The 72,089-nt window shown below is 34.7% G+C and overlaps 2 protein-coding genes and 2 long non-coding RNA genes across 7 annotated transcripts; 2 read left to right on the top strand and 2 right to left on the bottom strand.

Annotated features, from left to right (window-relative positions):
- The first annotated feature begins 6,405 nt into the window (after positions 1-6,405).
- On the top strand, positions 6,406-6,982 carry LOC131598931 (uncharacterized). Its single transcript, XR_009282421.1, has 2 exons — positions 6,406-6,624; positions 6,779-6,982. It is a non-coding gene; the product is annotated as an uncharacterized LOC131598931 (long non-coding RNA).
- Positions 6,983-21,656: 14,674 nt separating this feature from the next.
- Positions 21,657-22,565, bottom strand: LOC131596855 (uncharacterized). Its single transcript, XM_058869591.1, has 2 exons — positions 22,188-22,565; positions 21,657-22,076 (listed from the first exon to the last, which is right to left on the bottom strand). Exons 1-2 carry the CDS (start codon positions 22,563-22,565, stop codon positions 21,657-21,659), a joined length of 798 nt encoding a protein of 265 aa, XP_058725574.1.
- A 1,746-nt stretch (positions 22,566-24,311) lies between these two features.
- Positions 24,312-32,654, top strand: LOC131594624 (cyclin-T1-4-like). Of its 3 annotated transcripts, none has more exons than XM_058866802.1 (7): positions 24,312-24,615; positions 25,672-25,986; positions 26,343-26,424; positions 27,907-28,041; positions 30,481-30,656; positions 30,746-30,897; positions 31,150-32,654. In XM_058866802.1, the coding sequence occupies exons 2-7, from the start codon at positions 25,760-25,762 to the stop codon at positions 32,229-32,231; spliced, it is 1,854 nt and encodes a 617-aa protein (XP_058722785.1). In that variant the 5' UTR covers positions 24,312-24,615; positions 25,672-25,759; the 3' UTR covers positions 32,232-32,654. The 3 variants fall into 3 exon arrangements, with proteins under 3 accessions (XP_058722785.1, XP_058722786.1, XP_058722788.1); XM_058866803.1 differs by having other exon boundaries at positions 30,746-30,948; positions 31,150-31,283; XM_058866805.1 differs by having other exon boundaries at positions 30,746-30,925; positions 31,150-31,167.
- A 23,407-nt stretch (positions 32,655-56,061) lies between these two features.
- Positions 56,062-66,587, bottom strand: LOC131594623 (uncharacterized). 2 transcript variants are annotated; one of them, XR_009281429.1, is made up of 4 exons: positions 66,358-66,587; positions 60,759-66,253; positions 60,351-60,417; positions 56,062-60,172 (listed from the first exon to the last, which is right to left on the bottom strand). It is a non-coding gene; the product is annotated as an uncharacterized LOC131594623 (long non-coding RNA). The 2 variants fall into 2 exon arrangements; XR_009281430.1 differs by having other exon boundaries at positions 60,984-66,253.
- Between the last annotated feature and the right edge of the window lie 5,502 nt (positions 66,588-72,089).

Raw genomic sequence — 72,089 nt, 5'->3', positions numbered from 1 at the left:
CATTTCAAAAAGTCAGTTCTCCCACCGTATTACACGTACGAATCGAGATGATTGTCATGCATATGTAAAACTCTTTTTCTTTGATTGCTTGCTTGAGGGCAAGCATAGTTCAAGTGTAGGGGAGCTTGATAACACGAAAACATATCGTATATTTAGCTTAATTTATATGTATTATTGTTTTATTTTATTTCAATTTTATTACTTTATTTCGTATAATGCCGGTATTTTGTATTTGTTTCAGGTATTTATTAAATTAGGGCTCTCAAAAGAAATGATCAAATAAAGGAGCCAAAATGAAGAGAAAATTGCTTAAAGGACGCTTGAATTGATGGGGGTGCAAATAAGAAGAAAGAGGCCCACCAACAAAGCTGCAAGCCAAAGCCCAACACAACAAGAAGGAAGGCACGTGACGAGTGGCACCCACTGGGCCACGCCGTCCGTCGCACATCCTTCCCTGCCGGTCGGCACCCCCCTATTTATTTAGTGTGGGACATGAGTCACACACTCACGCCCTGAAGAGACGTTCGTCAAAGCCCAGTTTTCTCTCCGCCAATTTCTCCTCCGTAAAGCTTGCTACTGAGATGAAACAAATTCAAATCCAAGAATCTGAAGCAGCTCTATAAATACCCAGCCAACCAATTGAAAGGGTTACAAATTTTTACCCTAGTGCCGTCATTTTACTTTCTGTAATTTCATTTTCTACTTCAGTCTACTTCTTCCAAACCACTTAGTGCAATAGATTTTCACACCGGAAATATTATTGCAAATTCAGTTTCTTTTTAAGCTTCAGATTTAGTTTTAGTTTTTAAGATTAGATTTAATTTCAACATTTATTTCAAGTCCCGGATTCAAGAATCAGTGCTGCAAGATTACAATTTTCAGTCTGCAATTTAATTCAGGTTTATTCATTAACATTAATTATTATTTACTGTTCATGTTAATTTTTCAAATTATGTCCGGATTAATTTATATCTATTATATCTGTTCTGATTCGTCTATCAAAATAATGTTTGGCTAAATATATATTATCGGTATGTAAAGTCATATAACTGAGGGAATCTAGTGACGCTATCGATGTAATTTATTAACGAAGATTTATTTATCTGGCTGTGATTTCTAATGCTTACTTAAACTGTTTTGTAACGAGAGTTAGAAACGATAGAAGTTAGGATCAATAAAAACGAGAGTTTGAGGTTTTAACTGGACCATAGGAATTAAGCATTAACCTTAAATACAGCGAGAGTGCTTTAAGGTTAATTAGTCTTCATCTGTTTTCAAAAATCATTTTAAACTTTAATTGATACAGCGAGAGCGCTCACTTAGGTTTAATTATGAGATCATAATCAATAAACACGAGAGTGTGAGAGGAAGGTTTTAAAACTAATGATTTCTACAGAAAGGTATTTTTAAATTATGATCTGCGTCGATAGTTTACTAGATCCCCGACGTCCGACTATTACATACCAATATAATTATCCTTTGATTTAATTTAATTCTATTCTTTTATTTTCCCCCGTCTGATCTCAATCAATCAAACGATAGCCTTAGATTTACGTAGTGACAATTAACTACATTAGGTCGATTCTTAGTCCTTTGGTTTCGATATCTTTTAAAACTACGCAATAGACTATGCACTTGCAGTCATAATCACAAACATACCCACTTTGTCGCGATCAAACAACAATAACAACAAAACTTAATCTTATGTGTTTACAAAAGTGCTTCTAATAAGTTGTATCACAACTGTGATGTATACACTAGGATTCAAATTACAAAAGCAGTACATAAAAGAATTATGAATATCGTTTAGAGCCTTTTGCTTTTAGCGTGCGTGAGTGTTGTACCAACTCTTCAATAAATACTTATTTATATAGAAGGACATTTTGATCCGTTGCAAGACACGCTTTCTTGATTTGGAAACTTGACAAATTACAGAATTAATTTTGTTTGCTTAATAGAAGATTCTGTCTCTTGAAAATAATTTCCAGTCGTTTAAGAAAAGATCTTGCATTTAATTCTTATAACAGAATTGTTCATCAGAGTATTATTCAGCGTTGGTGCATGAAGCGCTTATGTATCCTAGTTGCTCAGAACTTCTTGTTCTTATAGACTTCCTTCAAAGTTTTCGGAACTACTTGTTCTTATAAACTTCCATCAAGTTTTATATCTTCTTATTCTTGTAAACCTCTCTTAATGTAACCTTCTGTTTCTGAGAAATCATTGTTCAGAGCATCTTCTTCTTATAAGCTTCTCTCAATGTAGTTTCCTGCTTCGGAAAAATCACTGTTACCTACTTCAGAACTTCTGCAAAGTAAAACAGGATTAGAGTGCATATTTGTTCTTATCTAAATTTATGTGTTTGTTATCATCAAACTCTTTCAAAGATGTAGAACCAACACATGCTCTAACACTTAACTCTCCTTTAATCAAGCTCACTAACTCCATTTTTAGAGATGCAAAGTTGAACTTCAACAGGTAGAATTTTTCACCATTTTGCTTCAAATTTGTTGCTACAATATAGCCCTTGGTTCAATAATTCTCATAGCATCATTTATTTTTAAATATAGATGCATTTGGTTGATTAATTTTTTAGAGTTTTAGTTTTAAACTTGTCTGGTTTTCCTCAAATCGAGTGAGTTACACTTTGAATAAACTTTTCGTGATGATGTGGTTGAGATCGTCCATGAGAGGCGAATCCAATGACACCACTAGCATTTGTTTGGTTATGTTTTGTTTGATTCAAGATTTCAGCATAAATCCTTTTGTTTTTTTTGCTTGAGGTTGAAGATGATGAGTTGTCATCATTTAGCTAATGATAGCGTGCCAAACATTTTATTTCAATTGGTTTGACCCTTTAATGCATTATGAACGTGTTTTGACTCAGGTCTACCATGGACGCGCGTTTAAGAGCCATTAGATCTGCCAGATCATTTAATGAGCTCCCAATCCAACGCCTCCTAAGTTTTTTGATTTATTTTATTTAGTTTTAATTGTTTTAACTTCAAAAATTAATAACTCTCTCATTTTAATTCCAAAAAATATCAAAGTTTTTGCTAATTTTCTCTTTTTGATGGATATTTTTTCAGATTTTTTATTTTGATTTTACTATTTTTAGTTATTTTTGCTTTGTTTACTGGATTTTAATTGGTTTTAAAATAGTTTTGAGTTTCCAAAAATTACCAAACCCTTTTTCTAAAAATATTACATAGTTTCTATTATTTTATTATGGTCTTCTTTGAAATTTATTAGGTGTTTAGATACTGATTAAGTATTTCATCAATGATTTCTTATTATTTGAACATTTAAAAAAAATTATTTAAATGTGATTTTATTTCTTTTGGTGATTGGTGCTGACTTTTATCATATTTTGAAACTTGTTTTTTTACCTCCATCTATTTTCTTTTGATTTGTGAGTGTAAGTCTTTATGAATTCATTGTGTAGAGGCTATGATTTTATCATTCCTCTTATGGATTATTAAGATGAAATCCGATAAATATCAAAAGGAATTCATCTGGACATTTTGTTTTACATTTTTTCCATTCCCATCCCTCTTCATCTCATTCTCATTCTTGTTTTTTTTTTTGTTATTTTGCATGTGTTGCAAGTTTTTGGAGAATGATCTTTTATATCATTTCTCTAACTTGTTCTTAAACACATAAATTATTATTGACCGGCCTCGTTGTAGGGTGACTTCTATATAAGTTACTTAGCGATTTCTTAACATAGGGCTAAATTTGTCCCGAATCGAATTATCATCTCTAATACTAATAATTGACCATATAATTCTACTAACATTTACTTTAATGCAATTTATTATTCCACAATTTACTTTTCCGCTCTTTATTTTTATTGTCATTTATTATTCATTGCTTTTTAATATTATGCCATTTTCCTTTTTCTCACTTGAGCATTATTTACTCTTTGCTTGCTTGAGCTTTTATTTTGTTTGTTAATATAAAACATAAAAAAAACTTAATGAGGACTTGGTCTTTAGTTACTATACCCTATGCTTGAAGGACGGACTATTGGACTAAGACTTTGATACGTTGACTTTATTCTCTTGATATTTTGGAGTCCTTGGAGTTTACTCCAAGGAATTGGTTTGATTTTCTTTGTGTATAGGTTATTCTAAGTTCCATACTCTGTCTGAAGTCCTTGGGGTTTACTCAAAGGCATTGTGATTGAGAATTCCTCTGTATACAGTTGTTACTTTGGCCAATTTTTGTCTTAAGTTCTTGTGGTTCATTTCCAAGGCTTTGGTTTACAAGTTATTGATATGGAGATGTTATATTTAATTCAAGAAAGTTCATTTGGTTCATTGAAGCTTTGAGATAAAAATAAATACTTTTCTTGATTCTTGATCTTAGGCTTAGTACATTTGGTACTTGGTACTGCGCTTGCTTGGTTTTTTAATCCAAAGGGTGAAAACTTTACATTGACTTCTTTATGTAAAGTGTTGGCTTCTTGTTGGTTAGATATTTCTTTACCTTATATTTTACTTTATGCTTTAGGATAGTCTCTTCATCTCCTCTCAACTTCTTAAATGTTTAAAACTTCTCCCTGTCATTTCAAAACCTTCTTATGTTTGTAAACTTTTAAATTATTTTGATAAAGCTTTCTTATAAAGTCTTTAGCCCTCTGTAGCTTTCTTTTAAAATCCTTTTTTCTAAAGTTTAGGCATGAGTAATCATTATGGTGGAGATGTAATCCCCTAATATCTTGATATGATTGATTCTTTTCCACTTTAAAGAGTTAGTGGCATACTTGTTAACTTTTATCCAAGTTGGAGCTCGTCTTTCACTTATGATGCAAAGGATCCATTTGTTCTCATGTTCAAGAGTGATTGAGTGAGTTTTCTCTCCTATGATGACAAAGTGTCTATCCATTTTTAAACAAAACCTTTTGCTTCTCTTTTAAGTGGAACTACACTTGCTCTGGATTCTCCATTGTACTCATGAGGTATGTAGGCACAAGATGTAACGTCTTGCTGAGCATAATTTGAAAATCAAACACAAACTTTCTTTTACACACAACTCTTTTAACACAGGTTTATAAAAAGGTTCCTGTGGAGTATCATAGATGTGAGGGGTGCTAGCACCTTCCCCTTACATAATCAACCCCCGTACCTAAAAAAACTCATTTGGGTTTTACTTTGTTCTTTTCCCATATCCTTTAGAAACAATAAAGCGCGGTGACGACTTTCACTAAAATACGAGTCAATTTAATCCAATGGCTTTGATCTCAATTTTTCCCTGCAACAGGGTTGCCACAAGCCACCCATATGAAATAGACACTTTGGGCGCCCAAATTGGTCGTCGTATTAGGTATAAGCCTAACTATACTAACCAAACCATGTTTCCCACTAATTCACTAATGGGGAACATGGCATGCACAAAATCAGTCAAGGGTTAAGGGATAACTTCTCTTCCCTCTATTATAGGAAGAAGCCAATCTTCCCACTCTCGCGTTTTTATGACTGGAGGAAAGGGGAAATTACTCTTTTTGGTCTTTGATACAGGCCCAAGTAGTCAACTATATATACTTCACTTCAAGAAGGGCAAACAGGTCACAAAACTGCTTCAGAAACACATACAAAAACTCATCAATACCCTTACATGGATGAGCTCTTAGAACATCATAAATCTGAAATCTCAGACAGCCCTGCATAATTAAGAATTTTCCCTCATTGCACTTTTTTTAGCAAATACAAAACTATTGTGAAATTATAAAAATTACACTGTTATAGTAATCGCGCTCAAGTATTATTATTATTTGAGAAAACAATGACTTGTTAAAACAATTGCTTGAGTATACTAATAGGAATACTTCTTATTATAGAAATTAATATATACTAGTGTGAGAAATTTTATCTATTAATGAAGCCTAAAGTTTTAATAAACATAAATCCATTGTAATTTCATGGATTCTCTTATGAACTAGTTATTAATAACTAAGACTTCTGAAAAGTAATTTAAAATTTGACTCTATAACAGAGTTATAGTATAAATTCTCAACATTAGTTTTAGGAATATGACCCATAAATCTCAATGAGTTCAAACCTAAATTCTAATTCAAGTAAAAAAACTAAGGCATTAGTCATATCGCTTAACTAATTCAAATCAAATGCGGTTTTTTGCAGTTTTGATTTAGTTTGATTTGATTTGCGATTTTCTATTGGGTTGGTTTGGTTTTGAACACCCCTACCAAGAAAACACCTTTTGTTCTATTCATACAATATTTTTTTGTATTTTTAACATTGATCCTATGAAAATTTAATCAATAAAAAAATATATATTTCCACCTCAATGATGCCTTATCCCTACAACTAAATTTTCCATTCCTATAATTTATAATTTTGGGATTTATTCATTGTCTATCATGAAAGAATAAAAGAGAAACAAAAATAATAATAATAAGGATTATTAAAACTAGAGTTTGCTTTAACAATCATCAAGAAACATTTAACAATACTTTTAAATTAAAAAAATATATGATTTTCACACTATAAAGTAATTGTATAAAATTTTATTTCTACATCCAAACAAGAGAAAATATGTCAGAAATTCTCAAGTTTGTTTTTGTTATGATTATTTTATTTTTCATAATCATTATTGTAACCGATGGTAAGTTTATTTTTTCAACTTTTTCTATATTTTCTTCTTTATCTTACACATGACTTTTCGAAAGCTGATGTAAAATTCTTTAATCAGATATCTTTTTTTAGTAGTTTTCATTTCTGATTATTATGACATTCATTTTTCAAACTTGAAATCACAGGAGCTTATGTATGCCTTTCTGATAAAGAATGTCGTCGTTTTGCCTGCAAAGCTCCTAAAACTTCAAGATGCGTAGATTTATTTTGCAAATGTTTGTAACTAATTGTAGCAAATAAAATAAAGAATAATACTATGGAACTTCTAAGAGATTATAATTGTATTTGAAATTATAGTGTTGGTACTCTATTGATTTCTCTCTCACTTTTATCAATGTCCATCGAGCCTTTAATTTTATGGACATAAAATATTTTAGGGTTAATAGTAATCCACCCCTGTAATATTAGCGAATTTTGTTTTTCCCCCCTTCCTACCTTTTGGCAACAGTGGAGTAAACCGAAACACGTTCATATTATAGGGGGTAAACTACTATTAACCCTTTATTTTACTATATTTTTTTTAGAAATTATTGAGAATAATGTAGCTATACATTTAATATATATATATATATATATATATATATATAAAATAAAAACTATCCTAGATTTTCATTTAGAATAAGATTAAGGTGTGTGATATTAGTTGAATTGATAGAATAAATGAATAAGAAAAGATAAATCTCAATAATTGAAACAAATACGATTAAAGATCACTAGATAGATAGAGATTAAAAGGCGTATCTTACAAACGGAATGACATCTAACAAAGATAACCACAATAAACATGAATGTGTTTGTGTGTTTATCTCTAGGGGTGTGCATGGTATTTGCACAGATTTTTAGCAAACAATTTCTAGCCTCTTTTTCGAAGTTTATTTGTAGGATCGGCTACAAAATCCTAAAAGTTAGTGTTAGCTTTGGGAAGGTTATGGTTTTTGAATTGTAACGTTTGGATTGAGTAAAATTGAAGTGCAGAAAAACAAGGTAAAATAAAGTAAACGTGACAAAGTAAAATTGAAGGCTTGTGAAAGTAAAGACTGAAAAACATAAATTGATTTAAATTGCAAATTGGATGCATGCGAACATGTTAGAAATTGCTCGTTTCTCTCTTGAATGCGGGTACTTTGAGCTTTTCTTACGATGTTACAAAATGCGACCTCCAAAACTGAAAGTAACATCTACTTATATAGAAAAATAAAATATTATTGTTATTCTATTTCGACCAATCCCAATATGCCACATCATTTCTCCATGCAGAACTGCTCTTGGCCACCTTTCCACGTTTCCAAAACTGCTTACCACGCCTTTTTTCCATTATTTCACATTTTGAAAGAAAATTCACTAAGTCTTTTGTTGATCTTTCGACCAGCTGGCTATTCTTTTGAGGTTGATTCTCTTTCGACTACTCTCATGGCAGTCGATTCCCTCGTGGCTTGCTTTTTGTCGACTTTCTTACGCCTGCTTGGTGAAGGATAGAAAAACACTTAGAAGGGGGGGTTGAATAAGTGTAGCTTTAATACTTGTAAGATAAAAACAATTTGCACAATGATTTTTATCCTGGTTCGTTGTTAACTAAACTACTCCAGTCCACCCCCTGGGAGTGATTTACCTCACCTGAGGATTTAATCCACTAATCACACTTGATTACAATGGTTTTCCACTTAGAGACTCTTTAAGTCTTCTAGAGTATCCTGATCACAACCTGATCACTCTAGGAACAAACTGCTTAGACAACTGCTAAGACTTTCTAGAGTCTACTGATCAACAACCTGATCACTCTAGTCCTTTACAAATTAATGTAAACAAATTCTAAGAGTATTACAATGCTTCTGAAAAGCTATAATCACAACTGTGATATTTCTCTTAAAGTTTAAGCTTAATCTCACTAATATATTACAACAGCAATGTAGTGAGCTTGATGATGAAGTTTGAGAGCTTTTGAATTTGACAACGTTTTTGTATTATGCACAAGTATCATGTTTGGCTTCTCATCAGAACTTCATATTTATAGGCACTTGAGAAGATGACCGTTGGGAGCATTTAATGCTTTGCATAATCCGTACAGCATTGCATTTAAAGTTTCACTCTTTTGTCAACTACCTCGAGCCTTGTTCCCGCTGTGTCTACTGACGTTGCCTTTAATAGCTTCTAACGTTCCTTTTATCAGTCAGCGTAGCCTGCCATCTAGTACTTGCTTCTGATCTGATGTTTGTGTATACAACGTTTGAATATCATCAGAGTCAAACAGCTTGGTGCAGAGCATCTTCTTGTCTTCTGACCTTGAAGTGCTTTTGAGCGTGATACCATGAGAACTTCAGTGCTTCTGCTTCTGAACTCAAGTTCTTCTGATGCTTCCATAAACCCATGTTCTGATTCTGCTTGACCATCTTCTGATGTCTTGCCAGACCATGTTCTGATGTTGCATGCTGAACCTTCTGAGTCAGTTGCGCTGATTTGTGTATACTCTTTGTATAATTCCTTAAACGAAAATTGCATAGTATTAGAGTACCACATTATCTCATACAAAATTCATATCCTTGTTATCATCAAAACTAAGAATATTGATCAGAACAAATCTTGTTCTAACACTTGGATCGTTACTTAAGCTTTGTCAAGACTTTAGGCCTTAGTCGAAAATTTCCAGCTAACAAATCCCCCTCCCAAAAAGCCAGTTTTAATTTCGACCATGCTCGATTGAGAAGCCTGAGCCTTTTCTACTCTTTTGAATTTTCGATTGTCAGTCTATAACTGATGTCATCGGTCATGATTACCACTTTTTGTGCTGCAATTTTCGAGGTTTTCCCATCACTTCTCATGATTACCCCTACTCTCTATATCGTGGTTTTTCAAGCTACTATCACCAACTCTCATACTTCCTAAAAACAGAACCATTTTTCGCCTATATGTAGCTGCCAATTGTTCAATTTTGGCGTTTATTTCTTCTCAAAATATCATCATCTTTTCTTTCTCAAAGTTTCTTCCTCTTTGTTCTCTTCAAGTTCACTAAACTATAGAAAAAAACCTTTTCTTTCTCGTTGTTTTCTTCCCATCATCATGGAATGTCTCTAACTCCCATCAACACTCGTAATAATCTTGTAGCTTTCTCTTTGATAGAAAAGGTTGCAAGCTATTCCTCAACCATCATCTTCTGAGGAATCAAGGGATAAGAAATGACAACAACATATGATGATTCCTTTCATTGTTGACACCAAACTTTGTGCCTTCCATGGCCCCTACCCAAATGCGAGGATACAACCATCGAAGGTTCAAAAGTTCTTCCCCTTCCATACCCCAGCGAAGCCTCCAGATTTTGAGAAAAGAGCGTTCGATCTGACGTTCATGGACCCTTCTTCTAGGGTTTTTCATTTTATGCTTGCTCTAGGGAACAAGAACTATTTGGCTTGGCTTTCCAAGGTTAAGTCAAAACACAAAGCACAGTGGGTGGAGGTTGGCATTTTCAACGCCATCCAAATATCAAGGTAAGCTTACCGAATCAATCCTTGTATCATTCTCTCTTTGATTCTCTTCTAGGATGAATCGAACAATGCCTTCTAGTTTCCTTGTGGCAGGATGATGTCTACACTATTTAACGTGACAGCCATCACTGGCCTTTCCCCTTTGGGTGAAATTTTCGATGCAACTCTAGAAACGGACCATTCATTCGACTTCAAATATCCCTGCCTCAAACACTACATTGCTGACCATCACGTCAAGGACACCAAGGAGGTTTTGACATGGAACATATTGCCTTCCTAACCTTGTGGCTCTCGTATTTCCTTTTTTGTCCATGCTCATTATAGATAGCCAAAGGCTTCATTCCTCTAGCGATCTTGATCCATGAGGATCGACAAATTTCTTTAGGCAAGTTTTTGTTGGCATATTTGTACCATAATTTGGGATGTTCTACTTTAAAAATCAAACTTCTTCATACTGCCAATAGATCATTTGCTCTATCGGGACCTTATTGGCTCTTGCAATATTGGCTAAATGCCACTTTCGAACACAAATTAGGTTACCCTGTGTCGGAGGATATCATGTGTATGTCTGAAAGTAGGCATATCGAAGGAGTGAGGCTTGCATTGACTACCCTCCTAGAGACCCCTGACATGTATATTTTCATGAAGTATGTCAATATGTTCCTTGAAACTGCAACATTCATTTCAGTTATGGATCCTTTTGTGGATCGAAGCGTTGGTCCCTCCTAGTTTAGAAATCCCTTTTCTGGCATTTCCTCAAGAGATGCTGCCCAATCGAATGTCGTATGGAGAGCATTTTTGACTCCCACCCTTTTATCTTACAGAATCGACATATGCATAAAAGAGAATGGTTTCATGAGTTACCAACCCAATCTAATGGCTCGACAATTTGGTCTTAGCCAAATGTTACCCAAATATTTATTCTCTCACCATCTCGATATCATTTGGGTTGCTCGACAATTAAATGCTAAGAATCATGTAGCGTGTTTGTTAAGTGTCAAATTGTAGTTATTTTGTGTATGTAAATAGTGGCACTTATCAATGCTTTTTATTAATACCGTTTGAATAATCCCCCATTTTTGAGTAATTACGTGTACTTTACGAATACTTGTATTTTCATACACTTTTATACCGTTTGATAGTTTTGTTGTATTTTTGTAGGTATTCTTGCGTTTTCGGAGCCTTGAGGAATAAAGTATCGAAGACACGACTGGGAGAGCAAAGAGGAAATAATTCTGCTGTTCTGGTGCAGGGCGCTTCCGCGCTGTAGGGCGCGTCGCGCCCTCTTTGAGTTTGAAGAACATATGCTGGCAGAAGTTTGGGCGCGTCGCGCGCTTTTTAGGGCGCTTCGCGCGTTAGGGCGGTTTGGTACATAAGTGAGAGCGCGTTACGCGCACTGGATTGGGCGCGTCGCGCGCTGTGCATAAATCAGTTTGTATAAATAGTTTTAAACAGATTTTTCTAGGTTTTTTATCACCTCTTCTTGACAAGTTGAGCTCTGATCCTTTTTTGGTAGTTTAGAGGCTTAGGAAACACCATTGGGTGCGACGTCATGTGGATTGATCATGGATCTGACTCGATTTCATTGTACCGGTGAGATCTTTCCAGTTCATCTTCTCTCTTCCCTTTGTTTCATTCCAATGGTGGGTGTTGTATGTATATTTCTACTCTTATTGTATGTATATTTGTGGATCTTGGGATCGTTTATATATTCACTTTACAAATCATCATTGTTGTTGTTCTTGATCTTTTTGCTTAAATGCTCTGGATTTGTGTTGTTGCAGACATGAACACCATAGATCTTGATTAGGAATGATAACTGTTAGTTTCTGGGTTGCAGACATGGATTCAGGACTAACAATCTTAGTGGGTATCGAGTCTAATGCCTCCGTGTTGTTTGTGTCGGTGGAGAAATCGCTGATGTGAATAGTACGGTTGAGCTTTCGTCGGTGTTGCAGACATGGACATCGATGTGGCATCTCGAGTGATGCCCGGTGATGTTGATGCGTATTGTTTGTGTAGAGCGATAGATCTTCAGATTTAAGTATTCGACGGGTAGAACGAAATGCAATTCCATAACTATTTCTCTTAGGCTATTGAGATTGTTTATCTGCTTTTATTTACTTTTCCCGCATTTACCTTTCCGCACCCAAATCATGAAACTTAGAACGCGAGATAGTCGAACGGCGGTTCTTCTCACCAATCTCTGTGGACACGATAAATCCCGGATGAATATTTCCAAATCTTTTGTTGCTTGCCGCATTACCGCCTCAACAAAATGGCGCCGTTGCCGGGGATTGGTTGAGAGTAATCGCATTGCGATGGTTTTATATTTTAAGTTTCGTATATATGTCCATAGCGTATATTTTGTGTATAGACTCATACTTGTATTTTCTTGTATAGTTATACTTGTTTCGTTTTGTTTGGTAAACTGACTAAACAAGTTGAACTCGGATTAGCTCTTAAATTACATATCTTCATTTTTCAACTTGTTTAGTCAATTTCACCATTCCGTTGTAATTGTGTTCTTCTTATTGTTTGAGTATTTGCATATATGTGTTGTTTATGTTTTGTTGTAAATTTTATGGTTTTGTAACGTTTGTTCAAGTGTGTGGTTAGGTCATTTTCTTTAGGTTGCGTTTGAGGCGAAAGCATTGGCGTACCGCGAGGAAGTTTCTTACCATTCACGAAACAATAAAGGCGTCGAGCTAACGACGTTAAACGAGCGCTTGTTGGGAGGCACCCCAACGGTTTTATTTTTCTGTTTTTCTGTAACTGAGTTGTGTAGGTGTTAAGTGGTGGCTCACTAGAAAATCTATCTTTTTAGACTGGTCTGGTTTTTCTGGTGTAGCGCGCGTCGCGCGCTCATAGGTGCGTCGCGCGCTGGGTTGCTTTTGGCCAGTGACCTCTTTTTAACGGGTCACTCGGCTCGCCTTTTTCCCACTTACACCAAGGCTTTATAGTATAGTATTTTATCGATTTATTTTTAATTCTTTTGTTTGTGTTTAGACTCAAATTATGGCCCGATTACTTGGAGTCACATTTGGTAATTCTCCGATTGTGATAGATTCAACATGTCGGTTGTGCGGTAATGATTGTTCAAATTTGTGCGTCGCAAGGTACTCGTTTATCGCTTTCTATAGCATAGTATGTTTATGAGACTTTTCATTTGTATAAATTTCATATTATTCATTCTTTTTGCATAACTTGCTCATGACTTGAATCATAATTAGTTTCCCCTTTTTACCATAAATGTGAGGTGGCTTTCCATTGTATATATATGCGAGAGACCGACAATTCTTGTTTTAACTGGATATTATTATGTTTAATCTTTCATTTGTATTGTTTTTGTGAATGCACGAAAGTGATCAAGGCACTTGTTTGATTTTGAGCACAACTACCATAGCCAAATATTCAATTCACCTTGTGAGTGTGAGATCATTAGTATCCCTTTTGAGCCTTTTGGTCAATGTCCATGTTGTTTTTGCTAAATGCTTGTTTATGAGTGTTTGGTTCTCATTTTTGTATGGAAGTTGATTCTTTGTTTTCTTGAACCCTCAACCATGATGTTTGGTTTGAATTTTTACCTTGCCTTAGAAAGTAGGGAGTATTCACACTTTGATAATATGGTTGAATTCAAGTTGGGGAGAGAATGTTTACTTACTATTTGGTTGATTGATTATGAGGTTGTGATAAGAAAAGAAAAAAATGTGAAAAAGAAAGAAAAGAAAAAGAAAGAAAAAAGAGAAAAATTTGAATAAGAAAAGAACAAAAAGAGTTTGGAATAAGAGTGTGCTAATAAGTATTATGTTTTGGTTTGACAATTTGTGATAAAGAAGAAGTTTGATTGAAATTATATTGTTTGAAACTTTGTGGAAGTAATTACTCCCTTAGGTTTAGGCAAGTTTTTGTTTCAATTAGCTTTAGGACTTATCACTTGTTTGTTAACCGAGCCACATTACAACCTTGAAAGCCCTTGTGATTCGTGTCGTTGCATTTTCAATACTATTTTTAGATGAATGCATAATTTTGTCTATTGTTTGCAAGTTTGTCGGGTGAGTGTTCAAAGTCCTCACCTTTCGGTGTTTTTCATCTACCGATGAGTTTTTGCTAGGCGTGATTCATTATTGAGCTTGTTTTGTTTTTGGATGTTTTGTATGAATTTTTGTACTTAGGAATCGTTTCATTTTCATGTTGTCGTTGTAGGATAGTGGTAAGTATTTACTTTGTTTGTACGTTTTTGTTTGAACCGTACAATTGTTTCGTTTTTCCAAATCTTGTTGATTCTTGATTTTTTGAATTTTTACTTTTGCGATTTGAGTGTTTGGCCTTGTTTGAGGACAAACAAATTCTAGTTGGGGAGAGTTGTTAAGTGTCAAATTGTAGTTATTTTGTGTATGTAAATAGTGGCACTTATCAATGCTTTTTGTTAATACCGTTTGAATAATCCCCCATTTTTGAGTAATTACGTGTACTTTACGAATACTTGTATTTTCATACACTTTTATACCGTTTGATAGTTTTGTTGTATTTTTGTAGGTATTCTTGCGTTTTCGGAGCCTTGAGGAATAAAGTGTCGAAGACACGGCTGCGAGAGCAAAGAGGAAATAATTCTACTGTTCTGGTGCAGGGCGCTTCGCGCCCTCTTTGAGTTTGAAGAACATATGCTGGCAGAAGTTTGGGCGCGTCGCGCGCTTTTTAAGGCGCTTCGCGCGTTAGGGCGGTTTGGTACATAAGTAAGAGCACGCTACGTGTAACACCCTTTTTTTACCCCATAAAATAATAAGCATATAATCAGAGAATAAGCATGCATATAACTCAAAAGAGCGTCACATCGACGTTTTCAAAAACTAAAAAAAAGCTTTTAAAACCGACAGCATTTATCCATAAAATACAATACACCTGGTCATTTCAAATAACACCTGACATATAATCATAATTCATCCAGAATATGCATTAACAGTGGAATTAATACTCATGTGTTTCATATAAATGATACATGTCCCATACCATGATCATAATATTTGGCCTAAAGCCTTTCAACAACAAGTAACTAATTAAACAGGTTCACCAGTTATAACAAAATACATAAGCAAATAGAACATGAGTTCGACATCTAAGCTACCCAGTGTTACATGACCAGAGCATTGACTCGCTACTTAATTACGAAGCAACTCGGACGAAACTCCGACTAGATCACATGCCAGCTACTAATCGTCAAACCTGCATGTCGCCAAACGAGGGCAACATTAAAACAGAAGGGTGAGAATACAAACCATTATGAAGAAAGTATAATGAGATACAATGGTTAAAATCAACAAGTATAGGAATTCATAACACCTTGCCTAGTCATGTAAAATAATATGAATCAATATACTCACATATATTGAGCATACACCAAGTATAAGAGTATAATATCTCAATACTATATTCTCAATTATACACATAGCCATAATTATCACGTATTCTCGCATTTAACCAATTACGTATTCAAACATCACCCCTTCCCAATTATCAACTAATACGATTATCACTACAAACCAAGTGTACATAATCAATTACCAAACTCATACACATAGCATCACTACATCAATGCACATAATCAATTGTTCACTCGTACACTTACCACAACAACATAATGCACATAATCAATTATCATATTCAAGCACATATCATAACAACATAATGCACATAATCAACTATCACATAACTCTAATGTGACTCAATGAAACATGTGACACTATGCATGTGGTACCAATGTGAAATTCTAAGTTTCACCGGCCTCCGATTCATAACTCTAGAATCTAAGCCACACTTCCGATTCGGACAAGACCAAAGTCCACCAATTGTAAACATATAGTTTACGCTTCCGGTTCACTCTAGAATCCAAGCCCGCTTGTGTTTCAAAGCAAATCCACCTGTGTTTCAAGGCACACTATGATATGAATACATGTACAATATCACAAATATATGCAATTAAGATCATCCCTACCATCTTAACTTTCCGCATATCACAATAATTCAACTCTATGAATTATCCACCAATTGTACACAACATTCACAACACACACATCATTCACATATGAGAGGCCAATTAATCAATTACGATTCACACAATCCAATTAACACTAGTAACCATACTATCTCATGTTAATTCCCATTTTTGTCAATTATACATGAATACACACTTTCCACATCAAACAATTAATTATTAGAATTAATGCTATCCAACTACTCATAGAGAATCAATATTAGCACAACATCATAGCATATACATATATTTATTCTCAACATAAACATATTCATGCCAAAACACAATTACGGACGAATTCCCAAAATACCGTAATTTACCGATAACCGAATAATTTATCCAAGTTCAAGTATATTCCAAATAAATAGTCTTATTAAAATTAATTCAACTATTAATTTAATTAACCAAGTAATAATCACACTATATTAATTTAATTCACTCCTATTTCTACTCCATTTCCAATTTCTAGCATTCTATTGCTCAAGACCATTTTTTTATTGAAAAGAATATCGCGCTAGCTTTCTAACGCTTCGAACGGAGACTCAAACGGAGTTACGGTTCAAAAGATATGAATTGTTAAAGTTTCAACAAAAAAAACAAACACCGACATCATACACTAACAACTCTAAACATGTCAAAATTACGCAAAACAATTAAAAATATGACTCTTAATAACTCTAAACAACTCTGACAACTTATTGTCAACTCTAACAACTCTATTGACAACTCTAACAACTCTATTGACAATTATATTAAATTGTTAAAATTTATTTATAAAGAATATTTAAATAAAACACAATTTCGGTCGATTTGTAAAATATCATATTTTCAACAAAATAACACCACCATGTTAATCTACTAATTAGACTTAGCTACCACGTAAATTTTCATTAAATTCCGGACAACTAATTATACCACTTAATTCGGCTATTCGGTCAAACGAAACTATTTTGATTTATCTTTTATTACATGATTACTAATGTTTCACAATAACATCTCATATCCACTATACACTGCATATATGTATCGCTACAGTGGATTGAATAAACTAATATAAGCCACATTTGCATCTTGTTAGAATATTCAATTTTATTTTTATAATTATACTAGGATCTTGCATGGATCATCATGGAATTTCTATGGCACCTCTATGGAACATCAAATGTTACATGTGTCAAACAGAGACAGACTTCATTTGTAATTTTTGTCAAATTACATCATAGCAAATCAACATAATGCAAATGAAGAGAAAAGAAATGGAACCAAACTGTATCCAGGTCAAGTTCCAATGTGATTTCATAAAAATAGGATATACATGATAACAGTACCGTGTCAGCACTTGTGTTCTATCAAAAAGCATGGAGCCTTAATTATAGTCAAGTAGAACTTATGCAGGAAAACATTGGAAATTAATTCAATCTATCAATGCATAGAACTGACACAGAACAAATAACCAATCCTCAAAACCTAATAAAATAAGTGCAAATCACGACACACCACCAATAATTGAATAAAAGAAAAAGGAATTAAGTGATATAACAGACGTGTGTCTCACAAATACTGAGCATATTAATTCATTTCCAAATTCATGGATTATTGTTCAAAATCTAAAATGTCAAAATCATAAAAATTTGGGATTTCAACCTAAATATATTTCTACCCATTGACCCAATTATATTAACCCATAATAATAAGGATTCTCCCCCTTACCTCTTCAATTTTTCTGGAAACCCTAGCTTCTCCCTTGTTCTTCCCCTTTTTCCATTTTTCTTCCTCTTTTCTTTCTCCACTTTTCTTCTATCAGTAAATGACCCAAAGAAAAAGATATGTCACCCTAACTCCCTTCACTTCTTACTATCATATTATATTATTTGGGCTTAAGAATAATACCCTTAATTTAATTATTAGGCCCAATAAGACATAGTGTTATAATATCTCTATTTAGTTCAAATAAATTAAACCAATACAAATATACACATAGTCAACTAATTAAATTAATTATCATATCACCAAATAATTAAATAAATAATTAACACATCAAATAATTAAATAAATAATTAACATATCAAATAATTAAATAAATAATTAACACACCAAATAACATAAAATAGTATAGTAAAATAAATACTAATAAAATCCTCCAATAACTCAATGTCTCATATTTCCGGTCTAATCTTAATTACTCGGAAAATTCCCAAAACGCTAAATATTAACTCATTAATGTTTCTAATAATAGAAACATTAAATTTTTTGATTAAATATCAATCCGCTATCCTGAACTGATACCGATTAAATCATCTCAAAACGCGAAAATTTCAATAAACATCATAAATGAATAAATAAGCAAATAATCATTAAAAACACCAAATAATATAATTACTAATATAATTAATAAAATATTAATAAAAATCGGGATGTTACACTACGCGCGCTGGATTGGGCGCGTCGCGCGCTGTGCGTAAATCAGTTTGTATAAATAGTTTTAAACAGATTTTTCTAGGTTTTTTATCACCTCTTCTTGACAAGTTGAGCTCTGATCCTTTTTTGGTAGTTTAGAGGCTTAGGAAACACCATTGGGTGCGACGTCATGTGGATTGATCATGGATCTGACTCGATTTCATTGTACCAGTGAGATCTTTCCAGTTCATCTTCTCTCTTCCCTTTGTTTCATTCCAATGGTGGGTGTTGTATGTATATTTCTACTCTTATTGTATGTATATTTGTGGATCTTGGGATCGTTTATATATTCGCTTTACAAATCATCATTGTTGTTGTTCTTGATCTTTTTGCTTAAATGCTCTGGATTTGTGTTGTTGCAGACATGAACACCATAGATCTTGATTAGGAATGATAACTGTTAGTTTCTGGGTTGCAGACATGGATTCAGGACTAACAATCTTAGTGGGTATCGAGTCTAATGCCTCCGTGTTGTTTGTGTCGGTGGAGAAATCGCTGATGTGAATAGTACGGTTGAGCTTTCGTCGGTGTTGCAGACATGGACACCGATGTGGCATCTCGAGTGATGCCCGGTGATGTTGATGCGTATTGTTAGTGTAGAGCGATAGATCTTCAGATTTAAGTATTCGACGGGTAGAACGAAATGCAATTCCATAACTATTTCTCTTAGGCTATTGAGATTGTTTATCTGCTTTTATTTACTTTTCCCGCATTTACCTTTCCGCACCCAAATCATGAAACTTAGAACGCGAGATAGTCGAACAGCGGTTCTTCTCACCAATCTCTGTGGACACGATAAATCCCGGATGAATATTTCCAAATCTTTTGTTGCTTGCCGCTATACCGCTTTCAACAGTGTCTTAAGTTCCACAAAAACTACTCAACTCTCAGAACTCCCAATCTTCCTATTTCAACAACCCTTTTTTGTATTCAAGGAATTCAACCATTGGTGGTCTTAATTGGCATCTGCTAAACAGGTTGCAGATAACCTGATAAAAGTATATCGGTTCCCTCGAATGAAGATGCCGAGGGCGTCTTGTAATATCCCAATTTTTCTATTTTATTTATTTGATAGCTATTTTATTATTAGTATAATTATTTAATTATTATTTGGTGTGATAATTAACTAATTATGTGTTATTATGCTAATAGGGTTAATTGAACTATTGGTATAATAATGAGTTAATAGCTATTGAGCTCAATAGTTGAGAATATATATAATAGGATGGAATGGGTAGCTAAGCCCATTAACTTAAGAGAATGATAGTAAGAGAATTAGGTCATTCTCATAGTTTTCATTTTGGTAAAAGAAGAGAAAAGAGAGAGCTCAAGAGAAGATAAGAGAAAGAGGAGAAAAAGGTAACTAAAAATAGAAGGAGATTTAACCTAAGGAGGGGAGAATCCTTATTATTATGGGTATGGTATAACATGCTATGGGTAGTAGTATGCTTAGGTTTTCATCTCTCAATTCCTCATAATTTCATATGTTAGGGTTTGAGTAAATCTATGAGATTTTGTAAATTAATTATGTTTAATGATGTTATAATGATGACCCATGGTTAGAAACATGATTAGGAACCTTATATATATGGTTAATTGTTGTTTGGATGAACTTTTGTTGGTTAAAAGTGATTTTCGGAACTGCTGTCAAAAATTGGATTTTTTCAAAATATCGCAGAGGGCGTGTTGCACGGTGGAGCGTGCGTAGCATAATCTTGAAAAATAAACGAACCATTTTATAAAACGCAGCACACGTAGCGCGGTAGTCTGGGCGCGTAGCGCAGCCTGATCTGGAAAATTTTGTGATTTTGATGATTTGACTTGGGATCTTGTATGCTTATGATTTAAGATGGGTTTTCATGTATTCTAATAATTTATTCAATAATGTTTGGATAGGTTTTGAATAAAAAATGAACTTATACATGAAACTTGTGTTTTGGTTATGTATAATATGAATTTGGTGAATTCATATGCGACTCAATGAATGCAACATCACAAATATAATCACGACAAAATCGTCACGAGGCATACGCCTATGTCGCAAATATTACCAATAATTAGAGGTAATTCGTCGTCACTTTATTTCCTGCATTTCACAATAATTCACAAAGTAGTAGCATCACCACATCACAATATATCACAATAACCAATCGACAACAACGATTCAACAACGACAGATCAACACAATTAGTCCACTCAAACATCGCAATACATCACAAGGAAAATAACGGTTAATGGTATACTTCCCGTTTAAAACTCCATTTTTTAAACACACACATTTTTAATTAAGAATTACATATAAAGACAACAATGCATCAGCCAATAAAAATACCATATATAAATAAGGGTTAATAGTAGTTTACCCCCTGTAATATGAGCGAGTTTCGGTTTACCCCCCAATGTTGCCAAAAGCAGGTTTTGCCAACGATTTTTTTTGAAAAAACCGTTGCCAAGAGGTAGGGAGGGGGGAAACGCAAAATTCGCTAACATTACAGGGGGGTGAATTACTATTAACCCTATAAATAATGTCGGTCAAATACATAATCCAAACCAATAGTCGAGAACATCATCAAAAATACATAAACAAATCAATTATAAATACATTATAAAAAAACTACTGAGTATGCCGGATAGCATCCTGCGTACCGTCCTGGCCTTGTCCTCCAGCTCCGTCTTCGCCTCCGAGTCCACCAAGGGCTCTGCTGGCTCTACTCATGGCGTCAAGTGTCCCTCGGGTCCTGGCTCAATATCGACGGTACAAAAATGCACTCTCTACCATCCTGATCATATCATCCAGGACACGCCTATGAGCAGTCCCCTCCGGGAAGAACCCTCTACAATAGCTCTGAGGCCCCTGTCAGCTATCTAATAACACAGAGGAAGAAGATCCAGAGTGTGGTCCAATTGAGCCTGATGCGCACGAAGAATCTCCTCGTGGCCTGGTTTAGGCGGACCTCCCCCGACAGTTGGAGGAATGTAAGGGTGTGAGACTTTGTAGTACCAAGAGATGTATCCCTCGGCACAGCTCCAATCGTGCTCTCATGATGTCGCCCGTGCCTCTTCAGGGACCACGTGCTGCTCCCAATCTACGAAGATCTCCTCTAACTGCATGCGGGTCATGGAGATAGGAGCTGAGGCAGTAGGATCGTGAGGTATCGTCTGCTCAAATCTGAACACTCGTATGATGCGCTCCGGAATATAGCGTACAACAATGGTCGAGCTGGCGGCCAACCATCCGGAGTACAGAGCTATCTCGTCAAACGGAACCGTCTCCCGTTGCGCAACATAGCAGTCATACCTGATGTCCTCGGCGGCCATGCGGTCAAGACCGCGCCTGTATGGATTCGGATTCTGGTTCCCTCTGCGGGGGATGAAACGACTGGCACGCGACATGACCTCTGTGTAGGTGGACACCTCTTCCCAGCCAATAATGTCTAGGAAGTGTTGTAGTATCCAAGCCTGAAACAACAAAACACGATTATTTTAAAGTACTATTAAAAAATATAAAAGAGTAGAAGAGTATAAGATTGTTACCACTAAAAGTGTACAGCTGCCCGCCACAGTTCTTGCCTTCCACAGGCATCCCTCTCCCAGTCTGTAGTAATTGTACACCAGTACAGCCGCTCCCCAGTTGTACTCATGGATACTTGCTATATCCGATAAGTACGTAAGGTATACGACATCTGTGTACGTCGAGCTCGTGTCCATAAATAGCTGGGTGCCTATCAAACATAGGAAGTAACACCTCAGCGCCCGCTCTCTATGCTTAGCCTGCTCCAAGTCATCTCCCTCAGCCTGGTGTGCCGCAGTGAGCTCTAAGTCATACTGCGTCTGAAGGAAGCTAAACCTAACATGGCCCCCTTGAGTCCTCTCGACCTCCTCAAGGGCATCATCAGGATCAGCCCCCAGCTCAACAATCAGCATCTTTTGAGCTTCTGCTTTCGTCATCCCACTGTGACGAAAGAGGGTACCTCTAATAGGTAGATGAAGCAGGCATGCCACATCATCTATGGTGATAGTAATTCCATAAAGGCTGCAAGCATACCATTATGTATAGTATGGTAGCCGAGCGTACAAAGGTCCCTCAAGCCTGAAGCTGCAAGTACCTCTTGAAATCATGGCTGGCCAGGCTGCGCGAGATCCCTAATCTTCTGCCCATGGTTGTAGAACCTCTGGGATTTTATAAAAAATTTAAACGGTCAGTAATAATCAAGGTGAGAGCTGAAGAAAATAAATAAATATGTAACTATCAAATAAAACTTACAGTTCCATCCCATATACGTCTCGCAGCATGATTTGCATATCCAGTAAGTAGAGAGGCATCTACGGGCCTACCAGGGTACCAAACAGGCTCTGGCCCTCGCACCAGATCATCCTCGTGTACCTCCGGAGGTGGCCCGGTAGAAGAAGAACTGACCCGACAAAGTCTACGTGAGGGTGGTGGCAAGCCTGAAGCTGAAGCACCCTTAAGATCATTCTGAGGTCTTCGTGATGGAGTAGTAGACGTAGAAAGCCCGGCTGGAGCGGGTGATGGAGTGGGCCTGGCTGAAGCAGGTGATAGAATGGGCGCGGCTGAAGCGGGTGATGGAATGGGCCTGACTGATGTAGGTGAACGAATGGGCGCGGCTGGAGCGGGTGATGGAGTAGGCTTGGCTGATGCAGGTGAAAGAATGGGCCCGGCTGAAGCGGGTGTGTCGGATGTAGAAGTAGAAGGTGGGTCAGGTACAACCGCAACTCCATTGGTCACCTGAGATACTGTGCACAACGTCCGTTCTCACCGAACGAATGCGTGCTGTGCTGTCCTACCATGTATGTCCCTATCCGGACCATGAGTCATGATGTCTACATTATGATACAAAATGATCGAGTTAGAAATTGCGTATTTATAAATAAACATAAAATAAAAACAGAAAAATACTCTTCCGTAGATGGATCTACGGAAGGACCTTTCTTTCAAAAACTTTGGGTGTTTCCGTAGATGCATCTACAGAAGTGCCTTAACATACATCTCTTTCGTAGATGGATCTACGGAAGCTACTGAAAGCAGAGAACGCCACAATGACGTCTTCTCCACTGTTCAATCACCAGAAAAACCATTTTTGTGCCTTGATCGTGCGTTTAAACCCTAAAACATTACCTACATTGTCTATAAACACTATTTCTAAACCTATCCAATCAACTATACACCTAAATATCGAATTCTAATTCGATTTCACAACTACTCTAAAATAACTCAAAATATTGAAAATTTACCGATTAAATTGATATTTAAACTTGATGGAATGTGTAGGTTGTTGATGTTAACAATGCCGGCCGAACTTGAGAGAAAAAAATGCAATGGAGGGAGTTGTTTGATTTTTGGGTCGGGAGAGTTTTTGAGAGAGAGAGCAAATAAAAACTGAAGAATGAGGAGGGGAATGGTCTGGCGCGAACTATAACATCAAACTCTTCCGTATATGAATCTACGAAATGTTTCCGTAGATGCATCTACGAAACAAAGTAAACTCAAACAAAAAAAATGTGCTTCCGAAGATCCATCTATGAAAGCACGAGGACAAAATTGTCATTTCGGTGGTACGCCTAAATGTTATGGGGTGGGTTGAGAAATTTTCTAAATCATTCTTTCATTTTTATCAAATTTTTTTTAAATTAATTTTATTTGAAAAGCGCTATTATTAAACAAAAGGAAAGAGAAAGAAAATATCAAGATACATTGGTCGGTGATACGGCGAGTCTGTATCTTCTCTCTTCAACATCACTCTAAACCCTAATTCCAAAATTCAACAAATTTTCCCAATTCTTCTCCTCCTCCTTCTCCGTTTCTCTGCACAAACCCACACACCGTGACCAACCTCTCACTCCATCTCCCCCTTTGCCGCATCACAGGTTGTTCCTCACTGGTTTCGGTTTCGCGTTCCCACTGGTCACGGAGAATCGCTCTCATCGATTTTTTTTCTCCTGCTCTGAAACTGAACTTCAGTTTCGCTTTTTGCTTCAGGTAACGGTTAATTTTATTCATGTTTAGTTTTACATATGGCTATGACTGAAATTTTGTTTGTTTTTTAAATTTTTTTTTATGATTGATAATTTATGAGTGGTATATGGAACAGTAGTTTGATAAGGTTTATTGAGGAAGATGAATTGTTTGAGATTGATGTGAAGTTCCCTGTTGTATACATGTTCATCATATATCAGTGAATGATAGTGTTGTAAGAAAATATTTGTACCTACTTTTTTTGTGAGAATAAATTTGCTAAATGTGAGATTGGTTAACATCATAAGTAACATATTATAGTCACTAGGGCCATTAAAGAGCTTATTTAGACTTATTCTATAATCATCTGCTCAAGTGTTTGGAAATTGGAAGAGTTAATGTAAATAGATTATATGTCTACTAGCGGTCTTGAGTTTATTTTTCGTATGCACGTTTAAATAGCTTGTTAAAAGAACTTACTCAGATCTAATGTGATGGTTAATCATGTAATCTCTTTAATGGTGGAAATAATTTTTTTGGAAGTATTTATATGATTAGTGTTAGGGGTGGCAAAACGGGTCTGGCTGAATTTTTTGTCCGCATTCTTTTGCGGGGGTGGACCCAAGTTTTAGGCCCTCACCCTCTACTATGTTCGCCTGCGGCCTGTCCCATTTTTTGCAGACTTTTGCGAGCGCGGGCATTAACATGAGTTTTGTTACTTTTAGGCTTTAGAGGTGTAGGGCTCGTTAGTCTCGCCCCACCCCGCCTTCATACTTTTGCGGGGTGGACCAAAGTTTTAGGCCCGCACCCTCTACTATGCTCACACTGCCCCGCCCCATTTTTACCGGCTTTTGCGAAGCGGGTTTGCCTGTTTGACACCCCTAATTAGTGCTCATTAAATAAGTAGTTATGAAGAAGTTTCGTTTTTCTAAACACCTAGTGCACATTCAATTATTTATATCCAGATTAAAACAAAGAAAGAAGGACGTTGTAACATAATTGGGAATTAAATTATTTATCTTGCAAATTAGTGATTTGTGTTTTTATTATTTGTTTCTCATAAGTGTACTTATTGGACAGGGAACAGTTGGACATTAGAGTCGTGATCACTGCATTGTGAAATTTGTATAAATATATTTCCAAACCAAGTTTAACCAGCTTTCGGTTCATGGCTGGATTGTTGCTTGGTGATGCCTCTCAACAAGGAGCACATCAAGTTGGTTCTCAAAGATACTCTGAAGAGAAGCCAGAGGATGGATCAAGATGGTATTTTTCGAGGAAGGAGATTGAAGAGAATTCACCATCCCAAGGAGACGGCATAGATTTGAAGAAAGAAACATACCTACGCAAATCATACTGTACATTTCTGCAAGATTTAGGCATGAGACTTAAAGTGTGAGTTTTATTGGTAGCCTTAGACAACTATCTTAACTGCAATAACTCCTTTTTATTTTATGTTCCATTTAAGACATTGCATCATTGCAAGTATTCTTGGTTTCTCTTTATATTATGTACTGTTGTCGGCAAATTATTTTTAAAATCTTTCTTAAGGTAAGATTATTTTATATGTGGTTTGTTTCTTTATTGGAGCTCGTTAGGATTATTCTAATGAGTTAACGTGTCTATAGATTATATTTCTAGAAATTTATGGAAAGGTTTGTTTCTTATCATTTTAAAATTTCTCATAAATGGTGACAAAATTACTGATCTTCTTTTATCCTGATGTTGATACTGATTTAAATCTGATGCAGACCTCAAGTAACTATTGCAACAGCAATAATATTTTGTCACAGATTCTTTCTGCGGCAGTCCCATGCAAAGAATGACAGGAGGGTGAGTCTGTATTTTGTAATTCAAATTCACACATTTTATGGGGTAAATTGTTATCTGATTGAAGCATGAATAAATTTTATGCATATGCGTTTTTTGGTTGGATAGTCAATATAGATTGTTGGGTATTTTGTTATGATAATTCCATTTGTTAGAATCCATGTATTTTGTAGGGTACTGTGAAATGGAAAGGTGTATGTTATACTGTATGTTATACAATGATTGGCATATATAGGCGAAAGAGTTAGCAGCCTATCTATCGGTAGTTTTATTGTCAGCAGTTGAATATAGAAGTTGTGGCAATCAGCCAGATTTTTGGTTAATGTTTAGCTTGTTTTTTTATTGGTGTTGGACTTGTATTTTATCTTTATTGTATATCAATTTCTGAAATTATCACATTAAATGCATAATGCTACATTGTTGAGAGAAATTATTATGAGAATATTATATTTTCCTTTTTCAGTCATCCAACTAACTGGATAGTTTTAATCTAGGCCTAGTGAGTCAATCACTATCCTACCATACCTTATGGATCTGAGGACAATTGTAAACACTATGCAATTTACTGATCCCGTGCTCATAAATCACAATGTGGTTTGGTTGATTAGAGTAGGATTCCGGTGGCAACTCAAACTCATGAGATCAGTGAGCTTTATGAGTTGGGTTATTACGGATTATTCCGCCGATGAAATAACAATATCATATTTTGTTTGATATTTTTCTACTACTTCCATCATCTATCTTGGTTAGTCTGTAGGCAATAATCATTGAAGTGTGATGTGAATAACTATTTAGCTATTTAGGTATCAAAACTATGTACATACTATGGTAGTATGATTGGTTTTATTCTCTGGTTCGTATAAGATTCAAAGATATTAATATTTATGCGTGGCTTAATATTTTGTGCATCTTGGGTGATGATGATTATAAATTATTTTCATGTTAAACCGATGGATTGATGCTTATTTGTTTTATAAGTTTGTAGCCTCATAGCATACCAGGTTAGAAATAACTATTATGAATTCAGTTTAATGACTTTCCTTATAATATGATTATTGTTGGCTAAACATAAATTGCATTTGTAGAATTGTTCTATGTCGGTCATCAGCCTACTTCATACTCTGTCAGTTGTTTGAGTTCTTGCTGTGCTATCTATGTTCACATATTATTTTATGCTTTTGTTATATTGTTTTGAACAAAAATTTTACAGCCGATATTTCTTGTGTTTTTCTGTATTGGATTCCTTTTTCTTTATTTAGCAAACTTATGGATCTATTGTCATCTTTATCTTCTATTTGTTAGACTTTCCTATTTTTTTCAGCATTTATTTAAGTCCATGGACATGTACTCCCGTCAATTATACATGTCTGAATGCTTAGTCACCAATTGTTTTTTTATCTTCACAGGATGCATGTTCAATAGTATGTAGGATGAAATATTAAGTTAAAGACATGGTAAAAATTAATTACTTACAATGTTTTGCAGACCGTTGCAACAGTATGCATGTTTCTTGCTGGCAAGGTTGAAGAAACTCCCCGGCCATTGAAAGATGTGATCCTTGTTTCATACGAAATTATAAATAAGAAAGATCCGACAGCAGTTCAGAGAATCAAACAGAAGGTATGCAACTTAATATGTCCCACTGTTAACAACCCACAATTAAGAATTGAATTATAGGAAGAGAGACAAAAAGAAATAGGGTGAACGTATGAATAGTAAATGTGATAAGGATTGGGCTCCTCTGGATGCGGGGTTACTTTAGAGGTTAAAGTGCTGAATCGTAACTGTTGCAATTAATGGCCTGGTATTGAACGACTTCATAACTTGTTTTCCGGGTGCATATTCTAATTAAAATCTCGAGTGTTTTCTTTTTCAATCAGTGGTTATTATTGTTTCTTTGCCTACTATCCTAATGCCTCCCCCTTTGAAAATCCATCTTCACTTCAAAGTGGCAAATTGGGGATTCCCGTTAGTCATCTCCCCACCATGCTTCAATCCTTGACTCTTGATAGAGAGCCCAAGCTGAGGCAATTGGCCCATATGCAGATTCGGTTTAGCGAGTGTCATGTGGTTCTAAGGTGTACAGAATAGAGAAAAAGGGAGAGTGGGCGAAGAATGAAGTGAGGTAATGTGTGAAATGCTGCGCAGGCAGTAAAAGAGTAAAATAGGGAATCATGAGGGGAATTCGGCTCACATGATCAGAAGAGCTGTGGCACTAGGAATTCATTTCCTCTGTAAATCCTCATTTATGTAAATAGTAGTCTTATTCTATAGCTTTTTTACTGTTTGATTTATTTTTTGCATCCTTAGTTCTTAGCAACTCTAGTTAGTTTTTCTATCCTCAATCACTTGTCTGTTGCGCTCATCTGTTTGCTCTGCTCTTTTATCATGCCAATTTTGCCTAGAGGATATTGAGCAGTGTTGAGTCACTAACCCCTGCATGAGAAGAACTAGGGTGCCCGTTTAATTGTCTGCACCTGAAAAGTTTTCAGCTCAATCAATCCTGCCTAGAGGTTATTTCCCTTTGAAACTCGGAAGTTCCACCTTCGCCAATTTTTGGTACTCCTTGTTGTTATTTGTGCTGGTGCTACCGTCTACTTCCCGTTTTTCAACTTTCTTATGCTTAGGCAGAAGAACCCCTATCTTTCCCAGGTTTCTTAGTCTATAATCTCCTGCGTCTTTATGCAAGAAGTTTTTTGACGTTGTCTACTGCTGCCACATTCTTCTTAACTTCATAGAGATGAATGTAGGGGCGAACAAATTAAACAGTTACAAGGCCTTAAGCACAACCATATCCAAATCATTTTAAAAAAAATATCAGCAATTTGATAATAAAAAATGACTTGGCCCATTTTTTTTTTATCATAGTTGGATTATCTGATTTTTTAAACCTGACAGGTGAGTTGAGGTCCATATCCAAACTTGGTTATTTGATTTTTAGCCTCTATTGCTGTTCTCTGTTCCCCCAGTTCCGCTATTCTCCATTGCAGTCTGGAGTCAAAATTTAAAACTAATTCTAAACTGAATCTCATTCACGATCAAGATTTTTTTCACTCCTGATTCATTCTCTCATTCCCATAAATCCAGCAGCAGCACACATAGCATTCCTCGTTTCTTTTGCAACTAACTTTCCAGGAAGAGGCTGGAGTTAGAGAAGCTCTGGCCATATCCTGGTGTAGAGGACTCTCGATGTTGTGGTTTGTTTTTGAAATCCAATATAAATGAATGGGTTTGACCCGAGTCTTTTTCTTGAAAATCCTTCAACCCTTTAGCTTAAACGAGTTGAGCTACCTGATTTCTCTAACTGTTCCCTTCCCTCTTATTAACACCTATTTTTCTATTATCAAGCGATCTCTGCTCCCTGTATTGAACTATAACTTCCTATTGATACTGTTTGTTGTCCAGTTGTTTGATTTAGGTGCTGTGGTAGATATCATTTTTCATGATTAACTTCCACCTAACATCCACTGTAGTGGAAATGTTTACTTGTCTGTCCTATTTGTCCCTGTTGCTAGGAAGCTGGTGCAGACCAAAAATGATTTGCAAGTTATATCTAGACTGAGTTTAATTTTTTTAAAATTTGTTTTTGTTTAACCTACAGTGAATTTCAAAATTGATTTTTTAAGTATTATTTTTCTTCCTACCTCAAGTTTTATTAATTTTCCTCTCGTAGTTAATTTTTTTAACCTGCAAAATAGCACAGTAAGTTTATCTGGATTTATTGTCTTTTTATAACCGAAAGTTTCATAATTAAATTTCTTTTGAAGTTTACATTTTCTTCCTACCTCCTGTATTATAAATTTTTCTCATGCATTTTTTTGTACATGCAAAAATGGAACAGGAAGTGTATGAGCAGCAGGACTTAATTTTTCTCATGTAATTAATATTTTTTTTAACTTGCAAAAATAGCACAGGAAGTTTATCTAGATTTATTGTGCTTCTATTACCAAAAGTAAATTTCTTTCAAAATCAAATTTCTGTTGAAGTTACATTTTCTTCCTACCTCCAGTGATATAAAATTTTCTCATGCATTTTTTTGTACATGAAAAACTGGAACAGGAAGTGTATGAGCAGCAGAAGGAGTTAATTCTACTTGCAGAGAGGGTTGTTCTTGCAACTCTTGGTTTTGATTTTAATGTGCACCATCCTTATAAACCTCTTGTTGAGGCAATAAAGAAATTTAAAGTTGCTCAAAATGCCCTTGCTCAAGTTGCTTGGAATTTCGTAAATGATGGGTATGATTCGTATGATGTTTACACCATTTTTGCTATGGCCAATGGCCTTTTGAATTTCCTTTCCTGAAATTAGGGTGTGACATGCGCAGACTTCGGACATCTCTTTGCTTGCAATTTAAGCCCCATCACATTGCAGCTGGAGCTATATTCCTTGCTGCCAAGTTTCTAAAGGTGAAGCTCCCATCAGATGGGGAGAAGGTCTGGTGGCAAGAGTTTGATGTCACCCCACGCCAATTGGAGGGTTGGTGTCTTTTTTTTCGATACTAGTGGTATAAAGAAAAAAAAAACAAAAGTACCAACTCATCATTATCATTTCTCTTTTTCTGGCTTCTAATTTCTGTTTCATATTTCCCTCTTTTTGGAGTGTGGTGGTATCTTTAGTGTATTCTAGTATTAGAGTATTACAATCATGCCAACATCGAGTAACAGCAGTTATTTATACTTTTTAAATTTTATTTCAATGCAACACCCAATATTTACCTACTTTTTGCAGAAGTCAGTAACCAAATGCTCGAGCTTTATGAGCAAAATCGAATTCCGCCTTCCAATGAGGCTGAAGGAACTCCAGGAGGTGCGACTTCCAATCGGACCTCTGTAAAAGCTCCAAGTAATGATGAAACTGTAGCTGCAAACAGTAATTCCCAGACCGGAGGCACAAGTTTAAGACCTGAAACGTCGAAGCCTTCATCTTCCAAGACCATGTTTGATTCATCTGGCGCTAATCAGGTTGGACGCCCCGTCTCAAATCCTGGTAGAAGCAGTGATTATGGGGCTGTAGAAATGAAGCACCGGGTTGAAGACGATGTCAAAATTAATCAACAACCTGAGCAGGAACTTACTTATAAGGAAAACATTCACCAAGCTCAAGATACAGTGAGATCCAGATCTGATAATGGTGAGAAAGAGCTAGAAAACAATTTTCCGAGAACTGAAACCAAAGATCACGCTGAATTTAGAGATAAACATAACAGCAGAAACTCAGATCACAGGGATAGTATACTCAACCGGCCTCCTCAAGAAGCCATTAAAAAAATTGATAGAGACAAAGTAAAGGCTGCATTAGAAAAACGAAGGAAAGCAGCTGGTCATATAACCAAAAAAACAGATATCATGGATGACGATGATCTCATTGAGAAGGAACTGGAAGATGGAATAGAATTGCCTCCTCCGAGTGAGAAGAGTAAACAAGATAGAAGGCAGAACTGGTCTAAGCTCTCAGCAGATAGATCAGATTATGAAAACACACATGCGAGACACCAAGATCATGCAGACGAGCAACCTCATGGGGTAAGGAGTTTTCCATCACGCGAACTGGATCCAACTGCAGTGGAAGAAGGTGAGGTGTCAGCTTTTGATGATGTCAGTGCAGGTCTTTCTTCACCCAAATCAAGCCACCGCAAGAGGAAAGCTGGAAGCTCACCTGATAGAGTGGCGGAGGGGAAACAACGACATAATTATGGCCCTGGATCTCACCACAATAATCGTTCTGATTATGTTGAAGATCGGAGCAAGGCCAGCAGGCTAAGCCATACTGAGAGAGACAGCAAAAGGCATGCTCAGGAAAACCATGTTTGAGCATGGGCAAGTTATTATTCTGAAATATTTTCTGGTCATAAACTCCTTAGCTGTCAATGGAACTCTCTGATAGAGGAATTTTACTTGTTGTAAGGACTTGAAAACAAATTCAATTTGATTGGAGGGACAAATGTCATTTCCTCAATTTATGGACGTTTGGGAAAAACTGTATTATAGAAGGTAAGTGTTATAATATATAGTAGAGTGAGACCTGTAATGGAATGTCCATTTTCCCACATGATCCATGTTTTTGATGATTACCCTTGTGAAATAATTGTAGTTAGGATGATTATGAATTATGAGCGCTGAGCAACTAAAAGGGAAGATTGTTGGTATTCTGTACTATGTTTAGGAGTTTGAAGTGCTTTTCTAGTGTCTAGTTTATTTATATATATAACACTTGGAAGTTGATATTTGATTTAATATCATTGATGAAGAAAGCGAAATTAATCGTTTACAGCCTTATACAATACCCTATAAACGGGATCCTCTGATAATTTTGTATGCCATTTAGTGTTTATCTGGTATGCCATTTAGTGTTAAAACCTATGATTAATAGCATGTTGGAATAGCTTGAAAACAAAATGTAGCTTTTGCTCCAAAGTGCGTGTCTACCAATTTTCACATCAGGAGTTCCATTTCAATAATAAGATCTCCCCAATATAATCTTTTTGTATTTTGGATCCTATAAAACAGGTTAATACAAGTTAAATTTTCTCTGTCTAATTCAATAGGTGTACTGGTTTAACATTTTATAATTTGTCATCTCATGAACATGGCTTGCCTTTTCTCTAGTATGATATATTTCCATGAACATGGCTTGCCTTTTCTCTAGTATGATATATTTCCTCTGATAAATGTTGAATTTTTTTGAAGAGAGATTATAGTCATTTTAGAGACGGAAATAATAATTTACTTGCCTGAGTGTTTAATTTCATACAAATGAGAGAGTTCAAAATAAGTTAATTGAGAAGTTAGATTATTTATCTCATTTTCTCCATGATTAGTGATGAGACACATGTTTACTTATTATTTTCTTTTAGATTCTTTAAAGGAGTCCATTTTATTTTCTGTCTCATGCTATATATGTCGTCTTTGATTATTTTTTAGGTCTTTTGAATCTTCAAGTTTTTTTTTTTTTTTGATTTTGAAGACATTTTGACATTTCTTTTTCAGATCGGAAGCCATTTGATTTAAAGGACGATCTTTCTTCATTAAAAATTTGTGGTTTCTTTTAGTGCCTTATAATTTTTTTGAATTTGTAGATTGAGAAGTTCATATCTTCATGACCTTATGTTTCTTAAATTTCTTCAACTTTCAGCCCAAGACTTTTATTTTTCTTATCATATTTTTCATTTTCCCCAAACCTTTATAGCTTAGTTTCTCCTTCATGCAATTTACTAGCAATTTATTATTTACTAAATAAAGTAGCCGAATCTATATAAAATAAGTCTTTAGATTAAAAAACATAGTGACTTTAGGTTGTCAAATCTGTAGTTTAGGCATCTAAGGAATTTATTAATTAAATCCTTATTTTCAAAAAATATTCCTAGAGTTCTTAAATGATTAACAGTGTGAATAAACTAGTTTTCCATATCTTGAATATTTTTTCTAGGTTTCATTTTAAATAGCTCATAATCACGGGTCAATATGCTCATTCTATCACTTTTTTTTATCTTGGTTGTATCTTCAAGGGTAACTTGAAAGGTGTCCCACATTTTTATTTTTTGAATTAGTGTGAAAGTCCAAAAAAATCATCAATATCAAGGGAGGTAGTAATTATAGTTTTAGCTTTCAAACTATATTGAACCATTTATTTATCCTTTTTGATTTATAGGTCTCTAGGTTTGTTTTTCATGACACCATCAACTTGATGTGTGAGTATAAACAGACCAAACAACGACCTAGATATTACACTTCATCCCTTTAATTATTTTTGTTTTTTTTCTCTTTTCAATAAGCATACCCTTCACCATTGAAAGATATGAGTTTGTTTATTGACTCGTTTGATGTCTTTCTACCTTCTGAAACAACTAATCTTTAAACATGAGTTAGGTTCTTGTTCTATTTAGGAACCAAAAATGAGCTGAGAAGCGGTGGTGACAGTGAATAAAAGCTTCCTATACGGTGGAGTGGGGAGACTTCCAAGGTTAATACTCAAACACCCAAGTTAGTATATGGGGGAACAAGAGTGAAGTGAAATTTAATTTGAAACATGTTACTTTTGTTTGGCGCATTCTATATATATAAAGAGAGGGAAATAATGAACTCACTATTTGTTAAGAGTGAATTGCAGAGAGCCGTTGGATGTGAATGCAGTTGAGATCCTTTGTAATCATTTGGATGAAAATTCTTATGTGCTAAAAATATTATGGAAGGAATGTGATCTCTTTGTGGAGATCAGTCGGGGTCGATATGAATGACCCATAATAGTTTCTCCCAAAGCCCTTGTCCGTGCGCATCAAGGAGGAGGTTTTGTTATGTCATCCTCACATGCCGACCATTCCATCAATCACCTTTGGACGAGCGACAAAGGAACATTCAAGTTTCTTGGGGGTTTGTGCACTTAATGCCCCATGCTTCAAGTCGTCTTTTCAAAAGTGTCATCATTACGACTCTTGGAAACCAAAACTCTTAAGTACTTCGTGCGAATAGTTTGACATGTTTGGTGGAGTCTTCTTGCATGCTAGATTATAATATTCGATGAGTCAATGCTACTTTCCTTAAGTTATTTCTCAGTCTAGCGATTACCTTCTTCTTCTTCTTCTTCTTCTTTGGTGTTTTACTTTCTCTACATTTGAAAAGTTAATGAATTATATACAAGAAATTACAAAAAGTATTTACATGTATAGGTGTCAATTTAGGGGGTCAAAAAATTTGAGCCCTAGCCCACTTAATGTAAGGCTTAAAAAAAATAGAGAATCTCTTAATGTACACTATATACTTGAAAAACACCCTATGCAATACTCAAAAAGCCCCTCAATTTTTAGAAATGTATCTTCATATGCACCTTTTTTTGTTTAATGTTAGTTTGTTTCGGAGACACATTTCCGTAAGGTGTTCGGAGATGTATCTCAATATATTTTATGCAGACAGCAAACACAAATTATTTTGTGAATGATTCTCATATCAAATAGTTAGAAGGTTTTCTAAGATCTGGCTATAATAAGGATATGAAAAAAATGACATATATAAAGTTATAAGTCAAGATTACACAAATCAATCCAAAAGTTACATCGAAGTTGATAAACAAAATACAACCCAAAATGTATTAAGAGTACAAATATAATAATTTACTACATATTACGGACTATGAGTCAGCCTCAACCTCGTCTCCCCATGTTACTACATTGCCTCCTGTACTGCAGAGCCTCCCGAGCCTTCTCCATCATGGCATCTACAACGCCCCTCACCTTAGAGCCATTTGGAAAGAGTCCTCCGTCAATACTCACTTGTCCAATCTGTACGATACGATGATACCTAGGAAAGACATCATGAGCATGATTTTCCCTAGCCTGCTCCTCATCTAATATCTCCTGATGAGCTAGCCTAGGTGGATATCTTGGAGTATCCTGTACCATATAAGGATGTGGCACCCGGAAGAACCACCGGATGTAACCGTCAATGTAGCTCAAGGCATTCTCAGCTATCGTACTTCGTACCTCTTCTAGAACCAGATGATTAATATAATCATTAAACATATCATCCACATCCATGCGTTTCACAGTGGAAGGAGTAAACACATAAAGGTCTTTGGGAATGGATTGCATGTAGCCAGATTGACGCATGACGCGCTCAGGCAGATGAGGAACCGTCAAACGTGACCTGCAAGCCAATAATCTCGAGTATAATGTAATAAAAGGGAATCTTCTCATGGTGATCGACATATGTATTGAAGTGTATATGTTCAGAGACCAATAAGTCAATATACACTATGAACGACTCTGTTGCCTGGTTCCATTTTAAATGAAATGATGCAATCTAAATATTAACCCATCAAAGAAACAACATCATTTAAACCACTTTCAACTCTCATCCCGTTTATTCTAGGTGTAATGTGTTCATATTTCCCCTTTAGAAAAAGCTTATACATGTGGTAGTTGAAAGATAGATACTGAACCCAAAATGTAAATTTTGGGATGTTCTATAAAATTTAATACCATGTATCAATTTCTCAATCAATACCATTACTAGTTGAATCTCAAAGGTGGACCAAAGCCAGAGATTGAGAAATATACTATTAATATATTATATTCTCCACATTAGTTAATCTTTGATCAAACAATATCAATCTTTAAGCACTCAAATCCTGCTAGAAAACATTTTGCCATCTACCAAAATCAAATAAGTTTGTAGTTTATACCGAGTGCTGATCAAATACCAGGGTTCATCCAACAAATGCCATACAATTTCCACGGGATGAACCGGAATCTCCACCAACCAGACAATGAAGCAGGGGTCCACTAAGACTTCCCCGTGAAAGATGTCCCAAATCTCGTATGCCAGAAGACCTGTCGGTATCCACGTTTGGACACTGTCCAACATCCTAGTTGGACAAATTCACTGGAGAAGCTCCCGATTTCTGTTTGAGTAGGGAATAAACAAGCTAGGATCCCATCGGTCCCGGTCGAACAACCAAAGAACTTGAATATGACAAAGAAAGCTCCAAGTCTAGAGTTGTTGGTCCAACTGGACCCCGAGAAGAAGAATCAAGCACACCTATTAGGGGAAAACCGTCTCCCAAGCCGAAGATCCAGTCTTTCAGATTAATCGGCAGTCAAACCACCCGGACAACACATCTGAGGGAGAGCAATCGGTATACACTTGTGGGCGACCACAATAGTTAATTAATATACTTGTAAATATATTGCCTAGCTGTAATTACTAATATAACTGTTATATGCAAACTACATACATATATGTATTGCTATTATATTCTTCATGCTTTGCTTTTTGTCTTGTCCCTTATTTAGGGAACCAAAGTGTGAATGCACACAACAATGAACCTCAGTAAAAAATAACATAATTGATGTCTAAAGTAAAGATTTCAAGGGTGATGTCGAAGATGCTTTGCACGTCCGACTATAACAATTAATTATTCTCAGAGTTGAGCGCGCCTGAAGATTTAGGGGTGCTATCAGAGATACTTTGCACGTCTAACTATAGTAATTAATTCCCCTTATCTCCAAGCGTGCCTGAAGATTTTAAGGGTGCTGTCAAAGACGCTTTTCACATTTGACTACAACATTCAAATCCCCACAGTGCCGAGCATGCCTAAAAGATTTTAGGAGTGCTGTTGGAGACACTTTGCACGTCTGACTACAACAATCAAATTTCCACTACAACAACATTACAAACCCATCAATAGCAACACAGTAATAGCAACTTCATGCCAACTTCATAGTCACATTATATTCATCGTTAAAAATAAGACATCATAGCATTACAACATATAACAATTCAATCAAATAAAAATACAGGTACTGGAATGATACTCAAATAATTCATCTAATTATATCATGTTATAGTTCAATTTGGACTTACTGGTCAAAATTTACGTCCGTTCTGCCAAAACTCGTTACATGTTCGCTACTACTAGCTACAACGAACTCAACACATAAGCAAAACTGGTACTTTTGCTACTAGTTTTCTTAGAGAACTCCTCCAGACATAAAACATGTACTTTCTCTACTGGTTCACTTAGCAAACTCCCCCAGACTACAAACTAGAAAAGTGCGATGTTTTGTAGTTAGAGGCCTTACGGACCTTTGAATTCGATTATGTAAAAATTCTCAGTCTCATAATTATAAATACTACCATTATATAACATTTCTAACAGCCTACAACACCTATTTAGAGGTCTTAACATCATAGGCATCAAATCATGGCATTTTAACAGTAAAAATATATCATCCATCAACAATTCATCATGCTTTTCATTAACTCATCACATAAGTAATACCTACTTCTATCGTAACCCCCTACCAATCATAATAACCCGAGATTACACTCCTTTCCTCGAATTCCTAGCAATCGATCTCTTCATTTGCATTCTACGAAAATTCCTCTTTGGTTCTCTGTGCCCTAGCTCTCCCTTCACGTTCTCCCAATTCTACGATCTTACAAAATGAATCCTTCCTCTCTTATTTTCTCTTTTATTTTTTATCCTTTGGACCCTTTCTATGCTATTCCCCTTATACCTTCACTTACCATCATACTATTACCATCATGTCAGTAACACCTATTCACAACTAATTATTCTATTTAATTATTATTATAAATCTAGTTAATTTAAACCAAAATTTTTAAGTCTACATAATTTTAATTATCGTCTATCTCCCACTAATGACCCACACATATCATCCTACGCCACAAAAATTCACCCTAAAACAGAAATAATCCATTAAATAAATAAATTTAAATTTTAGGGTGTTACAATCCTCCCCACTTAAGGAATTTCTGTCCCTGAAAATTACCTGAGGAAAACAGAGTCGGGTAGGACTCCCTCATCTGATCCTTACGCTCCCAAGTGAAACTTCCACCAGCTGGTCCACCCCACAACACCTTCACCAAGGCAATCTCTTCACCGCATAACTACTTTACTTTCCGACCTTCTATCCGCACAGGTGATGCTTCAACTGTCTGGTCATGTCTCACATGTACATCATCTATTTGGATCACATGTGAAGGATCCATAATGTACATCCTCAATTGAGACACATGAAACACGTCATGAAGATTCACAAGCAACGACGGTAAAGTAATTCGATAGGCCACCTCACCTATCTTTTCTGAAATCTGATATGGACCAACAAAACACAGTGAGCTTTCGCGACTTCAAATCTCTACCAACACCTATTACGAGAGTAACTATAAAAAACATATGATCTCCCACTTAGAACTTAAGTGCTTTTCTCATCTTATCATGATAACTCTTCTTACGGCTATGAGAAGTCTTCATCTTCTCTTGAATCACCTTAATATTTTTTGTAGTTTCTTGCACGATCTCAGGCCCGAGAATTGCACTCACGCTTGATTCATACAATCACAATGGATTCCTACACCTCCTTCCATAAAATGCCTCATATGGTGCCATCCCAATACTAGAATGAAAACTATTAATAGGTAAACTCAACCAATGGCTAGTGGCTTTCCCATGCATCTCCTTGTTCCAACACATAAGCCCTCAACAAATCTTCCAAAGAGTGAATGGTCCTATCTGTTTAACCGTCCGTCTGTGGATGTTGAGTAGAACTCAATCTCGACTTAGTACCCAAAGCATTTTGAAAACTTTTCCAAAACCTCGATGTAAACCTCGGGTCCCTATCCGACACAATACTCAATGGTATACCATGTAATCTCAAAATATCTTTGATATACATCTCAAATAACTTCTGCATGGGATCATTGATCTTCATCGATAAGAAATGAGTCGATTTAGTCAATCTGTCCACTATCACCCATATTAAATATTTGCCTTTAGCAATCTTTGGTAAACTCGACATGAAATCCATAAAAATACTGCCCCATTTCCATTCCGAAATATTCAACAGTTGCGTCAGTCCCAAAGGCTTCTGATGTTCAATCTTCGACTTCTGACAACTCAATCAAGCATAAATAAACTCAGCAACTTCCTTTTTATACCGGGCCACCAAAACAACTTCTTCAAATCCTGATACATCTTTGTAGCATGGGGACAAATACTTAAATCACTTCGATGTCCCTCCTCAATAATACTCTTCTTAAGTTCTGATACGTCTAGAACACACACTCTAACACCGAACCTCTTCACGCCATTCTCATCAATTCGGAACTCACCTCCGTAACCTTGGTTAATTAGTAGTAGCCGGTCAACCAATCTCACATCAGCTTTCTAACCTTCTTTGATCTCATCAAGGATACCATCGGTCAACTTCAACATACCTAACTTCACACTGTTAGGAGTTTCTTCGCACACTAAGCTCATATCTCTCAATTGCTCAATCAATTCGAACTCGCGTACCTGAAGCATAGACGTGTGCAAAAACTTCCTACGCAAAGCATCTGCAATAACATTTGCTTTACCAGGATGGTAACTCATATCAAAATTATAATCCTTCAGCAACTCAAGCCATCTTCTCTGCCTCATATTCAATTCCTTATGATCAAACAAGTACTTAAGACTCTTGTGATCACTGAACACTTCAAATTTCAAACCAAACATATAATGTATCCAAATTTTCAATACAAAAACCATTGCTGCCAATTCTAAGTCATGTGTAGGATAATTCCTTTCATGCACCTTCAGTTGTTTGGACGCATAAGCTACAACATGACCAATCTGCATCAGTACCCCACCAAGACCCATCTTAGAAGCATTACAGTATACTACAAATGATTCACTTGGATTAGGCAAAACTAATACTAGAGCAGTCGCTAGCTTCTTCTTCAGTTTCACAAAACTTTCTTCACACACAACATCCCAAACGTATGCTTGACCTTTTCGAGTTAACTGAGTCAAAGTCAATTCCAACTTAGAAAAATCCTCAATAAACTTGAGGCAATAACCAACCAAACCAAGAAAACTTTGTATCTTAGTAGAAGACTTCAGAGTCTCCCACTTTATCACAACATCAATCTAAAAAGGGTCAACAACAATTCCACCATTTGAAATCACATGACCAAGGAGACACACTTCCTTCAACTAGAACTCACACTTCAACAATTTTGCATACAACTTCTTCTCTTTTAACACTCGCAACACAACTCTCAAATGCTCAGTACGTTCTTCTTCTTATTTGAAATAGATCAAAATATTCTCATTGAATACCACCACAAATTTATCCAGATACAAATGGAATGTTTGATTCATATATTCCATGAAAACACTTGGTGCATTAGATACGCCAAACAACATTACAGTGTAATCATAGTGACATACCTTGTTTTGCAAGCCGTCTTCGGAATATCATTTGGTTTAACATGAGTTTGATGATAAGCAGACCTAAAATCAATCTTCTAAACACACAAGCACCCACCAACTGATCCATTAAATCATTAATTCTCGGAAAAGGAAACTTATTCTTAATAGTTACCTTATTCAATTATTTGTAGTCCACACATAATCTCATACTACCGTCTTTCTTCTTAACCAACAACACAGGAGCACCCCAAGGAGAAACACTCAGTCGAACAAACTTTTTCTCAAGTAATTCTTCCAATTATTTCTTCAATTCACCCAACTCTGAAGCTAACATCCTATAAGGAGCCATCGACACCAGACTTTTACCAGGTACCAATTCTATAACAAACTCTACCTCACGCTCTGGATGTAAATCACTGATGTCATCTTGAAACACCTTTGGGAATTCATAGACAACAAGTAACTCTACACATACCACTTCACGATCAACATGCATTAATGAAAACATTGCAAATATCCGAGCTTTATCTTCTAAAAGTCCTTTTACTTTCTTAGCAGATAAAAACACCAGATCTCTACCGTCACCAAACTTTGGGAGCCTCACAGTATTACTGTAGCACTTGATATGAACATAGTTGAACTCCAACCAGTTCATTTCAAGAATAACATCAATTTGGTGCAAGGGTAAACACACCAAATCCATCTTGAAACTGTTACCATAAATGGTTAAAGGGTAACTCAAACAAACTAGCGCAGTAGTCAAAAAATCATGAGTCGGAGTATAGATTACTCCAACTCATAGAAGAAAATTTCAATCCCAGCATAGTAGCACATTCAAGCGAAATAAACGAATGAGTAACACCATCTTTCACAAACTCATCCACTTTCCTAACAGAACAAATAACTCTTCACCTTCGTCGAACTTAGATTCATGCTCTAGAGGTAAGTTGAAAATATCTTTAGGAAAAACATCAGGAAATTACACACCACTGGCATGTAACTAGCCGTCACATTGCTATCTATCCTCAAAGACATCCAAACTTGACATGCGGGCAAGAATCTCGATTCTACGTTCTCTTCGAGTTCGATAAACAACATAGTTTCAGTAACACTTGCACTCTTGCAATCAGTATCACACTTAACCAACTCTTCACACCAAAAACATCTCAGAGAAGTAAAAGGTTCTTCCCCACTTGTTTCAATCTCACTCCTACAAACAAGTGGTTAGGAAAACAAGCAAGCAACGACAATGTTTTACACACATGTCCTGTACTAAGGAAAAAAATTAGATAACCTGACCGGACGTACCGACCTGCTATGATACCACTAATGTAACACCCTTCTAAACCCACAAATATTTTGCATATAATTTACTAAAATAAATCAAATAAAAATCACCAACGCAAGGGTGTCACACTTCACATAAAACATTAAAACAGATCCTGCTCCGTAACACGGGTTGCATCAATTTAAAACATGCATTTGATAATAATTCAACACATCATTTAAAACTTTGCAGTGGAATCACTGTCATAATTTCATGCTTAACTTCTCAAAACTTCTAGTATTAGTTTCATCAATTTGAAACCATTTTAACAATCAAAACCATCATAAATTTATGTCGATATCAAAAGAACATAACAATCACAAAACATAGTGCTCCCAACCCGATGTTACATATCCGAGCAAGACACCTCTAATTAACGAAATAAATACACACTTCGAAGCTATCCTGAAAGCTTCTACAAACTACTCCTAGTCACCAGCGCATTATCCACGTGGAGGCAACATTCAAACAGAAAGGGTGAGTAATCACAATTCATTATAAAGAATATAAGGAAAATATTATTAGTTACAACCAACGTCATCATAATATAACACATCATTCATCAACATATCATACTCACCAATACATCATAATAGCATATATACATCTGTTATCGTCAAAACATCATATAATCATACAATTCACAATTATCGTTATCTCACAACTCATCAACAAAACTCATGTAATGTCACATAGGATGTTAATGCAACAACACCGACACAATGCTTGTGGTACCAAAATTATGAACACCTGCTTCGTCACCCTCCAAAGATCCCCACGATAGGATCGATTCCCTCTTGGAACCGGAGCACGTCAAAAACGCATTCATCAACACAATGGGATTCCGGTACATCACAAGCGGACCACCGTCCAAAAATGCTATGAATGTATGATGCACAACAATGTCACATTAAATTCGACCACAACTAGTCAATTGCATCACCATTCACATAATCATCCCATAACATGTATTAAATTGTAAGACATGCATACCACTACAACCTCATTACAAAACCTTTGTTAGCAGCACAACAATAGAGACTTCATGACAATTACATAACAACTTCATAGTCATGTTATATTCATCGTTAAAAATAAGGCATCATAGTATAACAACATATAACAATTCAATCACATAAACACATAGGTACTGGAATGATACTAAAATAATTTATCTAAATATATCATGTTATAGTTCATTTGTTAGCTTTCTAACGCTTTGAACATCGTTCAATTTGGACTTACGGGACAAAAGTTACATCCGTTCTTCCAGCACTAGCTACATGTTCGCTACTGCTCGCTACATCGAACTCATCTCAGAAGCAATACCAGTACTTTCACTACTAGTTCGCTTAGCGAACTCCTCCAGACAGTAAAATAAGTACTTTCGCTACTAGTTCGCTTAGCGAACTCCCCTAATTAATATAAACCAAATTATTTAATTCTACAAAATTCTAATTATTATCTATCTCCCACTAATGCCCCACACATATCATCATACGTCACACAAATTCACCATAAATCACAAATAATCCATTAAATAATTAAATCTATATTTTGGGGTGTTACACATTCTCCTTGTCCAAGAGGAAGAAGCATTACCCTCCGAATCACTTTCTATGTTATTAGGCTTATCTCTCCTCATAATGAAGATTTAGTTAATGCTTAAATGAAAAGCTGAACTAAAGAGATGGTACCTTGAGAAAAATACCAAAAGTCAAAGCTTCGAAGCTTTGAATGTGTGACGATGATTACTCTTGTTAAAACACTCTTAGAGTAGAGGGAAAGACTCAAAGGTATTCAGGGATACAGAGTCTAAAAGGTTGCAAAAAGTTTCTCCAAATTTCATCTATCCTTATATTGGCCAAGGCAATCAGGCGGATCAGATTAAAAGTAGAAAGGAAGAGAATACCAACGTCCAAATTCCACCTTGGGAACATAACCAAACTCAAGTACACTCGAGTGAACAACAAGAAATGCCACACCACTCTTTTCCTTTTTAGGTCACACGTCAAGAGAAAAGCAGCAAAACGTTTCAATGAAAGAACTTCGTTTAATGCCGATGTTCCTCATTACGCTTTAGGAAAATCAAAGCAATGCGTGATAACCACTGTATGGATAACCATTCTAAAAGGTTGACCACGACTTAGTCCCCTGACATCCCGAGTACCCGACAAGTCTTAGAGCAAATTTTCTGTGTCGGCCAAAGGCCCAATAAGATAAGTCCCGCTTATCATGGCCACTCCATCAGGCCTAAGGTATAAATACCTTCACGAAGGATTTTCGGGTACACAATATCTAATCACCACTCTCACTATAATTATCTCGAACCCTAAACTGACTTGACTATTGAAGTGCTAACCATGCAGGTACCCCAATTTGGTCCATCGTACCAGAGATTAGCAATGTCAGTTCAAGGTGCTGCATAGCTGAATCTCTATGGAAGCTTTGGTATGTCATGGTTTCCACATTCTTCTCCATTTTTGATTATGCAACAGAACATGTTTTATGATCACTGTAAACATCTTCTAACGATGACACTAAAGTATAATATAACTCAAGACTCATATTCAAAGAAAAATTCAAGCAAGTTTCTATACAATTGGATTACTTGACCAGTCTTGAAGCTTTAAAGTTTGAAAGAGAGGAAGTGTGAAAGCCTGCCCTATCATGTTTGAGTGAATAATATGTTGTAAAAGCAAAATGACTTTTTTTATAAAGTTATATTGCTAAATCACACACACAAACTAAAATATTTTTTCAAGCCTATTTTATATTGAGGATTTATTCTTACAATTGTTTTGAATTTCTACCAGGTTAATCAGGAAACTGTCTGAATGATTTTGGACAAAATTTGTATTGTACAATCGATTGACACTTATTCCTAATCGATTGGGTTAGTGCAAAAATTATCCTTAAATGTTTAGGACATTGTCTTACTGAACGACAACGACTATATATCATTTCCTTCCTTTTTAAACATCCTAAACGTTTATTTTTGCGGCCTTCTAATCGATTGGAGCAAGGTGCTAATTAATTCACATTAATTTTGGCCCAAGAAATTTTCCTTTTCCTGTGACACCCTCTAGCCTATAAATAGAGATCTTTACCTTTATATTTTCACATCCAGAAACGTGAGATTTCTATCTCGCTCCTCATTCTCCCTTTCTAAAACATTTTTAAACTTTCTCTAACATATTTTAGACATAGCACTTCCAGAAAGTCTTTTTGTTTAGTGAAGAATTTTGTATTCTAGAAGGATATTATTGTAAATTCACCAAACAATATTTTTTATCTTAGATGAATAAGTTATCCATAAGACATTTTTTTCTTGAGTTCAAAGCTATGTCCTTTAAAAGCTTTGGTTTGATGATTTAGATTCTAAGCCAACGTTTCGGTTTGTAAGCTAAGCCTAGTCAACTGCTTACTTTGGTTTGTGATTAGTCCAGTTCAAAATCTCAACTTGGTTCGTGGTTATCTTGGTAAAAATCTTGGTTCAGTTCGTAAGATGAGGCCGGTCAAAAGCTTGCTTTGGTTTGAGATAATCCCGATATAAAATCTCCGTTAGCTTGTTTAAGACCTTGGTTCAGTTTTTGAGTTCAACCTGATTCAAAATCTCACCTTGGTTTAAGATAAACTGGTGAAAAATCTCGATTTAGCTTGGGGACTAACCACTTTAAGTTGCTATTTGGAAGAAATATTAACCGCTTCTCTCTGGTGTTTACTGTTTGATTGGAAGTTAGCTTGAAACTTCATTTTTCCTTGTATAAGGGAGTTCGAGAGTTTGACATACTAAAAGCTCTTAAGAATTATTGGATACTTTCAGGATCAAATCTTGGGGAAAGGATTAAGTCACTTTATTTCGACCAAATCTCTATAATTTCTGCTGTTACTTACCCTTAACTTTTTTTTATGCTTAATTATTTTTCCGTAGCTAATTTCGTAAATCATTTTCAAAATGTTTTAAAAATAATTGTGAAAATTTTTCAAACTACTACTTTTCTGTAACACACAATTTACCCCTCGGTTTACCATAAATTCGACTTCTTGTCGATTTTAACTATCTTACAATTTATTTATTTATTTTTTGATCTAATAAAATCAAACACAATACAATTTACATTATGTTGTTCCATCCTTATTTTTCAGCAATGATTGTTTCACTAGTCTTAAAGTTATTGTTCTCAACTACCTCTTTATATATGTACGTACATACATGATAATTGATACACAACAATACATCCTAGCTTTTATACATGATAAACGATACACTACAATACAAAGCTACCTATAACAAATAAAAAGTAAAGTGTCTCTTCTTTGTGCGATTAGGGTTTCTTACAAGAGCTTGCATAACAATATAAGAATAGACTCTCTTTATAACCCTTCCCTACCACATGCTTCTTTATGATTCTTCTTGTATATCATACAAGTATTTAGACAAAGGAACAATAAAAGTAGATGATAGCGTTTAGACAAAGGATTGAATACCAACTTGAATTGCAAATAGTAAACTGATCATGTAGATAAAAAGCATGACAAATCTAAGAGCAATGGATCTCACATGTTTCAAAGAAAGTGTACTATGGAACAGAATAATATATTTTTTAAATTTAATAAAATAAAATATTGAATATATAAAAAAGTAATACCGTAGTGATCTTATATATGCCTTAAAATCAGCTAGAGATTCACTTCCATGCAACATCCACCACCACAGCAACAGCATGAAAGTAGATGTGATCGAAAGCCAGAGGCATGTGTCGACTAATTGTACATTTTAAATTTTAGTGTTTCTTAATATTTGGTTCATTCTTTTTTACATTGTCTAGGGTTAATTTGGATAAAAAACGTGTCTTAAACATTGATTTAGCTTTTAGGTTAGATTGTTAATCATTGGTATTATCTTTCTAATTGCAATTATTAAAGTGTAACTTTACATTTTATCATGTAGCTTTTATATTATTGACTGTGACTAATAATCACAAAAAGTAATTACTTGGCTTTTAAGCTTTGTTTTAGTCATAAAATCCAAAATTATATTAGTCTAGCACAAATATATATATATATATATATATATATATATATATATATATATATATATATATATATATATATATATATATATATATATATATATATATATATATATATATATATATATATAAAAAAGTGTAATAAAGTTAAAGAAATATTATGACACTTTTTTTTTTTTTGACAAAAAATATTACGACACTTAGATAACATAAAGTCGAAGAAATTATGTTAGTGCTAGATCTTTTGGTCAATTTTTAAAGCTAATTGGATGTCCAATCCGATACATGCTTTGAATTACTTCGATTTCTTTCATTTATATTTGGGTTGAGTACCTCTTGTGTTCGCTTAAGTACAATCTCTTTCTTACAAAAAAAAATACATACCCTTTATTAAATTTCTGATAATTCTATATTTAATGGTACAAGTTAAGACGATGATAAAAAATGACGATTCAATTTAAATTTATGAATTTTGTTGGTAATAGATGCGACAAAAGTCAACGGATCATGATTATTTATAAAAATAAAATAATTTAAAATTGTCAATGTCACGATCAAAATCATATAGTCTCTGTCAAATAATTTGATTTGGCTGATTGTACTTACCAGTAGAATTATCGACTTATAGTGAACTCAAATTGATGAGAGTCGACTTCAAAATTCTGCATTGGATTGCGAAAGAAATAAAGAATATTTTTTAAATTAATTTCAAACAAATATGTCTTTTCATTTAAACCTAGTTGAGAATCATATAAACCAAATTATTGAACTATTATGTATACAAGTCTAATACTTTAAAAGTAAAAAAAATGTGTTTTTTCTTTCAAAATTCTTCCATCAAAGACTATATGGGCTTGATGAAACATAAGGAATTAGGTATCAAATCAAAGTGTCATTTCAAATGATTCGGTCAAAAAAAGAGCAAAAGAAAGACATATTCACTTTTGTTACATGCAAAAGTTAATTTTTGCCATTACCATGATTAAGCAAATCCATGATTTTGTCTCCTAATTAAGTGTCATTTTGTCTCCTAATTATTAGGTTAAGATATTTAATTACTATAAATCTTGATAAAGAAAAGCAATATTTGTTGCTTAATGTGGAACAATTTTTGTAAGTGGGATATGGAGTCTCATGTCTAGCTGGTTAACTTGTGTGATGGGTATGGACAGAACAACAAGCACAGGCACCTGATACTACTTACTATCACGAATAGATAATCTTCAATTCTATCTGAAATTTTTGCTTTTTGTGGCAAATAGTCAGAGAAAAGATGAAATTTCAAGTACAAGCTATATAGAATTTTTTTATTATTTAAAAATATAATACTAATACATTATTTTGGCTAATTTTTGTTTTCTTTCATAGTTAGTTTTTTTTCTTCCCAAATTCACATTGAGAATTATTATTGATGTATTTTTATATGATATTGAAATATAATTTCAAATGTTCAAATAAAATTACTTTTAAAAATGTTATTAATAAATTATTATTAAATAAAATATTAATAATTAATTAATAATTATTTTTAATAAAGTTTAAATTTTGTTTCTTAAAATTATAAAGTTGGACTATTACCATTAAACTAACACTTCATAAATAAAAATTTTCAAGACTTAATCATTTCCAACTTAAATTTTTATTTAGAGATTTATATAATAAAGATTATACAGAAATAGCAGACAAACGAATAATAAATTGTAGCATTTTTTTATTTATGATAAAACTAATTCCCTTAATTACATTGATATTCTTAAGAGACGCACAACAAATTTTACATAAATTTAAACTTTAAATTTACTAAAGAAAAACTTAGTCTATTAAACTAAAAAAATCATATACACATATTAAAGATTTGTCTTATACATCCTTTTTTCATCCTGTATCTTTTGGTTGGGATTCAGTTTGGTCCCTTAACTAAAAAAATGTTTAATTTGACCCCTTAATTAATCAAACAAACTCACGTTTGTCTTTGACGTCAAAAGCGTTAGTTGTCAATGGAAAAGGCCAAATGTCGTTTAGTCGGACTAGTATTTTCTTATGTGTTAATTTAATATTGAGTTGAAATATTTCATTTACTCCTTTTTTTTCTGAGATGAAGGAATGCTTTATTATTAATTTTTTAGGGCTTCATTCATTTCACGTTTCTCTCTGACTCTCTGAGTGAAACGAAGGAAGAACTGCAAGGTGTAAAGCTGAGAACAACAAGAACTAAGGCTAAGATCGATTATCCGACAATTGAGAACGACAGAACGAAGGATGAATCGAAAAGGGGAAGAGATGTTTACTAGTAATTTCAAAGTTCCGCCTCTTTCAAATTTAGGGTTTTGTGGTTTTTCAATTTTAGACCCTTTCTAAAATCGAGTTTACTCGATTTTCAATTTATTGGATGAAGTCTGTTTGATTTAATATTTAAAAATCATTTTACGTTATGTTATTCATATTAGGATTTTTGTTAGTTCTTATTTTAAATGTTAATTTGTGTCGTATGATTCTGTGTTGCTTTTAGGAATTTGTGTTGTAGCAATGTGATTGTATGATTTTAGTGTATGAATTTGTTTGGGTTTTACAAATTCTTTGTTGCTAGTGTTTTGGTTATGAATAAGTAGTTTTTCTTTTAGGTAAGAAATGAATGACTTTGTTCATGTTTTTATCCACCATAGAGGTGAATTTGCAGATGCTAAGTATTCTAGTTATGAAGGATTAGTTTCTGAAGTGAGATGTGATGTAGATAAGTGGAGCTATTTTGAGGTGGTAGAAATAATTAAAGACTCGAGTTATAAAGAAGCTGAAACAATATTATACAAGGATCACACATTTGGTATGTTTACTCTGAGTGATGACAACAGTGTCTAAGATGTAGTTGATTTATGTAAGGTATATTTGAGTGTTCATATGTAGGACCCCATTGCTTCTTTGAAGAAGATGCATAACCTCTGGATTATGAAATGTTACTCTCTTCTCCACCAATTCCGAAATCTTTTGAAAATTGGTACAAATTTGGAGACTTCATACTTTTACTTTGGTTTTGGATTTGGAGATGCCCTACCTCGTACAATTAACTGAACCCTAAAACATAAAGTTGAATAGGAAAGCCTTCAGTTACAACCGTTGTAATTGATGGAGTTGCAGAAGAAGAAGATGAGCAAAACCCTAATTTCATAGGTTGAAGAAGAAGAAATAATGTTAAAGAAGAAGAACATTGAAGAAGAAAAAGAAGAAGAACATTGAAGAGAAGAAGAAGAAGAACGTTAGTTTATAAGACATTGTCTTATGTGGCAACTGACTAGGACAAACCGTTAGAGAAACTAACAACGTTTAAGTTAAATGGCTTAGAAGGATAAACTTGTTACAATTAGTAAAATTGAAAGATCAAACTGATCATTTTTAAAATTAAGGACCAAAATAACTCCGACTCAAAGATACGAGACAAAAAAGGATATTAAACCTAATTTTTTTTAATAAAAATTGAAAATAAATAGACAATAAACTGCCTCGCAACCTATATTTTAAACTAATTAAAAAGATGGCTAGCATCCATCAAAATAAAAAAAAATTGTATATATTGATTTGAAATTATGTCTTGTTACATCAAAATAAAAAGCAACTTCAAAATTAGGATGCTAAATTGAAAAGATGATTAAATTGATTGACATATATTGTTGAATTTAATAGACCAAAATACTATTTCAAAGCCAACCTTACAATTTTTAAGAATATAATGTTGTATAATAAGTTGGCTTAGTTTTTTTCACTTTCTGACGGCTGATACTAAGCTTGTATGGTGGGAGACCAGGAATCTTGGCAGATAACAAAAGATTGTGCAAATGTATATAAAATATATGCTTTTTATAAAACTGATATTGAACCAGATACTCCTTTTATCAAATGTTATGGAAAGTGTCATGGGAAAACAAAAGTATTTTTTTAACTTATATTCTTTAGAGAGCACTATTACTATTACGTAGGTAATAAACAAACATATGCTCACATTAAATGTTGGTGAATATGTGAACTATTTTATGTGGATAAATGATGTAGTATGGTCTCAAACACCAAGACAAATTTGTTTTTAAGCAGCATACTAATTTACATTATCAACAATATGACGGTTGAGATAATGGGACCATGCATGAATTATGCCAAGCATTCAAAGCTTTGTTAAGTGTATATTAATAATTATATGTAAAGTGATAATCTTAATATGCAACTTTTATTCTAACTGTGGGGCAATGTTTCCAATAAAAAATGTGGAGAATATAAAATTAGGATATCTTTAATATCTATAGATTTTCTATAATAACGAAATGTATATATAAGAGATATTCAAAATTTTTAAAAAAATCTCAAACATTTTGAAAACTGGACTATTCCACCAATTTAAAAACACAATTTTACCTCTACCTTCTCCATTTATATAAATCCAGATATCACTTTATTTTTATTAGCTATTTGTGTGTATTTTTTTCAGAATATAAAAATAAATTAAAAAAATATCCAAATTTAAAAAGAAAAGGGGCTCAACAATAGAAAGCAGAAAAATAAAACAACTAAGGAGCCACTAGAAAATAGAAGGAAAACAAAAGAAAAGCATGCACATAAAATTTATTCGAACAAAACTATAATCCCAATAATGGAAAACAACCTCTCAAAATAGCTAACAATTTAGGCATATGATGGAGTTCATCATGCACTCGGAGAAAAGATCAGAAATAAAGGCAATTTTGTGGCAAATCTTGCGGTATTGGTTAATGATTGTCCAATTCAAGAGATTACTAATCAAAGCGGTATGAAGAAAGGAGATCCTTTAGCTCCATTCCTTTTTCTATTTGGGTGTGAAGGATTATAAGTAACTTGATTAATAGGCCATTGAGTTGGGTATGCTTTATGGGTTTAGTATAGGTGCCTTAGGTTTGGTGGTCTCTCTTCTCAAGTACGCAAACGCCACTCTTATCTTAGTGGATCTATCTTCTTAGAGGTTTTAAACTTGCTTCTGGCCTCTGGTGAATTTTTTTAAGAGCAATCTGACGGGGATCAATGTAGATCCTAGTTTTTTTTGGTTTGGATTGGTGATTTTCTTCACTTCAAAATCGAGGTCATTCCTTTTAAAAATCAGGGACTATCGGTTGGGGCTATTCCCAACCAAGAAGCTAACTTGAGGTCACCTTGTAAATTTTTTTCTAAGAGGTTTAATTTTTGAAAGCATATGTATGTTAGCTTGGGGGTGGGGGAGGTTGTTTTTTTTTTTTCAATTATGTGCTTAACGCTATCCCTCTTTTCTACTTGTCTTTTTTGAAAAATGCTTGTAAAGATGTGGCGGAAAATAGTTCAGATCTGAAGAAGGTTTTTGTGAGGTGGAGTTAAGGGTGAATCCAAATTCTCACCGGTTTGTTGGATCGATGTGATTAAGCCTACGAGTAATGGTGGCTTGGTGGTTAGAGATCTACGCCTAGTCAACTTATCTCTTTTGGCTAAATGGAGGTAGAACCTTATCTCAAGTGCTTCAGATTTGTGGAGAGATATCCTTTTGTGTCCATTATGGTGCTTCTACTGTCTTTTTTTTTAATTGGTGGTGGAGATTCATACTTTCAGAGTTCCTTTTCTTACTGAAAAGGTATCTCCCATCTTGGTTCTAAGTAGGACAAAACCTCTAACTGGTTTGTGAATGGTATATCTAGGAATGTTGGATAAAGGATTGAGATATCGTTTTGGTTTGACCCTTGGTTTGGAAGTATTTCCCTCAAGGATATGTTCCCTAAGCTATTTAAATTTACTGATTATCCAAAGGAGAGTGTGAGAGAGGTTGGTAGGTAGGTAGACGAGACTCTTATTTGGGACTTTAGGTGGATGGGACCTTTTTTCGTGCATGAGGAGCCAGTTGTTGTTGATTTCCTCTTGGTCATCAGACGACATGTTTTTTCTTTGGACATAAACCAGTGGATTTGGAAGTTTGGTTAGGATGGATCCTTTTCAATATCCCCTGCTTATCATTATTTTTGGATTCTAATAATTCCTCCTTAATTGGTAATTTTCCTCTTTGAAATTGCATTGCATTGCAATCAATATCATTGTATTTTGATGTTTTATCTAAACTTGATTTATGTATGGAATTTAATTTATTGTATATTTTTAATTCATTTATAATTTGTTTGTAAGTTAGTCATTTCAATTTATTTTTTACACATGTATCTTAAGATACCATTACATTTAATGTATTAGATTTGGACTCATGATAATGTATTTTTGAGGCTATAAAATTTGATGTATATAAATTTTTTAAGTGTAGATTGAATCACAAGTTAGAATACTTAAATCAGGGTTTTTGTGAAGCTTAATTCAAATCAGACATGAAATTCTGGTATCAGATATGTAATGTCGAATGAGATGTCACGACACAATATCTGAGCTATGAACAAAACTAATAACAACAATAATCAACGTGCATAAATTAAATAACACAATGATATGTTTACCCAGTTTGAAACAATCCTTTCTTCTATGGGGGCTACCAAGCCAGGATGAAATCAATATTCGATAGTATCAATTCGAAGTTAAATAGTCCCAGTTTACCCTTCTTACTTAATCACTACCCTACCTATGACTTCTACCTAAGTCTCACCTAGGTATGAGGCCCTCTTCAAATCCCTTCTAATCACAATCCATGTGACAAAATAAAACCAAATAAAAATAACCAGAAGATACTCTTCCAGAACAACCCTCTCCTCGATGCTTCAAAGCTTACGAGAATGCAAATACTCTCCTTGCTTAAAAGCTTCGGAGATCAAAACAACATTCAACACCTAAAGGTTTGTGAATGTACACATATGGAACACACAGAAAATAAGGATTCATAAACCCTAAAACAAAAAATATCAGTTCCACACCTAAACTAGGTTACAACCCTTCTATTTATAGATAATTATTTTCTGGGATGGGCTTCAAATCGCAGCAGTGAGGCTGCCAAAATTCTGCTACTTGTTCTCTAAGAAATTAGGTCTTCAATCCAATCTTTCCTAAAATGTCTCCAATAATAGACAACATGGAAATCTTTTGATTGAAACCATCTCGGAAAAAATATAACCTAAATGATTTCTTCGAATATTCTAAGCTGAAACAAAGATTCTTGTAGCAAAAAAAACGCCTGATCCACTAGCTAGATCAGCTTTCTGCAGGCAGGATGTCATGCCAGGATGTCATGACATCTTGTTCAGCATGTTGATGTCCGAATGCTAAGTCATATAGCATCTCTTCTAACATGATCTTCCTCAGTTTGTTTTAGCAAAATGCATGCCAATAATCAGAGAACCTTCAAGACATGTTATACTTCAAATTAAACATTCTCTAGAAGTTTAGAATTTGGTCCTGCCACCTTGATTTGAATAAGGTAAGTGTGTGATTCGAATCACATCACTACTTGACTCAAATCACAAGGTATTTGATTTGAACCATGGAAATCAAAATGTTCTTTAATTTAAAATGAATTGTGATATGAATCATGCTTTGTATGGCTCGAATCACATACTCATAACATGATCAAATCTAAATAACAAATTCTTCACTTTACTATCTTTGATTCAAATCATTCTTCCTTTGATTTAAATCATAACCTCATGATTTGACTCAACTCATCTTGTGTTTTTATTCATCTTTTTGTGCCTAATCTCTGACACATATTTAAACCTCTCTTTGATCCTTCTAAAAAACAAGATGATGAGAGAAAATCATTTTTCAATAATCATTATTGATGGATAGTTGAGACTGATCAGGATATTCATCAAGAACCATATACTCTTTCTTGTCAAGACTCTTGAGAGAAACCATGAGAGTTTCATCATTCACAAACACATTATATCCTTAATTCAACATTGTGAAAAACTTCATAAAATGTTGATGTTGTGAGAAACCATGAAAAAAATTCATCATCTTCAACCTTGTACCAAGAAACCATTGTTGTGGTGCTCAAATCTAAAAAACTGAGTGTAAGATATAGATTCAAGGTACATTTGGGAAACTAATATTTTCTTTTGTGAAGTTTCTTGTATATCAGGAAAAAACATTAATTCTTTCCTAAAACATTTGATGGTGTTTTTCAATCAAGAGAAGAGTTTCTCTATACTCCATGGAAGACTTTGTTGGATTTGAGTAAAGGTTTCCGCATAATAAATTTGAGAGTTGTCAAATCATTCTTGGTTAGAATAATCGCTCAGACAAGTCTTCGTCAGATCCAAGTAAAGGTAGCTTCATAATTGAAGCTAGGAGCAGGATTATTGTATCTAACAATTGTGTTGGATCAATATCATTGAAGATCTTGAGTATTAGCAGTTGAGTAATTTGCATAAACAAAAAGGAATATCATTTTAGACGTGTGTTGGCTAAAGCATTGGACTTTTAGTGTTCAGTTTGATGATAATGCTCTGTATCAAAATAATTGTATCATTATCTTTAAAATAGTGGAAGACATTATAGTTTCCAATGGTTAAAACTATTGAAGAGTGGAGTAGACATAACAAAGACGAATTGTCGAACCACTATATATCTAGTGTAAACATTTCTTTCTCTATCTCTCTTTTAATTTTCTACATAATATAATTTGTGTTAGATTTTTTCATCTTTAAATGTCATTTAGATTTAGATATTTATTAGTGTTTTATCATCACAACTATAAAAAACATTTTTAACTCGATTAGAAATGATGGTTAACCTCTATTTCTTATGTGAGGTAATGAAGGACGTCATGAAAGTGCATCATTTTATCCCTCAGTTGAAATTCCACTAAGGGGAAAGACTTATTGGTCATGGGTTTGATCTCTAACAATTGCATTTTTATAATTGTTCCCTCATTTATATGAAACACCGAGGTAATAGATTCAAACTTACTACATCAATTTATTAAAATATCCTATGGGAAATAATTGTTATTAATTTTTTTTATATATTTTCGTTTTAACCTGTATTACATAATCTATTTTGCCCATTTTTGAAACAGAAACATTAAACCTATTTTGCCCATTTCTGAAACAAAAACATTGAACCTAGTATGCCTATTTTTAAAATAAAAACATTTTATACCAATTGCGAAGCCAAAATGGAATACACCATATCTTCTTACAACACACCATATCTTCTTACAACAAAAATAAAACAAATTATTAACTTATAAAATCAAAAAGAATATCTCCATCCACCCCTTGATACTATTAGGCACCTAGCAAAATTTCATTCATGCCCCCTGATTCTGGAGATACACATCAGGAAGCACCTTTTTTTTGCCAAATTTTTTTTTGGAGCTATTTCTACGGAAGCATTTTAAACTTGTAAACGTTGGTAAAAACATAAAATTAATTCAGTTCAACATTTTTTTCGTAGCTACATCTACAGAACGTCTTAGCGTCAAAATATTCCATAGATGTAGCTTCAGAACTATCTGATATACTTTGAACCAGCATGATCACTCCCCCATTGTTAGTTTTATTCTTCAACACTCACCTTCACTAACCTTAAAACCCTACATCATCAATATCATTTTTCACTCAAAAACTCCAACTTTTAGGTGCAACAAATCAAAGGGAGCAAGATAAGACTGAATTTCAGGTAAAGATTCAACTTTGTCCATTACATTTCTCAAATTATGCATCAAAATTTTGTAAAAACTGTAACATTGCTTCCGTAGGTACAACTCCGGAACGTGTTGAAGATGACTATGTTCCGTAGGTACATCTCCGGAACATGTCTGTGCTATTTTTCCAACAGTCTTGTGATTTTGTGTTATTTTTGTTATTGTTTACAAATAGGTATGGTGCACCCCGATAATATCTCAAAAGAATTAGTTTTACAAACGATGTTTCTCCAAATGTTGAAGGGGCTGTCGTAAAGGCGGTAGATATCGGCGGTGACTTTAATAACAAGCAAGAGTTTGATGATCGTGATAGCAAGCTCACATGGATTCGTAGGAATGCAACTAGCCTTGGTTTATGTGTGGTAAAAAGAAGATCAGATAATGGTTCGAAAAGAAGAAATTCTTTCATAACAATGTTGTGCGAAAGAAGCGGGAAATACCATACTCCTCTACGGATGTTTAAAAGAGACGACACGGGTAGTACAAAATGTGAGTGTCAATTTAAAATTCGTGATTATATGTTGGCTAGCCAGAAGTAGAAATTTAGTGTTATTTATGGTTTGCATAACTATGAATTGTGCTCAAAGTTACAAGGTCATCCTGTATGTCGGCTCACACCGGAAGACAAGACATGTATTAATACATGTCCTTGAATCTTGTCCAACCGAAAAATATAGTTGCAACATTTAAATGGAAGGAACCCGACAACGTATCAAATATAAGGCAATTGTATAAAATTCGGCACCACAAAAATAAGCCGATTAGGGGAGATAGAACTGAGATGCAACAACTGTTGAAATTGTTGGATGATAATAGTTATGTGTCGCAGTATAGAGCTTACAACAATGGAGTTAAGGTCCGAGATATTTTTTGGACTCATTCGGATTCGATACAGTTGCTTAACATGTTCTCGGCAGTCCTTATTCTCGATTCTACCTACAAGATCAGCAAGTATAGAATTCCATTATTTAAGATGATTGGTTTTGCTTTTTTGGAGTGTGAAAAAGAGGATAATTTTAGGTGAGCATTAGAGGTGTGTCTGTCACTTTTGAAGGAACAAGTTTAGATGCCTAAGGCGATTGTTACGAACCGCAATACCAAGTTGATGAATGCGGTGGCAAAGGTATTTCCTTTTTCTAATGCATTACTTTATCAATATCACATAACATGTAATGTGAGAAGTAAGGTTAAACCCGTGGTAGGGGGGAAACAAGTAGAGACCAAAGGTCGAAAATTGGTGAAGCCAGGTGTGATTGTTGAAAAAATAATGGATGCATGGAATCATATTGTAAATTCTTCGACAAAAGAATTATATGCCGATTCCGTCATTCAATTTCGGAAAGTGTGTGAAAAGTATCCTAATTTATTGAAATATATTGAAAGCACCATTCTTGATAAGGTGAAGGAGAAGTTTGTTTGTGCATGAACTGATAATGTACGACATCTTGAGAATACAACCACCAATAGAGTTGAGTTGGAACATGCTAGTTTGAAAAATTGGTTGGTTAATAACAAGGGTGACTTGTGTCGAGATTGAGACTCCATAAATCTCATGATTAAAAACCAACATAATGAGACCCAAACTACATTTTTTCGGAGCATTACGGTGTTAGAATATCGATTTATGGACCAAACGAGGTGAAATTGATCAGCAATATGTCTCGGTCCGGGTTGAATAATATTTTTCATGAGGCCAAGCATGGTGAAATTGTAGGTTCCAATAGCGTAAAATGTGGTTGCATTATTACTAAAACATATGGTCTCCCGTGTGCTTGTCTTATTACTAAAAAGATGAAACTAGGTGAGCCAATGAGAATGGAGAAAGTTATCCCTCATTAGAAAATACTTAGTTTTGATGATGATGGTTGCATCGAAGGAGAAAAATTGAATATCTTTATTTCTACCAAATTGGAAGCGATACAAGAGAGGTTTTCGAAGGTCGATGACAACATGAAACTCCACATCAAAGAATAATTGCGGAAGATTGGATATCTCGAAACAACCGACATGAAACCGCCTTCTCAATCGATAAAGATAAAGGGTGCTTAGAAGAAATTGAAGCCTACACCGAATGATAACTCTACTACTCAGGCTCCTTTTTATTGTGAGCACGTCGATAAACTTTTCCCGGAAATGGGACATCTTATTGCATGTGCATATGATAGGGTGTGCATTGACTTGACGCGATAAGGATTTTTGGAAACCTTTTTCCCGCTCCGCACTGCACCACCTATAAATCCAAATGATTGCATCACGTGTATTGGATGACTTGCAAAATCGAGTCATTTTTTAGAAGTTTATTTGAAACCGGGATGCCCCATACCACCTACATCACCAGAATAGGGGCTTCATTCTACCGCAGATGTCAAGACATGGCCAAATCTTTTTGTTGATAGGATGCATGAATTCGAACTCAATGACTACACCTCGCTCGATGATATCATTGAAGAAATCATCTATCTCCTACCTTACGGAGACAAACAAAAGGTTGTGAAGCTCGAATTTCGTTCACCTTCAGTGGACAACGGAGGGAACATCGTTTACAACAACTTTGAGCTCAAGAACCGAGAGGATGTTTTGGCAATGTGGAGAACGTATTTTGATTTCGAAGAGAAAATCCCACTCAAGTTCGTAGCAACGGTACAAAGAACGATCGAGCAAATATTAGAGATGTGCAAGCGCCCACCAGGCTATTGAAATATAATATTTAATTTTCTGTTAAAATCATCAGCGTAATGCCAATTTTATTCTATGAATGTTGTTTTTATCATTGCAATCAATGTTGGTTTTCTTGTTTTCTGTATCTAGTTTATTCTGTAGATATGCATACAGAAAGGTTCTGTAGATGCATCTACGGAATTTTTACATGCTAAGTAAAAAAAAGGTGCGCCCGAGGATACACCTCCGGAAGCAGAGGGATAATTTTTGAAGCACACATGGTGCCTAAGAACCCCTATGGGTGTAATAAGAGTTTCTCAAATCAAAAACCTAAATGAATGATTCTTGAACAACCGTCCATAAGTTTTTCGTTTGTGAATTTTATAACCGGTCTTTAAGCACCTATAATTTGAACCACATTTGAACCAATTAGAATAATCAATATTAAATCTTTAAACCATTGATCTCAACAATAATAACAACAACATTCAAATTTCAATATCAACAACATGCATCAATAACTACAACTAATATAAATAATTTATAATCATATATGAATGCAACAAAGAATAAAACTTACTTTAGAAATTTTAATTTTCTCACTTTTATTTCTAAAACTATGCAACACATGATATCCTTCGACATCTCTGCATGTTCGAAAAAATAAATATTAGTAAAAATAATACAAATGTAAAATGAATATATATATATATATATATATATATATATATATATATATATATATATATATATATATATATATATATATATATATGTATGTATGTATAGGGTCATGCTAACGAGTTTTTCAGGGGCACTGGTTAAGGATTCCAAATATAAAAAATATTCTATAAATAAATAAAATATTTTAGTTTACAATGCATTGAATACAAGTATTTTTAAGAAAACATATATTTTATTTCTTAGAAAAGTCAATTATTTCCATTTTCATTACGTTGAATACAAGTCTTTAATAAACTAAACATACCTTTTTAAATCCTTAACCTGTGCCTCTGGGGAACTAGTTAGCATTTCCCATATGTATATTTACTTTCTAGTTTTCCCATATCTCCTCTTGATGGTCATAACGAATAACATGCACATCATCTGAATCATTTTCTTCAGATGAAAGACGTACATGTGTTGCGAAATAAGGGGTTTCAAAATTTAAATCTTGACTATCTAATGTTAGAAGAATCAGTGACATAAAAACCTTGTTTTGCTTGGGATTTCATAATGAATGGTTCGTTCATATAAGCTGCCTTTCAAAGATTAACCTGTATGAATCCAAATTTATTGGTTTCTACACCAGTATTACTGTCAGTCCATTTCCACTTAAATAAAGACACTTTAAAAGTAACATAATCAATCTCCAAAATAATCTTAATACAACTAACAATCCTGTAAACCTTTTGCATCCAGAAATAACATCTCTTCCATGTCACATTGTAAAGTATCATCTATATGGTTTTTTTAAAAGAATCTACTCTAATATCACGTATCATATCTTCTACGATATCATTCATATATTCACCAACTTCAACTCTATGTGACACAAGTCTTTTTGTCACTTTGCCACGCCATATCAATTTTGCAGGTTTTTGTGTATCTCAAAATTTTTTACAAGGACAATAAAAAATCCCATTATTGTCAGGAATATTTTTTCCGCAAATTTAAGAAATAGAATCACTCCATTCTCATACTCTTTACTTAATCTATTGACTTTCATACAACTACGACCCATAATCACATACATCTAACAACAATAAACATTCAATCTCAATAAACAACAGTAACACTAAACAACAACTACAAATAATTGAAAAACAACACAATATTATACCCTAAGTCTCAAAAATAACAACAACAACAACATTACTAGTACAATCATGGATACAGTTTTATATACCGAAAACATGATGAGAGAGTTAAAGAAATGTGTTGGTTTGAGGTTTGAGTTTCCTTATTCGAGCTTCCTTCCTTCTTTGTTTACTTTGTTCGACTCGGAGAAGATGAAAAATGGTGTTTTGGTTTGTTAGGTGGATAATATGAAAAGTGGGGATTTCGTTCGCTTGCTAGGGCGAAAAAAGTTTATAGGAGTTAGAAAAATTGAATGAGAGTTAATATTATGATGTTAGAATTTAATATTATTTGGAGTTTATATCTCGGTTGGTAGCAAATACCGATGTAAAAATTGAGTTATATATTAATAAAGTAAAATAATGAACAACATTTGATGTCGGTTAGATACACAACCGAGGGAATAGATGATTTATATTGTAATAAAAAAATAAATATAAAATAATGGTGACATTTTGATACTAGATAAAACATAAAATTGTAGGAGATAGGAATCGAACCTCAAACATTGAGCTACATTTCCTGTCGGTTTACTTAACAACCAAGGGTTACGATTAGATTTTAAAAAAATTAAAATGGTGCTTTCCAGGGTATTTGACCTCGATTTTTAATTGGCCGAGGTGAAAACTTTGTCATAAAATGTATTATTTGTAGTAGTGCATATAAGTTTAGGAGTGCGATGCATCTATTTTATTGATCATTCTATAAAAATAAGATCGTGTTAATTCTAAGGTTTGGATTTAATTTATTGTTAAAGCAACTTTGGTTACCTTGGTGATTTTTAATATTGATAGAATCATCCTTATTAGGAATACGAGGAAGCATATATTCCCTGAATCCATCCTCTGTATTTTTTCTTATGCTTGTCACATTTTGCTTCCACACTTCAAACTCTAATTTTGTAAAAGAAAATGTTTTTAAAAATGATTTAAGGGCACCTCTGTATTCAATCCCACTTTTAGAACATTTAGTTCCCATCTTCTCACCCAACAATTGGCCTCAGAGCTGATATTTTGATCAAGTCTATGAGACTCCAAAAGTTGAAGATATGGGTAGAATAATCTGAATGGTGTTGTATTTTTCAAAGTTTTCTTATCCAGAGGATTCAATATGTTTCATAATCATCTGAATGTATGATTGACAACATTATATAAATTACTTAGCATTATCTGAAGCAATCCATCTTTAGTTGGTTAAGAAATCTTTAACTGTGATTTAGAATTTCATTGTAACTAAATCAATCCAGGAATGAGCTAACAAATTTTTTAGTTGTATGTAGGTAACCAGAAACATAGCATTATAGCTTAAAGTTTTGTCCCTACATTATGATTATTCTTAAAGCTAAGTTAATCATCTCCTAGTTGACCCACTATTCCAAGGTAATCGTAAAAGAAGAAGAAAACAGTTTTGTAAAGATTAGTATGTTCACAAATTATTCAACAAGCTTCTAAGAAGTTCAAAGCACCAAGTTTTGTTAGAGCCATATCCCTGTCAAAATGTTGAATGAATTATCCAATATTGTCCAGGCATAAGTTCAAAGCAATAAAGTAGCTAATCATATACTTAATAGAAGGATAATCAAAGGTAATCAGATCATCTGCTGTTAAAATTCATCTGTTATCTTGTAAAAGCGCGTATGAAAATACTTTCTAGACGTGCAAAAGGAATCATATCCAATTGTTTATGATTGATCACATTTTTCTTTTGTAATTACTATGTTGGTTTACTAATTGTTTCGTGTAAAGCAAGTTAAAGCCTAGTTTGTCACATTGATCTCAAAGTCATTATTCAAATATCATCTAGATATCGTGAATTTCCAGAATAGCTAGATGAAATGCGAGATGGGTAGTTTCACTAGGTTGTTGTGAAGATTCTATACAGGAAGCCAATAAATTAGGCTAGGGTTGATGATATGTATGTGTGTATCTTCCATGAACATTGTTGTTAGCTTTTGATTTTTCATGTGTCTTCTTAATAAGAGATTCCCTAACCTAGGATCGTCCTCTTTATGCCCCTCTTATTAGGATATAACCTTGGATGTCAGGTGTACACCTCTAGGGAAATCTTCGGCTAGTCAATAGCTAATCAAGAAGAAAGGTACCTTCTATCATTGATGGCATATTCATAGTCCTTGTTCTTTCTCTATAGAAAGGAATAAGCCTCTCTTTTAGAAAGTATTATGACTATTTTCTTTTTTTAACTATGACTTGTGGGTGGGTGGGGGCTATGTCTTTGGATATTATATTAATAAAAGGTATCCACCATCCTACATGTATTTTATTAATGATTTGGATATGAAAGATATCTTTTAATCTTAAACGAAATAAACAAGTTTAACTAAAGCATCAGAAATTGCTCATGTGATGACATTTCTTTGGGGTATTTACTGCGGTTCCTCATCTCTTCCTCGCTTTGGTAGGCAATCCATCCTTCTCCCTCCTGTTATTTGATTCCTGACTAATAAAATATTTGTTGAGTTTTCCTAGACATTAGTGAGGTTAAAATTCAACCATTTGACGACTCCCTCTTTCTTTTTGAGCTCTCCTAATCTTTGGTAGTGGCAACCTCTTTACCCTTTAAGCTCATATTTCCTTTGGTAGTGGAAACCTATTTCTCCTTTGAGACCTTTTAATCTTTGATTGAACTTTTCTAGTGAAGTATAAAGGATGTGAGGAAACAAAACTTTCATTCTTCTAACTTAACATCAATGGTGGTCACCACGTCTCCTTTCGTGTGATATTTAAGTTTGAGGTGGAGTATTGATGATATAAATTCTAAATTTTCTAGTGTGGGATTGTCGATGAAATTTTTTACTTTGGGTCATTCTTAACTTTCTTTGCCAAAAAATAATCATTAGATATACGTAACCCCAAGAATTGAAGGTTGAAGTATGAAACCCTTGTAAGTCGCTCTCCATGCATGGTATCAAAACCTCACAAGTTAGTTATGGGACATTTAGTAATCTTGCATACATGATGTCATAGGATATACCTTGATCAATTAAGACTTGAAGAACATCACAGTTCACCATAACTATTCTCTCCAGGATGGCAGCATGGCAGCAGGGGATTATGTTGACCAATTCTTCATCAAAAAATGATATTTAGCCGACTTTTTTTACTTAGAATTAGGTCTTATTTGGACGTGAGGGACACCACCTCTCTTCGTTCCTTTTCACCGAATTACACGTTTCCCTCAAAACTAGTTTATTTTGTCGTAGCTTACCATTTCTAAGTTCTTTTAAAGCTCTCTACAAATAGTATAATCCATGATCCTTTGGGTGAACACATTTCTTTTTAGGAAATCTTATTCATCATCAAGTCTATTAGAGGAGGAAGAAGGGGATGGCTATATGTGATGTCATCTACGGTGAATATATTGATGATGATGAAGTATGAAGGGAAAATTCCTATATGGTCTTAGAGAGCAAGATATGTGTCAGTGATGGTTTTGAGTTTTTCGACAAAAGGAAAACACCATTTGATCTTCACTAGTGAATGACACAACTTCATCATCTACTTGCATCACTCCCCTACCCATTCTTCATGGCCCTGATTGTATCTAGAGGCCTAAATCATTTTTTATACTGGCCTTAGCCTCTCGTCATGTTGATTAGCTAGAAATTTCCTTTGAAGGGAGAGCAATATTCATCACAAGAGGGCGTTAATCTCCTGATTGACCGTGCTAGTTGAAGGGTTCTAAGATTGTGGAATGTCATTGTTAAACAGTTAACATGAAAGGCATGGTACATCCTCAATAAGTGGAGGAACAACCAAGAGAATAATAAATAATAATTCACAATCAAACAAAATTATAAAATAAGTAAATACGTTATTAGATAATAAACATATAATTGAACAAATTAATAAACAATATGGCAAATAGATAAACCAAGAGATAGACAAACAAACAATCTAACTGATGTTTAAATAATCTAAAAAATAAACAAACAGAAAAATTTTAAAAAATGAGAGAGAGAGAGAGAGAGAGAGAGAGAGAGAGAGAGAGAGAGAGAGAGAGAGAGAGAGAGAGAGAGAGAGAGAGAGAGAGAGAGAGAGAGAGAGAGAGAGAGAGAGAGAGAGAGAGAGAGAGAGAGAGAGAGAGAGAGAGAGAGAGAGAGAGGGAGGGAGAGAGAGAGAGTTAGTTAGTTTGAATAAAAATCACTAGAAAATAAGAAGTCCCAAGGTTAAGGATAATGGAACCTAAGAAATGGAAAATTAAAAATGTCACAAGTGAGTGACTCATATTAATTATTTGAACCAAAAATTTGCTATTGATGTTTGTGTTCTGCATTCAATTTGAGTGTGGTTTCCTAAGGGAAATTTTCCATAGCACATAAACAATAAATTATTGTAACGCATTTTTACTTTACAAAATCATGTGAAAAGTGAGATTGTAATGAAAACGATAATGAAATTAACAATGGTTGTGCGAGTGGCAATAGATATATCAAAGTATCAACATTATAATGATCAAATAAAATTTTAGGCATATGAGTAACTTATAATAATTTAATAACTTCACTATGAGGATGATCGCAATAACATCTATTTGAAATGCACTTCATGTGATGGGTAGGGCAATCAATAAACGGACAATTATAGTCATGAGTACATGAAGGATCTATAATGAAAAGTAATAATAAATGAATGTTAGTGAAATTTGGTCAAACATTATATATATAAGTTAAAGAGAAAAATTTTAAGAGTATGGAAAAAATGTCTTACCACCATAGGTTAGAGCAAGAATAGTGAAAACAAGCAAGATCATAGCATAAACAATCTTGATAAACATAGCCATATTTTCTCTCTTTTTCATGCAACTCATAGAAAATTGTATGATCACTTTATAATGTAAAGTTTCACTATGTTCATGTTAATCAAAAAGCAATTAACTCTTATGCATATGTAAAAGACATACATGTCATAAGCATTATTACAATTGCCTCTCAATTACATTGATATGTTGCATTTGTCTTTTAATTCACTTAATCAACCACTAAATCAAAATCATTTATCATTACCAACCTTTCATTATTATTTTTGTTTTGGTTCTAGCTCTTCATGAAAGTTGTAGCATCATTTATAAATGAGATGTCAATATTTTTTTTTGTGTAAGCAATATATATTAATAACCGGAGAACTAAGGGTTCTCCAACCTGTTTACACGAGGAAACGGGAAAAACCCGACAAAAGAGAAAATTACAAACCAATTACGGCTACGACAAAAAATGCAAGGGATCCATGCAAAACTCGTAGAAAGAGTAATTGGGGTGCGTAATTTTCCCACAAAAAGACCATCTCCACGCCAAATGCTTAACATTCCAAACGGTATTATTCACATTCCAAGCTTCCTTCCGAAAACAAGCTCCATTCCTAACCAACCAAATAGTCCAAGTGGTAGCAAGCCACACCACTCCCAACTTCCTATGTTTAACTTTTTTGCTATGAAAAAACAAGTGTCAATCCATAAAATTCGACAAACACTCAATCTCTACTCTATCCCCTTTACCAACCCAATTAGCTATCTCACTCCAAATATTTTTCACCACCAAACAACTAAAAAATAAATGAGAACTAGATTCCAACCAATTACCACAAAAAAAGCACTTTAAATCATCCAAGGGAATGGAAATACCTCGGATCTTCAACAATTCTTTCACCAGAAGCCTATCAAGAAAAAGCCTCTAACCGAAAGCCTTGATTTTGAATGGGACTTCCAATTTCCACAACAACCCAAAAGCTTCGTCATTCCTATTAGATGGTCCATGATGAATACGAAGATTGTTATAGAAATTGTAACAAGATGCAACCGTAAATACCTTCTCCTCGGAATAGTCCCACTCAACGGAATCCTTTCCCTCCTTCCAACCTTTAAAACCCTCCACTCGCCCTATGAAATCCGCAAACTCCACCTCCAAACAAAGCTCTCCCACCTCTAACACCGACATACCGAAATCTTCCCAAACCCACACTCCATCCTTCCATCCTCCCATGGCCTCTACCGACACAAACTTTAACCGAGAAATGTCGTATAAATCCGGGAACAATTCTTTCAAAGAAGTATCGTTCAACCACCTAGCCTCCCAAAAAGGGGTAGAAAAGCCATTATGAACGGAAAACCTACAAGAATCAACAATAGGATCACGGAAAGAATAAGAAATAATTTTTAATATATCTTCCCACCAAAATGAGATTTTTGAAGCTTTGTTATTACTTCCTCCTCCTCCGAACATTTTGGAAGACACGTCTCCATACCGCGAGTGCAAAATATTAAACCACAAAGAATCTTGACCTTGAATAATCCGCCATCTCCACTTGTTTAGAAGAGCCATATTAAACAAATTAATGTTTTTGACTCCAAGTCCCCCTTTATGCATTGGAAGGGTGACATCATCCCACTTAACCCAATGAATCCTTTTTCTTTCCTCTACCCCTCCCCATAAAAATTTGCTTTGAATACTAGTGATCTTCATCGCCACCTTTCTTGGGATCTTGTAAAAAGATAAAGTGAAAATAGCCAAAGAACTCAACACGGACTTTAGAAGTGTAATCCTACCACTTAAGTTTAAGAACCGATTCGACCACCCTTCCGAATGATTCTTTAACTTAGCCAAAAGAGGATTCCACGTAGCTTATTTCCTCGGATTGAACCCAATTGGAATACCAAGAAAATAAAAGTTGCTATCTTCCAATTTGCAAGAGAAGAAATGAGAAACCGCCTCCAAAAAGTGAATATTAGAATTAATACCTATCAACTTGCTTTTATGGTAATTAATTCCAAGACCAGACACTAGTTCAAAAGCCCAAAGCACCGCCCTTAAAGCCCACACATGATTCCAATTGCTCTCCCCAACGATTAGGGTGTCATCCGCGAATTGAAGCATATCCACCGAACAAGATCCATTAATCGAAAAGCTTTGGAAATGCCCCACCTCAATAGATTTTCTCACAAGACCCGACAATCCCTCCGCCACAATAACAAAGAGGAAAGGAGAGAGAGGGTCTCCTTGTCTTAAACCTCTACTCACCACAAACTCCTTTGTTGGGTAACCATTCACTAACACCGACATATTACTATTAAAAACGAGCAATTCCATCCATTTCAACCATTTATCACCGAAACCCATGCACTTTAACATGTATCTCAAAAAACTCCAACTAACCTTGTCGTAAGCTTTTTTGAAGTCCACTTTGAATAAAATGCACTCCTTTCCTTCCATTCTCGCATAATCCACCACCTCGTTAGCCACCACAACCCCGTCCAACAAATGCCTACCGGGAATGAAAGCACTTTGACAAGAGGATATAATAGAATTCAACACCCCTTTTAATCTCCCCGCCAATAACTTTGTCGCCACTTTATAGATGCAACCAACAAGGCAAATTGGTCTATAGTCGTCTAATTCAATAGGATTATTAGACTTCGGAATTAAAGTTGAAAAAGAGGAGGTGATTGCCTTTGAAATGGGATTCCCATGAAAGAAATAATTAAAGAAATTGATAAAATCTTCTTTAATAAATCTCCAACATTTCTTGATAAAGAGAAAAGAGTAACCATCCGGCCCCGGACTCTTAGTGTCTCCGCACTCCCACACCGCCTTCTTAATTTCACTTTCTAGAAATGGTTTCTATATTTCCCTCGCCTCCTCACTACTAATAGACTTGAAAGAAATGCCATCTAAAACCGGTCTAACCTCCTCCGATTCAATGAACTTGTTCCCAAAGTGTTTGAAGACCTCCTCCCTAACCTCCTCCACCGACTCCACCATGGAACCCGATGCAAGAATCAGTCCGATATGATTATGTCTTCTTTTACTCTTCATCACCTTATGGAAAAAACCACTATTAGAATCTCCTTCTTTAAGCCATTTCAAACTAGATTTTTGAAGAAGCATGTTCTCTTTAATTCTCAAGTTCCGCCAAAAACTACTACATGCCTCTTTTCTAGCCTCCAAACTCTCTTCTAAGGAATGAAAAGAATTATAATTAGGGGAAGAAGCTAACCTTTCATAACCAAGATTGATATCGTTGTTAGAACAAGATTTGTTCTGATCAATGTTCTTAGTTTTGATGATAACAAGGATATGAATTTTGTGTGAGATAATGTGGTACTCTAATACATTGCAATTTCCCTTTCAGGAAATATATAAAGAGTATGCACAAATCAGCGCTTAGAAGCTTTGTCTCAGAAGGTTCAGCATGCAACATCAGAACATGGTCTGGCAAGACATCAGAAGATGGTCAAGGCAGAATCAGAACATGGGTCTATGGAAGCATCAGAAGAACTTGAGATCAGAAGCAGAAGCACTGAAGTTCTCATGGTATCACGCTCAGAAGCACTTCAAGTTCAGAAGACAAGAAGATGCTAGGCACCAAGCTGTTTGACTCTGATGATATTCAAATATTTTATTCACAAACATCAGATCAGAAGAAAGTACAGGCGGCAGGCTACGCTGACTGACAAAAGGAACGTTGGAAGCTATTAAAGGCAACGTCAGTAGACACAGCGTGAACAAGGCTGGAGGTAGTTGACAAAAGCGTGAAACATTAAATGCAAAGCTGTACGGAATACGCAAAGCATTAAATGCGCCCAACGGTCATCTTCTCAAACGCCTATAAATATGAAGTTCTGATGAGAAGCAAGGTTACCAATTCTGAACGCAATTATTCTGAAAAACTTGCTGAAACGCTGTTCAAATTCAAAGCTCAGAAACTTCATCTTCATCAAAGCTCACTATATTGCTGTTGTAATATATTAGTGAGATTAAGCTTAAACGTTAAGAGAAATATCACTGTTGTGATTATAGCTTTTCAGAAGCATTGTAAAACTCTTATTTGTTTACATTAATTTGTAAGTAACTAGAGTGATCAAGTGTTGATCAGGATACTCTAGGAAGTCTTAGCTTGTGTCTAAGCAATTGTAATTAGAGTGATCACGTGGTGGTCAGGGTACTCTAAGAAAGTCTTAGCTTGTGTCTAAGCATTTGTTCCTAGAGTGATCAGGTTGTGATCAGGATACTCTAGAAGACTTAGTCGCGGACTAGGTGGCAAACCATTGTAATCTGTTGCGATTAGTGGATTAAATCCTCAGGTGAGGTAAATCACTCCGTGGGGGTGGACTGGAGTAGTTTAGTTAACAACGAACCAGGATAAAAATAACTGTGCAAATTGTTTTTATCTTTCAAGTTTTTAAGACTACACTTATTCAAACCCCCCCTTTCTAAGTGTTTTTCTATCCTTCAATTGGCATCAGAGCGCCGGTTCTAAGGTGCAAGTACTTAACCGTGTTTAGAAAAGATTCAGGAAGAGAAAAACGCTTAAGTAAAAGATGGCTGGTGAATCTCAATCAAATCCAACTGCATCTACATCTGGCTCTGCTGAGCAATACAACGGTAACAATGGTTATACTAGACCACCAGTATTTGATGGTGAAAACTTTGAATACTGGAAAGATAAACTGGAAAGTTACTTTCTTGGTCTAGATGCTGATCTATGGGATCTTCTGTTGGATGGTTACAAACATCCTGTTAAAGCTACTGGTGTAAGGCTCACAAGAAGTGAAATGACTGATGATCAAAAGAAAGATTTCAAAAATCATCACAAATGCAGGACTGTTTTGTTGAATGCTATCTCTCATGCTGAGTATGAGAAGATATCTAACAGGGAAACTGCCCATGATATATATGAGTCATTGAAAATGACCCATGAGGGAAATGCTCAAGTCAAGGAGACTAAAGCTCTTGCTCTAATCCAGAAATATGAAGCCTTCAAGATGGAGGATGATGAAGACATTGAGAAGATGTTTTCAAGATTTCAAACTCTGACTGCTGGATCAAGAGTTCTGGAAAAAGGCTACACCAAGGCTGATCATGTAAAGAAGATCATCAGAAGCTTACCCAGAAGATGGGGTCCAATGGTGACTGCATTCAAGATTGCCAAGAATCTGAATGAAGTTTCTTTGGAAGAGCTCATCAGTGCCTTGAGAAGCCATGAAATAGAGCTGGATGCAAACGAGCCTCAGAAGAAAGGTAAGTCTATTGCATTAAAATCTAATGTTAAAAAATGCACTAACGCTTTTCAGGCTAGAGAAGAAGATCCTGAAGAATCAGAATCTGAAGAAGAAGATGAACTGTCCATGATCTCCAGAAGGGTAAACCAACTCTGGAAGAGCAAGCAAAGGAAGTTCAGAGGCTTCAGAAGTTCAAAGAGATTTGAACGTGGAGAATCTTCTGGTGACAGAAGATCTGACAAGAAGAAGGCTGTCTGCTATGAGTGCAATGAGCCTGGACATTACAAGAACGAGTGTCCAAAACTTCAGAAGGAAAATCCCAAGAAGAAGTTTCATAAGAAGAAAGGTCTTATGGCAACATGGGATGATTCTGAATCAAAATCAGAATCAGACTCTGAAGGAGAGCAGGCCAACTTCACGCTGATGGCTACAGAAGATGATGGATCAG

The sequence above is a fragment of the Vicia villosa genome, linkage group LG4 (assembly GCF_029867415.1).
Source record: "Vicia villosa cultivar HV-30 ecotype Madison, WI linkage group LG4, Vvil1.0, whole genome shotgun sequence".
In the NCBI taxonomy this organism is placed as follows: domain Eukaryota; kingdom Viridiplantae; phylum Streptophyta; class Magnoliopsida; order Fabales; family Fabaceae; genus Vicia; species Vicia villosa.
This window is presented reverse-complemented; position numbering and strand designations above follow the sequence as displayed.

Bases quoted from the DNA above. Each gene is read 5' to 3' on its own strand.
- LOC131596855 (XM_058869591.1), bottom strand. From the start codon at position 22,565: ATGACGAAAGCAGAAGCTCAAAAGATGCTGATTGTTGAGCTGGGGGCT. The intron at 22,077-22,187 runs GCAAGAACTGTG...TTGTTGTTTCAG, and splicing joins GAGAGGGATGCCTGTGGAAG to GCTTGGATACTACAACACTT.
- LOC131594624 (XM_058866802.1), top strand. From the start codon at position 25,760: ATGGCTGGATTGTTGCTTGGTGATGCCTCTCAACAAGGAGCACATCAA. The intron at 28,042-30,480 runs GTATGCAACTTA...AAACTGGAACAG, and splicing joins TTCAGAGAATCAAACAGAAG to GAAGTGTATGAGCAGCAGAA. The intron at 30,898-31,149 runs GTTGGTGTCTTT...TACTTTTTGCAG, and splicing joins CACCCCACGCCAATTGGAGG to AAGTCAGTAACCAAATGCTC.